This window comes from Tympanuchus pallidicinctus, unplaced genomic scaffold (assembly GCF_026119805.1).
Source record: "Tympanuchus pallidicinctus isolate F22 unplaced genomic scaffold, pur_lepc_1.0 scaffold23, whole genome shotgun sequence".
Classification (NCBI taxonomy): Eukaryota; Metazoa; Chordata; class Aves; order Galliformes; family Phasianidae; genus Tympanuchus; species Tympanuchus pallidicinctus.
The window spans coordinates 6,745,243-6,817,331 of NW_026294740.1; the positions used below are offsets into that span (position 1 = coordinate 6,745,243).

General features: G+C 40.7%; 1 protein-coding gene and 1 long non-coding RNA gene across 13 annotated transcripts; both read right to left on the minus strand.

Annotated features, from left to right (window-relative positions):
* Positions 1 to 3,698: 3,698 nt before the first annotated feature.
* KCNJ16 (potassium inwardly rectifying channel subfamily J member 16) lies at positions 3,699 to 39,947 on the minus strand. Of its 12 annotated transcripts, none has more exons than XR_008207949.1 (6): positions 39,824 to 39,947; positions 39,673 to 39,742; positions 35,430 to 35,514; positions 28,187 to 28,281; positions 4,569 to 4,740; positions 3,699 to 4,483 (listed from the first exon to the last, which is right to left on the minus strand). XR_008207949.1 is itself a non-coding variant. In XM_052687957.1 (6 exons), the coding sequence occupies exon 6, from the start codon at positions 11,872 to 11,874 to the stop codon at positions 10,585 to 10,587; it is 1,290 nt and encodes a 429-aa protein (XP_052543917.1). In that variant the 5' UTR covers positions 11,875 to 11,950; positions 25,108 to 25,305; positions 28,187 to 28,281; positions 35,430 to 35,514; positions 39,673 to 39,742; positions 39,824 to 39,916; the 3' UTR covers positions 7,968 to 10,584. The 12 variants fall into 12 exon arrangements, 7 of the variants coding, with proteins under 7 accessions (XP_052543917.1, XP_052543912.1, XP_052543913.1 ...); XM_052687957.1 differs by lacking the exons at positions 3,699 to 4,483; positions 4,569 to 4,740 and adding exons at positions 7,968 to 11,950; positions 25,108 to 25,305 and having other exon boundaries at positions 39,824 to 39,916; XM_052687952.1 differs by lacking the exons at positions 3,699 to 4,483; positions 4,569 to 4,740 and adding exons at positions 7,968 to 11,950; positions 34,039 to 34,134 and having other exon boundaries at positions 39,824 to 39,915.
* Positions 39,948 to 45,439: 5,492 nt separating this feature from the next.
* LOC128083154 (uncharacterized) lies at positions 45,440 to 56,951 on the minus strand. Its single transcript, XR_008207969.1, has 2 exons — positions 56,690 to 56,951; positions 45,440 to 48,430 (listed from the first exon to the last, which is right to left on the minus strand). It is a non-coding gene; the product is annotated as an uncharacterized LOC128083154 (long non-coding RNA).
* Positions 56,952 to 72,089: the final 15,138 nt, after the last annotated feature.

Genomic DNA, 72,089 nt, shown 5'->3' on the forward strand with positions numbered 1-72,089 from the left:
TATATGTTCAGATTAATGAGAGGGGCCTTAGTGTAAGTGATAAAACTGCCCAATGATTTATATTTTAATAAGGATAAAATTTCCCTATGAATCTCAAAGTTGCAAAATGATTTTCTATGGTTCCCATTCTTTGGATGTCTCAAGGGAAAGGGAGTTAATGGTTAATAAACCAGCCAAAGTGGTGAGAACATGCCCATGGAGCCGACATAGGGAACGTGACAATTCCTGGAAGGAAAAGGGTTAAGAGCCAGCAACTTACACATACAAAATGATGTGACCACACTTTCATTCTCTAACTTACAGCTTCAGTTGTTTAGTTTTATTAGTGTGCCAAAATCAGGATAGGCTCAGGCGCAGCTGAACAGAATAGGGCAGGAATATCTTTGCATTTCTCTGGGTTGCACATTTGTAGTTATGCAAATGCTGTGAAGAAGCAGCAGGGCTGTCATGGGAGCAGGTCCTCACTGGGTTTACAGCTCTCACCTTCCCATGGGCTCTCAGCAGCCAAGGCACCTGCTTGCTCAAAAGCCCACATAGCGTTCAATCAATTTTCCAACCTACCTTTTGGTGCTGTGTACCAGAAAGGAAGGAGCAATGTTACCAGCCCGTATTCCCCCTAATTCCACTTCTGCTGCAAGGGATGAAGCTGAGATCTGCTTTGGTCTCTGTTACATTGTGTGTCGCCATAGGTAGAAATATGATAATAAAGAACAAAAGCAAAAAATGTGGTAGAAAGTGCTAGAAGTCTGTAACATACAGTATTCCTTCACCTATCCTACCAACTCATTTATTTTCACCTGTGTGATTCACCCAGGTGATGCTTGGCAATTCCTGAGGGAAAGATGATGTGAATACATGGGTACACACTGCTTCCTGCTTCCAGGAGCAGTAGGATATACTCAGAAGTGACTGAAGTTCTCTGCCTTGCAATGTGCATGTTGTATTTTATGCTGCTGGTCATTCATTATCTACCACTGTGCTTTACTGCCTATCAGTGTGTTCACTCAAGTGAAAACGGCATCGATAAACTCAGAAGCATATGGTTTGTGTTAACAGTGCTCTGTGCATAAGCGACTGCTCTCCTCACTCTCTCACATTTTCTGCTTTAGTGTAGTAGCTGAGATGCAAATGTCCTCAATGTTTTCTATCAGTTTGTACCAGAAGCTTTAAACTCGCCTGCAGTGTGTGGCCGCAATGTAAATGACAATATCAGAGTTTATTTGCTCTCCCGGAGAGCAAATAAACTTTGCTGAAAACAGAGGATTAGATCATTGGCCATTGTGGAAGGAAAAATGGCAGCATACAGTAGCAAACAAGCTCGGATTTCCTGAGGAGCCGACGACGCTGTGTGAAACTCCATCTTGACGACCCATATTGGTGCTGCCTGGCCCGGGGCATTGCAGCCTCCAAGCAAATCCTCTCCAGCACAGAACGCAGAGGGGCTTGGAAGCGATGCCACCCTGAGCTGGCACATCTCCCTGCCCTGTGCTAAGCCAGAAGTGCTGTGGAGAGCAGGCACAACATGGCAGCCCAACCCTGCTCGTAACGCCCGCGTGGCTGGGAAGGAGGTTGAGAAATGTAATTAGCTGGCACCTTCCTAGATTTCCCTTAAAACTAAAATTGAACAGATGAGTAAAATCGTACCAAGCTCCAACCGTTGGCTAAGCTTCCTGATATTGTTTTTGACTGATTATTTGGACTGGTCCTTCAAGGCCCACCCACTAAAACACCTCTGTCATTTGAAAAATCTGTCGTCAGAGAGGAAATAATCTTCAGCAAGAAAATACCGCAGTTTCCTTTCTTTTTCTATCGTAATCTTGTGCTGCTTATTTGCTTTTCTGATGTCATTTTGTGCCTCCAGGCTGATTTCTACCTCTGGTCTGTGCAGATGCAGAGGGGAAGAAGGATTCCCCACCCACCCCCGGGCATCCTTCATTAAAACTGCACGTCCTGCACCTTTGGGCCCTGATTAAATCACATAGAGGAAAGGGTGGCCACAGAAGGAGCCTTTCCCCTGTTTGGTGCTAGTAGATGTTGTGCCCGTGAAGGCATGAGCCATGCATTTCTTTGTAATCTCTCTAATACTTCAAAAGTTGGCTTTGATCCTCTAATATTATTTGAGCTACTGCCCAAACCCTATTAAGCAACCTTGTGACAGAGACTGGAGGCAAAAGGATTGTGCCATTTCTCATCAAGTATTAAAAAATATGGAAGTTCATGAAATGTCAGAGTTGCTGCAGCCCACGGTTACATCATGGCCTGTGGTGGCACTGCGGGTCCTGAGGTCCTGGTGGTTTCCAGGGGCTGTGCTCGCTCTGCCCATGCAGTGGGTGCTGCAAAAGTGGTGTTCCTGGCAGGGCAGGGCTGCTTGCAGGGCCCTCCCTGCCTGCAGGCTGACGCAGCTCAGAGCCATCTGCACTTCGTTGTTGGCGTGAAGCGATCTGCAGAAATATGCTGTCAGGCTCATGAGGAAGGCGATCTGATCATGGGAAGGTCACACTGCTGAGTCCTGAGACCAGAAACCCACCTTCACTCAGAGCAGTGAATAGATCTCCGTGTTTTGCTTTAACCTCAGTTCAGCTTCAGAGCCAAATGCCTGCCGAGGACACTCGTGGTGGCTCAGGCAGGAGGGACGTTCAGCACTCAGGTTCTGACCTCATTGTGGCCTTCCAGTATTTGAAAGGAGCGTATAAACAGGAGGGAGAATGACTGTTTATGAGGGTGGATAGTGATAGGACAAGGAGGGAATGGTTTTAAACTGAGACGGGGAGGTTTAGGTTAGATATTAGGAGGAAGTTTTTCACACAGAGGTTGGTGATGCACTGGAACAGGTTGCCCAAGGAGGCTGTGGATGCCCCATCCCTGGAGGCATTCAAAGACAGGCTGGATGTGGCTCTGGGCAGCCTGGGCTGCTGGTTGGTGACCCTGCACATAGCAGGGGGCTGGAACTGGATGATTATTGTGGTCCTTTTCAACCCAGGCTGTTCAATGACAGTGACAATCAGAGAGTGAGGGAGACAGCAAGAGAGAGCTGAAGAGAATGAGCAGAGCCTCGCTGTGTTGCTTGCTGTGCTTCTGTAAGGTGCTTGTGTTCCCTGACAGCAAAGGTGACACAAAAACCTCCATACAGTAGAGCAATAGAACAGGGCTCAGTGGACCAGTTTTGTTCAGCCCTTCCTAATGGGGTGACTCCAGGATGGAGTGCCAGCAGTGCCCATAATTTCTGGGTGCTTTGTTAAGAACTCTCCTGCACATTTTCAGAAGTTGGAAACCACCAACCAGCTCAGCTTTCCTTCATCACCATTCCCAGTTCTGGTCACCAGGTAAAGGCAGGGTGGGAGCACAATAAATATAAACCCTTTGACTTGAAAGCAAAAGTGAGTGCTGCAGAGAGCTGTTTGCTTTTCATTATTCACACTCTTCAGGCTCTGGCAAATTGCTTTTCCTCCAACCATACTTCACTCTAATTTTTTCAAGCTGAACTGGTTTGGATAGAATAAATATCTGCTCTGAATCCTCATTAGACATTTCAATTGACTTTGAATCTTTTTGGAAGGACCAGAGAGAAATAGAAGACTTTCAAGCATCTTTGTGCCTTTGGTGTTTGGAAGTGGCTTCTCTCACAGGAGAGAAAAGAGAAGAAGCAGATCTGTTTGAGTAATTTAATCTGTGTAAGGTAATTTACTACAAGGCAACACTTCAGTGCTCAGTGCTTTTTATTTTCCAGCACACAACTATCCCTGACCTTGCTCTTTTCTAACCCCACTTGTGTGTCAGCTAGCTCTGTAAGAAGAAGCCTCCCCAAGGAGAAAATCTACAAGTCAAAGTCATGATTTCCCATGCTCAAAAAGGATCCAGAAGACTCAGCAATCAGCAATACGCATCTCCTCCCTTCATATGGTTAGGCTGTTTTCATCATCTCTGGTAAAATTAGCACTATAGTAATTACCCTGTGCCAAACATCAGCTGGTGAAAGTGCACATATTTCAGAGGGAAGAAACTTGAGATGGAATTGGTAGGCACTGCCCCACTTATTAAGGCTGATATAAGGAAAGTAATGGGAGTTATTTCAGTCCCACATCCACACGTGTAGACCTATGCACTCGTATGTGACGGATTTTCCCTGCTAGAGCTTGGCACCCAGCTTCCTGCAAGTTGCCAATGCCAGTGTAAGGCTTTCACAGTCATCCCTGCACATCTTTGGTCTTCTGTCCTACCAGCCAGAGGTTTGCTGGAGGGTTTTGGGAAACAGCTTGTGGCTGTGGGGGATTCGGAAGGGCTAAAGTAGGATTCAGAAGGACTACATTTGATATTTCTCCTGGTGCTCCTCTAAAAAGATGGATAAACTGGAAGGAAAGAGGAATAGTGTCCAGTGAGCTTATGGTTATGTGCCCTCCAAGCAGAGTGGCTGCCAGCTGAGGAGTGACACCATGCTCTGCCCTTTTACATGACACCAATGGCAAGGGAAAGGTGGACTTTTTGCCTATGGAAAAATGAGATCACTGAGGAGAAAAAGTTTTCAGCAATACGCACAGCAAGTAATGAAACATCTGCAGTGAAGTACTTACCAGAGGACTCCTGCCAGGCTCATATCCCACCACAGGTCACTCTGGAAGCTGTCCTATTGAATTTGGTGGGGTCACCTTTACTCAACATGAGTAAGGCCCTTCACCCGGGTGTGCAAGGAAGTCTCCCCTGTAGTACACTCACCAGGGGCTGTTCTGATTTCCACTTGAAGACCTGAAATGAGACCTGCCCGCTTATACTCAAGTTATTTTTCACACCCTTCTCAGGGCACGCTTATCTCAATGAAACATTTATCAGTCGAGGTTTTGAAAACTTACAACACACCCAAAAGGCAACCCCACCCAGGAGACACATTTCAAGCCACAGCAAGCAGCAGTGACACTGGGGAAGCTCTGGGACCGTCTCCTCTCTATGCTGCTTTGCACAATGGTCACATAGAGGCTGCCAGCTCATTTTGGCACCTGGGCTGAGCACGAATCATACCGAATGAACATCGGACCAAAAATAGTTCCTGCCCTGTCAGGCAAGTCTGAGAGACACCCTGCGATCAAAGATGGGGAAGCAGACACAATGCCCAGTAGTCGCAGCAGAGCAGCTGCCTGACACTTGTGGAGCTTCTTCCACGCACTGCTGCGAAGGAGAGCCTGAAGAAAGGATGTGAAGGAGGATGATGATATAGATGGCTCAGCAGATGTTTCATTGGAGCTACTCCCATGCGTGAGAGAACGCACGAAGCTGTTCAATGGAAAATGTGCGTTCAGAAGTGGACATGGCACTGAATATGAGATAATTATTAAGGCATTTCTATTTTGGAGCTCTTCTGTGTGTAGTTTTACATAATAAATGTTAGCGTTGCCTTTCTACACGCACACACGATCCCCGGCCCAAACAAACAACAGCTTTTTTGCTTCTTGTCACTGATACCTCTCGAAGTTAAGTATCATTGGCCACAAATAGATCATTGCCCTATTTGAAAAGTTCCTAGTGGAGTGTAGCCAGTTTTGACTGGCTATATATACCTAAGCTGGCAAATCGAGCAACCTCTCAGCTTTTGCTTCTATATATAAAGAGGAATGATATAGAATAAATCAGCTGGACGGAGCATATGTCATATCAATTTTTATACCAAAATTCTTTGCTTTCTGAGTCAGCTTTAGAGCCTGAATGGGCAACTATAGGAAGCCCTAAACTCAGGTTTGGATGGGATGGTCCGGCAGTACTAGGAACATTAAGTTGCCAACAGGTTTCCACGTGCCATTTAGGGATGGCTGAGGAATCAATTTCCGTGGACAGCAGCTGTGCCTCCTGAATTATTTTAAGTCTCAGGTAGCACCGTAAAGCTGACCCCTGAACAAGTGCTGGAAAAGGATACAGAGAGATATGTAGGCTTCAGTCGAACTTATGGCCCTCTGCTCGTAGCAGAACCCAGTGGGAAGCCCCGTCGGTGAGCGCAGGGCCGTCCTTTCGTCCCCCTCCATCCACCCCAAGCCACGCACCGCAACAGCGGGACAGGGCCCTGCGCGGGGGGGGCGATGCGGCAGTTCCACTGGCGGCCACCAGGTGGCGCTCAAGTGCCCCGGCGCGGCCGCGCTATGAGGCAGCAGCGGCGGAACGGGGTGGGCGCTGCCGCGGGGGGTCGGGGCGCGGGGGCTTCCGATAGTGCCGGGTAACTGCGGATTGAGGAGCGTGAAAGGCTGACTGACGGCAGGCAGTGTCACAGCTTCCCAAATCTCCTGGCTTTCTAGGGAGCTTGGAATGACTGGACCCGCTGCAGATTTTTCCCGATGTTTGTTTGATTCCCTCTCAACCATTCAGACTGGAAAGATTTAAATTCCAGAAGTGCTGTGACTTTAGGGCCCGTGAAAGCATTGATCCACGCTTTGCAGCCCAGACTGAAGCTATAAATGCTCATTGTTTCATTCGTGTTTCATTTCTGTCCTGCTTCCTGCTGTCTGAGTGGAAGTGAATTTACTGCCAGCTGCCCCCTGGGCCCACCACAGAGACACCAATTCCCTGCTTGCAGGTTCCCAGCTGGAAACCAGTGAAGATTTAAGAGCTAAAAAGGGCTTACAACCAAATGTTGCATCCCACACAAGCGCTTCTGATACGCTGAGTTGTGCCTCTTATCTCCTGAACCGAGTGTAACCGTACCAATGTAATGCTTTTGCTAGACAGGCAGCTCAAGTCAGACCTCCCGTGCAGTGTTTTAGAAACAAGGAATAAATGAAGGGATGTGTATTATGTCCCACATCTGAAAATCAGCTTCACATGAAATATGCACTAAATGATGCATAATGATACATGATAACGGGGAAGGAAATGCCAGCTGCCTTAATGAATGGTGGTAGGCAAATCTGGAAAAATAAATTATAGAATGATCTTGTATTATATTCCCTTTGTCATAAACTTATTCTGACCCAGAACAATACTGGTGCTCTCCAATAGAAAATAACTGAGACACAGCTATAATCATGATACAGGAGTCCAGCACTCGCTGGTTTGTATTTTCTCTTTGTTGCTCACATTTTGCTTCATCTGGTAAATGCTGTGGACAAGGCAAGAACAGAGTGAACTGCTTCCAGCTAAGGCAGGAGGAACAGCCAACCGCTGCCTCTGGGCGGCTGGGAAGAAGAAGCAGAGCTTCAACCCAATGCTTTGGCTTTCTCTTGAAGGGAGAGCAGGAGGTTGCTCGTGCTTCACTTCAGCTCCCGACCTGTAATGCAGCCAGGCACTTTCTCTAGGACTATGCTGGGTTGTTTTGTCCATTTCAGTGGGAATGAGTTGAGGATTAGGGCTGTTTTTCTGCCATGACAATGCATGTATTGCTTTTGCTGGGTTTCTGAGAAGCTTGCTTGCTCTGCAAGGGGGATGAATGAAAGAAAGACGGAGAAACCTTGGAGAATATCCTCATCCAGAGCAAGCAGATGAATGTGGAAAATTCTCCCTTCTACTCACCCAAAATCACAGTACAATAGCATACTGCAAGTGTCTTTCCTAGATCCTCCCCTAGACAAAGAGGACTGGCCCTATCTAAACATACTTAAAGGATTCTCTTAGTGCTCCTCCATCTCATTCCCATTTTATCCACCTGGCACTCTCAGATGTCCTTCATCAGGTAAGGATACTGCTTTGCAAGCTCTAGATGCAAATACTATGCACCAGGTGTGCATGTGGATGTCTGTGTGGTGGGCTTTGGGAACTCACATGGAACTCAGAATTTATGTGTGGCTCCTTCCACCAAATAAGCAGAATTCACGTTAAGAAGCTGCAGCAAAACGTGTTTATAACTTTGTGGTTTTGCTCATGGTTTGGCATCTTTTAAAGTCAAAAGCCTACTCTGCACCTTATAACCTTTCCTATGACTTCTGAGTGTATAAGCTGTGGGAGCTTAAAACAGTGACCGAATGGAAGGAAAGTAACATGTGCTCTCACAAGGTGTGTGTGGTAGAGGCATGTTCTTTATTTCTGTTTCTTTATTCACAAAAATGCAACACATGCTTTAATATACATTATAATACATCTTTTTTTTATACTCTGATAAATGAAATTAAAATATCAAACAGAGAAATCCAGAGAAAGCCAGACGGGTTGAGAGCAGTGGTTCAAAGAGTATCCTGTCTCCAGCACTGGCTGGTATCAGATGCTGCAGATAAAAGTAGGAGAAACTGTATAGTAGCCTGTTACGAATTAACATGCCCAGGAGAAAAGTTTCTTCCTGACCCTCATCAGTTAGTGGTTGACTTATATGCCAAAGCATACATTACTATACACACTCACGTATTTATGTCTATCTATACCAAGAAGCATGTGACCAAATGCCAAATCAGGCTCCTGGTACTTTCACTTACAGGAAAGTCATTCCAAGGAAAGAATTTTCTTCACCGCAAGAGGCTCACACAGTGCATTGGTGGGAGAGGGAAAGCTGCAGTTCACAGGTTGGTAAGGGAAACTGCCTTTACAAACAGCACCTGAACTGTGTCCCTTTTGAAGATAACTGGGCAATTCCGGTTGTGTATCTCAAATCTCTAAGTAGAGTTACCTATATCCACCTGCACCAAGATTACACACCCCCAGCCTGTCCTGCCTTCTTTGCAGCAGTGCTCCCTAACTCCACCTTCCATCTGTTTGGCTTCAGTTTAAGCCCAAATCTTTCTGTCCTGTCCACCAGATACAGAGTATCCCTCTCTTTTGATGCTAGTGATGCTTCTGCATATGAAATGGGCCAATTAATGAGCTGAAGAATGACAACCTCCACTCAGGCTTCTTAATACACTTGGTTTTACCCAAAAGGGATCACGTAGCATCCAGAACTTGTACAAATGTGAGCAGAAAGAAATGCAAGATACATTAAAATAATGCAGTAAGTTCCGGAAGAGGAAGAGGAAGAGGAAAAGGAGAGGAGAGGAGAGGAGAGGAGAGGAAAAAGCAATCAGTCTGCTGGTTTTCTTTTCATTAAATGTGATTAGCTCATAAAAACTTTGAGTTAGTCAGCATGATGGGAATGACTCATCAGACCTAATTTTAGCTGCTTAGAGTTAGCCAGCATTTCCAAAACAGTCATCTCATCTCCTTCAACAACAAACAGGGATGGATGAGCACTTCCAGGATAATAGCATCCTATTGCCTTCAGCTCCCCAACCACTCAAGTGGGGATGGAATGGAGTCCTCTGTGAAGACAGAGCAAAGTTACAGCAACTACAGAGAGCCTTGGCCAGTAGGTGGTACTTCACCTCTTGGTGGCTGAGGTCAAGTGAGATAAATTCCATTTTAGGCAACCATAAATTCAGAGTCAGTAACTTTTACATCAGCAGGATAATGAAACATAACGTAAATTAGATGTGATCGTCATCAGGGGGGAAAAAAAGCATGATGAGATATTGTATATTGGATAACAGAGGTGTGCAGGGCGTGGAACTTCCATGTCATGGCAACTTCGAAACACTGACGTTTTCTTTCTTTTTCTTTTTGCAAATGGAGCTGACAGCTGAGTGTGTTGAATTTCTCTGCAAAGGATCATTTTTACAGTCATTTCAGATGAATAAACATATTTCATTTTGACAAAATCATGCCTTTTGGTCTCTAGATTTAACGATTTCTTTCTAAAGCAGTGTAACACAATAAAAGCAAAAGCAAGACTGGCATTCTGAAATGAAAAGGCATTTTGATGTTAAGAATGGCAAAGCTCCCTCTAAAACCAGGCTGCTCTGTCCTGAGGCTTAACATGATTGTGCTGATTTTCACCTCAGGCTCGAGATGCTATTTTGATTTCTGAAGAGTGCAAAGGAGCCCATTTGACCAGCCTTCCTTGCTGACAGAGCCAAGCCTGCATGCAGCACCATAGCATGCAGCTGACAGGGCACATAGATTGAATTGTGAGGCTGTGGCATTACTGGGAGCAGCTCATGACAAAGAAATGAGAAAAGCTCTGCAGGATCTCATTGGGTATCTCAGAGAACTGAGGGTATAAGCAGGTTCTCAAAGCTACTTCAGTAACACTGGGTTCCAGTACTGCCAGTTTGCTCCCTCTTACATAGAACAGCCCTGCATGTTTCCCATTGCAACCCCAGGAAAGGGGCTTCACCTGAGCTACCAGAGAGGGGCAACTGTCACACAAGAGCAATCACTTTCTGTGATAGTAGGGGAATTTCAGAGCCTCCCAGAGGGGCAGGGAACTGAACTCCCAAGTAAGTTAGGCAGTTTTGAAATGTTTGACCTAGAGGGCACGCTGCATTGTTCTAGTTCTCTGCATAGATCATTATCTCTCTCTGGGTGTCTTCAACATTAGTCCCTCCAGGGTAATAAAGTTTAGAATAAGTTTGCTCAAGCACAGTAGCTATCTAGTCAACCCAAATATAAGCTGTTTTCTTGTGCCAGCACTAATCTGTTACTGATACCCACACTAACCATTATGAAGCTCCTTTTAGCAGTATTTTAATGTAGGCATGCTGACAGCGTGAGGCTTATAATGTAAATGCTTGTGCACATGAGTTCACTGTTTATACTCTAAAAGCTATGCTAGGAGAAATTGTTGGAACTGATTTTAATTGCAGTGAAAAGCTAGATTTGTGACTCCAGCGATAGCCTGCTTAAGGTCACAGCTGCTTTCTGATAAGATGCTTTTCCAGAAGGCTGACTGACAGTTGCCACTGAGTCTTCTGGATCTTCACAACTAGTGATGAGGGCAACTGCACTAAATGATTTCTGGTTTTCACTTAATGATTTGATTTCTGTCACTGATGTCTCTGCTTCTTTTTCCACCATCTTCTCTGTTCGATTCCATTCTTGCTCCTTCCTGTCCAGCTGCATGGCACTGCAGTGAGGAGCATAAACCTCTGTAGTTTCCTCAAACTGCAAGCAATCCACTTTATAGTATTTCTTCTTTACATGTAAGACATCATTAAACCTATAGCCCCAAAGAATCTCTCTAGGCACGTACGAGCTTCTTGACTGATGTGAAGTCCCTGTTGAATCCCCTGTGTAGACAAATGTGACCAAGATCTCAAAGTTGTCCTTGGCCAAAGCTTTCCGGTCCAGACCATACAAAGGACTCTCACTATTAATTTCATGCACTACTGTCACTGGTGTAACAAGTATGATCTGGTCATTCAGCAGCTTCAAGTCTTTGTATTCCATTGTCATCCTTCCTTCCTTGTCTTCCTTGTAGCGCAGGAGCTGAGCTCGTACAGAGCCCTCCACCATGTGGTTTGGTCGGAAATCGCCGATGCGCCACATCAGGCAAAATTTATCATCCCTCAGGCCTACCACAGCATAGTAGCTGAAACGAATGGTTTGGGCTCTTTTTCGAGCCGTGGCCATTTTAGCCAAGGCTGCTCCGATGATGAAAGTGTCTATAATGCAGCTTAGTACTGACTGCAGGATAACCATCAGGATTGCCACAGAGCACTCCTCTGTAACGCAGCGGTAACCATAACCAATGGTCGTCTGGGTTTCGAGGGAGAACAGGAATGCCCCCGTGAAGCTATGGACATTTGCAACACAGGGGGTTGTTTCTTCATCATTCAATAAATCTCCGTGTTGCATTGCTATCAGCCAGAAGACCAGTCCAAAGAACAGCCATGACAGAACGTAGGACAGGGAGAAGATGACAAACATGTGACGCCACTTGATGTCCACCAGGGTGGTAAATATGTCCACCACGTAGCTCTCCCATTCCCCAAAGATGTGTTTGAAGTACACATTGCAGCTGCCATCCTTGTGGAGAAACCGCTTCTGCTGTCTTTTCATCCCCCTTTCTGGGCTTTTTTTGCAAGAGCCTTTGTAACTGATCTTATTTCCCTGTATGTTTACAGGCCTATAGCAACCACTCTGTTCAGTCATCTTTCTCATATCTGCCTCGTGGCATCAGTTTACAAGACACACTTGTGGTCCCAGGGGCTATTTGTTTCCTTTGTTCATTGGAAATCTATGAAATAAAAGAAAAAGTTCATTTTTGTTTTTAATTTCGTATGCCAAACTCTGTAAAACTAAAACTAAATACACTCTCTGGCCATCATGAGCAATTTTCTGAAGAGTACAAACACTGACACTGATTACGCCATATAGCTCAAAAACTCAGAAATTCAGCTAGAAAATCAACCAGCTAGAAATGCCCACATCAATCTTAAAATCTGTTATTTAGATGTAAGCAGAATCCAAAACTTTTGTGGTGACCCCACTGTGTCTCTTCCAAAGTTCTGGTGAAGTAGCAATCAAATCAGGATGGGCTTTCATGAACACTCACAGGGATGGCATGAGCTCTCTGAAAGGTAGCCAAGCATTTAGGCTTGTTCCTTTAGTCAGTTTAGGCATTTAGTCAGTTGTTCCTTTTTGTTCTGTGTTTGTTTTCCCACTCTAGAAGAAATGCCTAGGTAAACGTTCTCATTCAGCCATAGAATACAGTGTCATGGACCGACAAGTTCAGCTTTAACCAGAAAATGTTTCAACCACACATTTGTCATTATTGAATTTCAGTATGGCACAGAAAAAAAGATGGGTCAAGCGATTTCTTTTTACTGATCTAGAGCTAAAGAAATACATTTGCAGCCCACGGGAAAAAGAAATCTCTCTGAGGTCCTGCAAACCCTCACAAATAATTCCTTAAAACAATAACAACAAAAATCCAGTTGCCAAGAAGTGTTTAGATTTTTATTAACGAATTTGGAACGAACTGCGCTAACAAAATGTGTGGATGACACAGCTTTAGAAAGTGATGTGAATTAGGAGATTCCTCTGTCAGATCAGAGAAAAAATTGATGTCTTGGCAGATTGTAACCGTATGAATTTCAGCAGTATGAAGTGCCAGGCTGCGCATTCATTGACTAATAACAAGAGTTTGTGTTAGAAACTGAGACCTCGTCAGTTGAAATCCATTAAAAAGCAAGGACTTAGCTGAAGTGATACAGGATGCTTATGAATTACTTGTAGGATACAGCACTGAAAAAAGCAGATGCCTTTTCCTACAGCTCTCCAACTCATTCTACTATATCCCAACCCCTAACACATATAATGCTGAAAAATCCGAAGCATGTACCACTTTTTGAGGAAAAACTCTCATTTTCCAAAATTGTAAGCTTTCAGTGGAAAAATGGCAAAGGCTATTCCCGTTTTTAAGCTGGTTTCATGTGAGAAGAGTTCAGATGTAGGCATACAATGAAGCCAGAGTATTCATGGAAAATGAATTTACAAAAATGATTCCCAGCCGTAGCCTTTTTTTCTCAGCTCTTCATTCACTTTGCAAACGTATAAATGACTGCACACAGTTTAAGGCAGAAGAGAGTCAGGCCCATAGAGTGTAATATACATTGGATGGACTAGATTAACAGACTGAGAAAGCTTCTCCCATCCAAGTAACAATGACAAGCATGCATAGACACTATTCCAAAAACACTTAAAAGCCAAACATAGTTTCCATTTCTTTTTTCTTTTCTTTTTATTTTTTTCTTTTCAGTACAGAAATGAATGTGACATATGGTGTCGTAGCCTCAGAATGTGGCCTGCATTAAAAAACACAACATTAATGTTTCCAAAAATACTTCTTGGAATACAGTCTTTGGAAACATTCATATGACTTGCTTTACTCATTGCTTTAAACAAACACTTTAGCTTAGTCCATTGACGACTACTGACCTAACATCTTATAAGTCATAATTAACAACAAACAAAAGCTAGAAACTGTTGTGCAATTGTTTGAAGAAGCTCATGATGTGAGGTGTGAAAATGAAGCACATTGTAAGCAGGAGTCAATATGTCATTATACACAACACATACCAAGGTTTTATGCTGTTATTCTTATTGACTGCTTCGGACGAGCGTGCCTTTAAATTACTCACAAACATCTTGCTGCTCTAAACAGAGCTCCCAGATCATGAAAAAAAGACTACTGAGTTGATTCCACTTGCTGCTGTTGCCTTCAGCAAATAATCTTATTTCAGAAATGCTGTTTTGCTGGTACCATCTTTAAGTACTGATGGTGTTGGCAACAGCGATAGACTGTCAGACATGCAACTAAGTGGGAAAGTCCACCCAAATTGTACAGTAGTCCATGATGCACTGGAGAGAACTTTGTGATTCCTCGTGCATTAAGATCCCACCCTACTTAGGGTCCCTCTTAAGCACAGGTGGTGGTTATATATATATTCCTGTGAGTGCCTCAGGTGGGGTTCTGACTGGTGTAAATGAAGCCATGCATTCAGATGCTGGACTGGATTTTGCAAAACAATTGTATGAGTATGCCTATAATATATAATAAATATATAACATAATATACAAAATAATATATAACATATAACATATATATATAAAACATGCAACATATATAGCATTTAACATATAATATGTAATATATAATATATGATATAGAGAGAGTAGATCTATAAGAAGAAGAAACATGATGCAGAGCCTTTTCAACCAGAACCAAATAATCTACCCCTGGAGCTAGGTGGATTAGAATAGAATCAGTGCAGAGGAAAAGTAACACATATATTGCTCTCAGTTAATCTTTCTCCATCGTGTTGAAAATTGGCTTGCTCAGAGCCATTTGGCATTGCGCAGTGGAGACGTGCCCCAAATGACCTAAAATCCCAAATGTGCTTGAAAGTCTTAGGAAATAGCCTCCTCAGTCACTCAAAAACATCTACAAATGTTGCCCAGTATTTTGGGTGTGCTTAAAGGTGAGCCAAATCTGAACTTTTCCAGGCTACCTCTTCAAGTCTCCTGAGTGCAATAATAATCATGCATCATAATTAATAACTCTTTTATATTGTCTGATGTTGCTCAGAACGTTTTAAGTTTAAAAAAAAAAACATCCTTCAATGTTCCTGAATTATATAAGCTTGTATTACGATCTGCACTTCATTCATGGGGACACTTTTGAAAGTGATTTTCCTATTTCAACCAAGAGGCACTGAGGCCAGATGTTCATCGCTTGCTCTACGGAGACATTCTGCCTTTTGCAGAGCAGTCTGAAGGCTATTATTACTACCTAAGTTTAAAGAGGAGAAGACCACAGACTTATAACCAGACTTCTGCATCTCAATCTTGGAGCCATGTCAAATATATTATTTTTCAAAACGGACAAAATATTTTACACATCCCGAGATGCCCGTAGGAACTGCATTAAAGACCCTACTACCTGGTAAAGATTAACAAAGAGGATGGGGGAGGATTTAAAAACATTCCCTACTCACTAAGGCTCATGGATCAGTTGCTGTAAATGATTCTCAGATGTTGCCAGGAAGTGTATTCACCTTCCTCTAACAATCACAATCCCTCACCCTTTTTTGTCTTGCTTTTACTTTCTGTATGTGTTTTATTTTCCCCCCTTTGCTTCTGGGCATGTTTGTACACATTATAAGCCTCCTCTTGCATACTATCCTGTCTTTCAGAGCAAAAAGTGCATGGAAATTTACAGTATTTTTAGTAACCATACATATAGGCATATTTAACCCCTACACACTGGCTTATTAGAGATAAAAATTGAGCAGCAAACTTAGGCAAGATAGAAGGAAGAGAGTAATTAAGAAATCTCAAAGATTTCATTAGGGTAAATGCCAGAGAGAGTTCAGAAGGTCTTCTTTATGAATCAGTCTCAGAGTTCAGAAAATAAGCAAATACTCTGAGCAAATTATCTGAGCCAAGGCTAGGATCTTGCTGTGTTATGTACTGCAGCATTGCTGCTGCAGAGAGCTGTGTTCGTAGGGTCAGCACATGGACCCCCAAACTGGTATCTCTGAAATTCCCACCCTGATTAGATAAAGGTAAGTACATACACTGGTTTAAAAGGCCATAAGGTAGTGCAGTGGCAGAACTAGGAACAAACTCAGCACCCAATTACATCCATTTAAGAGTTACAACAAAGCAAACACTACTAGAATCAAGCCTTTGTATTATATTTATCATCTTAATCTGGTTCCTCTTGAATAGAGCAGTTGTACAAGAAGCACTCTTGATTGTCATCAGCTCTCTCAGAAGCTTTAAGCATCATGTTAAAGCTTAAAGACTTTTAAAGGCTTTCAGTAAGTGTAACCTGCAACTTCGTTGTGATATTTTGAGTTTAGGGTTTAGCGTTTTATGGGGATAATTCCTGTACTGCACCTTAACCTAATACCTAACGAGTTGTTGTTACACCCATTTTATGACTGTGTTTTCCCATTATGTAAACATGTAGAAGCAAATTTTTGTTCAGTGACAACTTCAGTCAACAGTCTGTTTGTAAAGCATTAAGCAAAACAATGTGAAGATCTTGGTTCCAGAATAATTATGTTCTGAACATGAGATTAAATCAAAAATAAGACAATTCGAAGCTTCCAAATGAAGCTGGGTCCTCTCTGCTCAATTCCACGCACGTGGAAGTGGATCCCTCTCTGGCATTGGCTTAGCAATCACCTCAGTTTCCCACTTCATTTTGGAAAAGGTCTGAAAGGTTTTCAGTTTTAGTCATTGTTGTGTAACCCTGGAAGTCTTTGAGCTCATAGACCAGAAATGTGACAAGTAGAAGCCTTTTGAGCTGCCTTGGAACTGACTCAAATACTTGTTTCCTAAAAAAAAAATCCAACCAACACCAACAAAAAAACATCACAGAAACTAAATAAATCTATTGTAGAACAGTTGAGACTCTTCTTTTCCTTCCTTCCTTCCTTCCTTCCTTCCTTCCTTCCTTCCTTCCTTCCTTCCTTCCTTCCTTCCTTCCTTCCTTCCTGCCTTCCTTCCTTCCTGCCTGCCTTCCTGCCTGCCTTCCTGCCTCCCTCCCTTCATTTTTAGAAAGGGAACCAACTACCCCTAATACTTGAATCAGAAAAGTCATATTCTTGTTCTGTAACACGGAGAGTAAGAATATTTATATTCTTTTGTATTTATCTCCATCTCATCTTAGATTCCCACAGATTACTGAAGGGTATCTCTGCAAGGAGAGGGAAAAAGCAAACTCCCCTAAACTGAGCCTGACATATTCCCAGAGCCAGAGCCCTGGGGATCAGAGCTGAAGGAGAGGGGTCTCCATCCCCGAATACAAACCAGAGCACTGTCAGATCATACATGCTCTTGTGTTGACTTCAATGAGAGGAGCACACCCAAACCATGAGCTTTGATTGCAAAACTCTTAAATTCACAATGATTTATACGCAGCCATTGGAGCAAAGCTTTAAAACAGCTCAAATTTCCCTAAAATTAAAGTTTCCTTGTACTGATCACTTCAGATTAGATGACTGAATGCAGCAGAGGTTGGCTGGGCTGCAGTTCAACCAGCAGTGTGACTGAAATACACAGTTGTGAGAGCATTGTCTTACAAGGAACACCATTCCTCTCCATCATTTTGTGAATATAGGTCTTTCAACTGCAAAGATTCCAAATACAGAACTAAAAGCACACTTGAAATATGCTAAGCTCGGAGAAAAGGATAATTCTTGGACTTCCAATTCAAAACCTCAGTGCAGGAAGAAGACCTGGAATATCAGTGTATAAGTGTTTATTAAACATTTTCTGAGATAGATACAAATAGCACAAAGCAGCAGACATTTGCACGCATTTTAAAGTATTGCAACTGTGCTGCAATCGACACTGAAACAATTCCCAGTAGGAGATATATTGGCATTTAATTCATCTAAGTGAAACCAGATCTCCTTAAAACTAAAGAAAAAAAAAAGAAAGAAAGAAATTTGCCCCTTTAGTTTGAGATGACAGGCTCTGATGGTTACTTCTTGATGAAGAGTGGATACCAGAGCCTTGGGACAGGTTTATAATGAGCAAGGCCCCTGATTACAACTCAGAGAGACTCCCAGAATCTGTAGAAAGCTGAAAATGTCTATTTTAATCTATTCACACCATATGCACTGCTTGGTCGTAGCCAAGAGCAAGCAGTGGAAACACTGAAATACCAAGAGAAATGGAAAGTGCTGGCAACTTGAAACTCTTTATTTCAGGCCTCACTGCCATTCTTTGTCTCAGACAGTTTGGCAGGGGTGAAACCTGAAACTGCTCACAACTCAGGACTCTCTTCCCCTTTTCAGCCCTGAGCTCCCAGACACTCCTATACCAGGACAGCTGGGCACAGCATGCTTTTAACAGCTCCAGATCCATGCCAGCATCTCCTGGTGCAGCTGTAGGTGGTAGAAACACATGTGACATGCAGTGCACAGGCAGAGTTCAGCCAGGGAGCAGCCACCTCCCTGCATCAGTGCTGGGACTGCCTTCATATGCTACATCCCCAAGCAAGGAGCACAGCAAACAGGAGGCCAACCCTTAAAGGTGACCCTGCTGTGTGACCAGTGCTGCCCACCCCCCTGCAGAGGAGCAGCAGAGTCCAGGAATCATCGTATCATCATTTCCTGCTGCCTGAAAAGCCCTCCTTCTGGTTCTTAGCCCATGAGGTATGAACCCTGTGCATTTCAGGGCTGAGCTGATAGGATCAGAGCTTCAATCTCTGGTGGGGTTCCTGCAGCCTCAGTTCTAGAAAGTGGTAAAGCTGATGCATGTAACAGCTATGCAGATATGGAACTGAAAATATTCATTTTATGTCCAGTTTTCCTCCAGCGCAATTCAGCAGCCAACCTCTCAGTAACTTCAGCAGGCACAGCCCCCTGGGCTTTAATTTTAATCTAAGTTAGCTGTGAGGCAATTGAATATAAGTATTAGGACTAATTACAGTTTCCTTCTTCCTGACACACTCATGTCAAAATCAGCGCACACTGATTTCAATAGCTTGGCAATATTCTCCACACATTGAGCTTTGTGAGTTCTATTCAGCCTACACGAGCACAGAAAAAAATCTTCGAGGAACTTTTCCACTGTATCTTGCTGGCAGGGAATAATAGAACAGTTTGTTGCAGCTCTTAATAGACATGATGTAATAACGTATTCAACAATAGGTAAGTGGCAGGGCATGAACAATGACAGAATGAGATCAGATCATGCCCGCCACTTTTGGTTAACAGGACCAACACCCTCAGCTCTGTTGTTTGCTACAGTTCAGTGTTGCTGTACCTCTTCTCTAAACACAGGGGGTTATTAATAAGGTATGAGTATGGGGGCAGAAAAGAGACAGTATTCTACAGGGTTTCTTCCACTTGCAGGGGCTGTTTTCTTTACTGCTCCTTGAAACAGAAAGCATAATCCTTTTCTGCTATTTTCTGGAGTATGCTGTAAATCAAATATCCAGGGAAGGGGACATACGAACACAGTCACTATCTTTCCTGTTGCACTCTTTATTCAAATATGTCTCTAGAATAAGAAAGGAGAGTAGACACCAGGTGCAGTTAGATCCCATGTATTCCAGTGTTCCCAGCTCTCTGTACACATGTCAAAAACAACTGAGAGAAGAAAAGGTTGTATGTCTTTAGCCAAAGGCTTATTTGAAGATCAGAGGACTCTTTATATGGTTTGTGCAAATTTTAATCCTGCCAATTCAAAAGGCATCAGTTTTGACAATGCAGAGGCTTGTGTTGGTGTCAGTTGAGCTTGGATTAGATGCCTTACTACTGCATTTTGTATATGGATTAGAATAGAATAAAAGAGAAGCCCAAGTCAACGTGGTGTGTGAACTGTGTTCAAGAGGGAAATAAGACCTGAGTGGGAAGCATGAGGATCAAAGATTTTCTGTTAAAGTTTGTTCAACCCTGGTAAAAAGTTCCTGAAGAGAGCTTGACACCAGTTGTTGACTCATAATGGCTATCAGGTGCAAAGGGGAGCACCTGCAGGTTTCTACTCAAACCAACCTTGAGCTGCTGTCTTCAGCATGAATTCCCTTCTAATTCTCAGAAGCCATCTCACTGCACTTAACAAAATATCTCAAATGCCAATGAAATCACAAAAGCCTTTAGCATTTTGAACCTAAAATATGGTCAAATAGTGATGATTTCATGTTACTGCCCTGAGCAAATGGTGAGGAGAAGGAAAAAAATTTAGAACAGGTAAATAAATGAATCCCATTCACACTAATTAGGAAATGTCACAAACAAAAAACCAAACAAAAGTGTTGATTCCAGCTGTCCAGCCTTTCTCCAAATCAAAGGTAAGTATTAGTTAAGGACCAAGTCAAACAATGTACCATGCTTTTTTTTCAGCAGAAAATTCTGTAACAGACATTAAGATATGTAGTCAGATAAACCAGGCAATCAAAAACTATGCTTCAAGAAATCTGTTTATCAATCATCACTAGGGTCAAGAATGACTGTTCTTTCTGAGCAGCTTTGTATGACTCATATGTGGACACAGAAACAACAGAAGACCACCTCTGATATGCCTCAATGTGGTTTTATCTCAAGTCTGGTACAGGGTATCAATGTAGCTTAGTTTAGACTAAGATTGGAGCTGCTCAGCCAAAGCTCATAGTCCAACGTGGCATCCCAATGTTTAGGTACTTCATCCAAACCAAGACATGCTTCCACATTTTTCAGACTATATTTGTTTCACCACTTTTCAAAAGCTTGTGAAATGTATTGAATGGTTTCAGAGATCAGAGGCCTGATCCGAAGTCTGGAAGTCAGCAAAGTGATTCTCTTCAATGTCTCATTTTGGATCAGGGCTAGCTGTTGGGTTTCTTAGTATCACCACAGGCAGTGTCCACCGTCAGAATTGGCTCGGTTTGCTGGAATTAGAGCAATACTTTCTAAGGAACAAGGGCTTTCCTCTAATCTTCATTTTCTTTGGTTCGCATAATTTGGCAGAGTATAGACTTTCCATATTCCTACTTAACTCCACTGAGATCTACATGAAATTTGGGAACAGGAAGATTCTTTCAGAGATGATTTTCAACCCCTTGTAGAGCAGATGGCTGAACCTTTGTGTCTGCATCCTCATGAGCCTTGGCCTCAGCATGGATGCATGTGATCTGGAAAGGCAGGTTACTACAAATTTCAATAGTTGCTTGTACTTTTTTTCAGAACTTACACTCAGCATGGTGTTGGCTGCTTGTTTTCAACTGTTTTTCTCTTCCAGGCTTCAGTAGCCCAAATTACAGTTGAAGTTGTGCAAGAATAATTAATGTGGAAGTGGAAAATCATGTGTGTCTATGCGTGTATGGACCATACATCCAAAAGCCTGATTTTTACCTCAGTGTGTGACTTGCAAAACTTCCTTTTAGATCCCTTAAGCTATCCCAAAGCTTATTCCTGACCACCTGAATAAGGCTGTGAACACAGCAAGTAGTATTTTAAGAAATTCAGAATCTTTGTTTAATTCTCGTCTCTTCTCCCCATCTTTTAAAACACATTTAGCTCAGTTACTTGTTCCTTTAAAGATGGGAACATTCATCTTGAATCAGAGCTGTGTTTTATCTTTGCCAGTGCCTACTCTTTAATAGCAGTCCATATCACATATTTAATGGCACATACCTATGTATAAAACTTGCCTTTAACTATAAATATGAGTTTAGGATTTATTTCATTGGATTTTTGTCTTTCAGTGATTTGCACAGAGGCCGTCTATGTCTCCCTCAGTGCCCAAAGTCTGTGTCTCTGTGCCTGATCTTCATATGGAACATTTTCACTCCGCAGTACTACTGACTGAAGGAGCTACTTGTGGAAGGTTCATTTCATTTCAAGATATTTGTAATGAACCTGTTCAGTCAGCCGTGTTTTTCCTGTTTTACTTCTCAAAGGCAAACACTGCGAACAAGTGAGCAGATCTTATCACAACGATGTTAACAAAAATACGTCAAATAAAAATGTTACATTACAAATGTCAACACCAAAAAAAGAGAGAGAGAGAGATAAAGAGGCCTAAACTGCAATTTAATTTGTTTTATTGCCAAAGGATAATTTTGGGAAACAACTTTTTCTGTTTTACCTCATATGCCTCTATGAAAAGCATCTCTCTCATGTATTACATATTAACTTTGGAGGGCTGTAGTCAGCATGCTGTTGAACCATCCTAAGCAGAATTTCACTCTTTGGTTTGAAATTTTCATTGAGCGACCCCCACAATATTCTTCAAACTAGTTGGGAGTTAGAAGAGTAATTAATCAGCAAAATTAAATTCAGAAGTGATACACCCTGACTATATGACAGATATTTTGGCTTTTATTTTCCCTGCATCTTTTTTTTTCCCCTCCTGTTTTCACTGATACAGAGCATCACTTACTCCTGCCGCAAAGCCAGAGTCACTCAAAAGATCCACAAATCCGTAGGTTATTAACTAAACCTCAGAACACTACCGAGGCCTGGCAAGCTCCAAATCATGTGAACTTGGACTGGTGGCATTCTTCCTTAGGAACATTTTGTGTAGTGCTAAGCTGTATTCACTTCATACTCAAAAGATCTTCAGGGAATTAAGTCTGTGAAAAACATGAAGTGGTGTTTCCCACAGAAAAAGCAAGTCACACTACTTGGGTGTCTAAGTCTGGGAGCAACTGCAATTCTTATTATGCTCAGGAGGGAAAGTACAGATTAAGGAGACTAAAAAGTAACCTGAAAGGTCCTGGAAAGAAGCCAGAAGAACTGTAACAAAGGCCAAGCAATCTGAAAACAATAATGTCACAAAACATCCCGCAGAAAGAAACAAGAATGAATCTCCAGTCCATATGAATGCTAGATAGATGAAGTTATCTCCCAGCTAACTGCCAGCACAAACATCATTTACTAAGCTTGACAGCTGCACAGCTATTAGGAGAGGAGCTTGTGTTTAAAGGCAGAAGCAGCAAGTGGGTTCCAACAACATTATGACGCGTGTTGGTAATTATGACATTATGACATTGATTTGGTCTCCGAGTGTTTTTCAAATCAGGACTTGAGGTCTCTTTGTTCTCCTATGTAAAACCCAGCTTTGAGGTCATTCTTCTCCTTACACACCCTTGGCTGTTTATGAACAACCTCACAAAACTCAAAGCCCATTTCCCATTGAGGAAGACAAGAAACAGGTTGTGTCATTGTCTGGCTCAATTGTTCTCTGTAACTACATAACAATGCCAAAGAGAGCAATACTTACTAGCTTTAAGTTTTATTGTTGTAAAAGCCTCATATCAACAATGAAAGGATATGCATGGGCAGAGGTTTGACTGAGAAGAATCTGTTTTTCATATTGAAGTAAAATGAATGTGACTGACATCTATCTATTTGAAAGGGAAATCAGTTGAAGGTTCAGTGAGGTACTCATCTATAATGAATGCTAAGGGCCATTTCTACCATTTATCATTAAAACAGATAACTCTAGATGTCTATGTGTGACAGGAGTCCCACACTGACATCCCCAAGGATGCCAAGACAAACTGCTTATGCTTTTGGCTTCAGGGGAGAGTGGAAGACTTTCAAACCCTGATCTGATATTTCCTTAAAACTGCAGCAATGTATTCTCCTCATCTGGTTTTATGCGTTGTTGCTCCTAGCAGTGGCTGTATTTTATCAGTTTAGAAAGCACTTCAGAGTCTTTTGGAATAAAAAGATTGTTTGGGGGGAAGTTGGAAAAATGTCAGTAGAAAGGATGAAATATTGTCCCACACCCTTGCTTTGCTGAACAGAGAGTCTTTTCTTCTAGTGTTGGTTTAGGACTTAATCCCGCAAGGTCCTGTCTGTCAGCAAATAAAATCAGGTTTAAGAGGATGAAAAACCATCCTGGAAATCACCAGAAACTATTTTGTTAGCAAGAAATTGAGGAAGTGCTTAAGTTCTCCAATAGACTGGGACCAGAGTACTCAGCGCCCTGCAGAAATGAGCCTTCAGTTCTTAGAACCATTGTGTCCAGAACAGCCATTCATTAAGGCTTTGTGCAGAGAGGCTGAATTTCACTCACTTGGAAGATATTCTTTATAAGCCCCCGAGACGCAGACTCTTTGGTTGATTTGGAAAATAAAATGATTAATAGCATTTTACAAGGTTTTCCACTAAACAGTTTTCACTTAAAGGCTGTCACAAGCTAAAGAAATTGTAGGAATAGTGTCAATCTGATGACATAGTGGCAATAAATCCTATTGTACTGGATTACGTTTTTACTCATTAAAATGCTTTGACCTATTGTCATCCAAGTAGAACCACATTCCACTGGCTGTTCAGAAGGTTCTGATTTCACTCTTGATTGTTACCAGGGCAACTGCACCTCAATCCAAAACTGCTGCACCAATCATTTAACTTGATTTGAATAGACTCTTGTAGATAAAACAAAGACCTAAGTATTCATTCTCATTGAAAAAGTCAAAATCAAATCTTTATGAGACGTGAATAACAGAAACTCAGAGGAGTTATTTCAGCAATATTTGTTGGAGATTTTTGTGTGTTTGCTTGTTTTGTTTTGTTTTCCAGGAAGCACTAATTGCCTCATTTATTTGGGGAATAGCTAGCTGTGTGATAAAATGCCATGAAAAGATGAATATTCTTAGGCTATCCAATGCAAGAGTGCACTAGAAATCTCACCACAGACCACTCCTGGAAAGAGTTCTCGCTCAGTTTTGGAAAAGTAAAAGAATTTTCATTAATAGTCAAACAGCTGGTTAATGCTTGTGAGTGGAAATAGGGATGTTTGAATTTTCCCACTGAGATTTCTGGTGGAAAGCAGAAATGTGTTTTATGGCATCTTCTTTTAGAAATATTAAGTTTGTATATCAATTCATTTGAGCTATCTTTGAGTGGGAAATTGCCAGTTTGAAAACATGTACACTCTTCCAGAGCTGCTAAGGATCAGTGCTTCTTGGTGAAAAAAAAACTGACCATCTGGCCATGTCAGAAATCAAACCTGTAATGTTAGATCAGTTCTGATCAGAACCAGCATACAGTCTTGCAGAGAAACAAGATGATGCTGGAGCTGCAACACAAAATCTATGCTCTTAAACTGAGGTACACAGCTCATTCTGATGCCATTCTGAAAGCAGCTTGAGAGAGAATATTTTAAGATGAACTAGAGATGTTTTGTGCTCAAAGTTGCCTCACAAGTGGAGATGCCTTTAGTTCTTATATATGGAAAATTTCCAGCTAGTTTTACTCTTTTACCCTAATGAGTCTTCATTTCACATTCTGCAGTCAGGCCGTGCCTTGCTTTTCCTTTGGAGTGCAGGAAAACCTGTCTGAAAAATCATTCACTGAAACTACTTCTGCTCAATTTGTTTCCCAGACTGTTGATTTTTATCAAATGTCAATTTTTAGACCTCCTCAGCCTAGCACTTACCTGCCATCCTCTACCATGTTGACAGCAAAGAGAAACCAAAAATGCAATGCTTCCTCAGCTGAATCCTTCCACAGGAAATTAAGGACTGAAACTCTCTTTGCTGTTCCAATTCTCCAATCCAGCATGCCACCACAAATCACATTTGAGTAGCTGAAGCATATTCTCCCGTCTGCACTCTGAAAACAGGACTTTTAGCTGCTTTAGAAACAGGAACCACTGTTACCATCATGACTGCAAACTACAGAAAATGAACAGTTCCCCATGAAAAGCAGCTCAATGGTTTTTGGGTTGCAGCGTTCCTTCCTGCTAGACAGGATGGACCAGCAGTTAAAGAACTGGATTAAGTTCCTGTCCCAGTTTAAGAAGCAAACAGAAATCTGAGGTTGTTTTCTGTTTATTTGACTTATTTGTATTTATCATCTGGCATTTTAATTGCACAGCAAGTTATGGAAATGGATATTCTGTTCCCAAGAACAGTTTCATACTCATAGTAGAAATGCTGGGGAGGAAAGGTAACTAATAAAACAAAGAAGGGCAAGGCATCAACCGATGTAGAGAATAATCTTCTTACCAGAAGATACAAAATGAAGTGAATCAGCAGAGTCCTGCTGAAAGGCAGAAACTTTCCCAGTGTGAAGTGGTTTCCAACTGATCTTTCCAAGGACTAATCAGAATCCCTTCTGCCAAAAGGGTGTCTCAGAGATTTCAGCCCCCTTGTCTAGTAACATTTCATTCGCAAAAGGTTGCATCCTGAGAAACAGCTTCCTGAACAAATGACTGATACATCAGTTCCGGATCTTTCTTCCTCCAGAAGGAAAACATATAGAAATCTTGGTAAGAATTGAACTTGTATTTCTGATATTTCTTTCCTTCACTTGTGGTGCTGAGTCATCATAGCTGCACTGATGAAATATGTCTAACCTATGGATTGCTTGAATATTGCCTGAATTTAGCAAGTGTGCTACTGGTTTACTCTGACTGATCAACTGACATTTGCTAAGCAGTGCTAAGCAATTTAACAAAATGTACTGTAATCCTTGCTTTTGGCAGTGCATATCTCTAGGGAGCATGCATGACTTAGTGGAAACAGCCTTCTTGTATCAGTCTATTCACACCCTTTTGTAAGAGTAGGGAAACAAGTGTATCAGGATGTTTGCCTGCTCCCATTTCAAAAATGCCCATCAATATTGCAGAATGTGTCATGTAAATGCCTCAAGCCTTCTTTGCATTACTTTAAATCACCTCAGCAAAAGGAAACAAAAGAGAAAGCAAGAGGAAGATGCAAAAGTGCTGGGAGACCAATTAGTACAGTCTCTGCAGATAACGAAAAATAATTAATTTTCCCCCTTTCCTTCTTTCAGTGAGTAGTTTCTGTTACTGTAATAACATGTTAGGGATGTGCATTCTCACTTCTTGTCTATCTCCTAAAGTCACTTGAAAAAGCATTTACCTCTGCATTCTGGTTCTAGCAGGAAAGCTTAGAATAAAAATACAGAAAACACAATCTGTAAAACATTTGTTTTGTGCTCAATTAAAAGCTTGCAGTCATTCTGTATGACCACAAGTGTGTCAGAAGTAATATGAAACACCAGCTTGAATGCTCCCAGGAGCTCAGGCAACCAGAGGAAAGGAAAGGAGATGCAATCCAAGGGCTTTTGAAGTATTTTTGCCCTCAGACCACCCCTAAGATGGATCACCTCTATCTTTTTTCCAGGCTCAGAGCACTATGGTGGCTACTTGTTGTAGGAGGAGAGTTTCCTTCCTAACCTATGGCAACAAGCACAAGTATTAGAGGAAGTTTACCAACAGGAGGAAACTAATGTAATCAAATCCCTGGCATTGCAAGCCATGCAGTGAGTAGCATAACAATTGTATTGTCTTAATCATCTTTCCACCATGTTCTGTCCACTGGGTTAGTGTTACTAGACAGCTTATCTTCCACAGGCACTCCATGAGAGTGGGAATGAAAATAGAGAGGAAAGGAAACCCTACCAACTAGCTTGCCTTCTACATGACCTTCCTAGAGCCTCAACCTACTCAGAAAAACTTTTTTAGTTTTCACTACAGTTTGAAATGTTTATCCAGGATTTAGAAATACAGAAACAGGGTTATATCTCATGGGGATAAAATAATTATTCTTTGCTTACTTTTGCTTGTAGATTCTTATAACAAACCAGCTTCTCTCATCAGACTCATTGCAAATATAGTTTTGTGCACAAATTAATATGTGATCTTGCACACAGCTACTCAGCCCTAATAAAATTGTGTGCATTCCTGTATTTCATGCCTTCATACTAGGCCCCTCTTCCCACAATAGCTCTAAAAAACTGGTTGCCCAGACCAGACTCATAAGGCAAGCTTTGGACCAGAACGATTTCTTCTGACTCACACTCATTTTAGCCAACATTTCTCATAGTCTGTAACCTTCAATTTCCTCTGGTATTAGCTGAAAGTGCCTCTGCTGGTCTGCCCTCCTAACTGAAAAATTCCCGCGGTCGGTTCTTCTGCACCTTTGCTTTGTTCCTCCTCCGGTAATGACAAGTTGGAAAAACCCACCAGAAATGGACAGCCAGGAACAGAGGAATGTAGGAATTGCCAATGTGGATCAGACCCACAGTCTGTCTGGTTCTGTATCCTGTCTCCACCACGGGCTAATACCAAATGCTCCAGGAGAAGGTGTAAGAGCCCTGCAATAGGCAGCTTTGGAAGAACTTCCCTCCTCAAACAAGTTCTCATCCTGCTCTTCAGTAATTAGAGGCTGGACTCAGCCCTGAAATTACACAGCTTAATATCCTTCCCAAGCATGTCTCTGTACAAGCACTGTAGGTCTGCCCGTATTTAATATTCAAATGAACACAAGTCTCCTGAATTTCTGTGTTGTAGAGAACAATGTTTCCAAACAACAGCTAACAAGCTGCCAGGATACAATGCAAAACACACTTCCCGTGGAACAAGATAAACAGTTTATTCGCATACAGGTCGTTTAGTAAGTTTAAAACTCTGTGAGGTAACAATTTCTATTTACATGTATACACACACACAGACAAGCATAATTTAGGAAATCAGAAATGGGTTTTACCTTAATATCTGCTGAGATCTGAAAGAATCTCTGCTTCACTCCCTCCTTTTTTCTCTCTCCCTCTCTTGCATGGCTGGACTGACAGGTTGGCAGAGCTGAGAACGACAGGTTGGGTTTGTTTTTTTAGGCACAACTCCTCCCCCTCTCAAAGAGAGAAAAAAAATGCAAGACAGCTTGGGAAAAGTTCACAGAAAATCCCATCCTTTCAGCACATTAGATCTGACGAGAAATATACTACATTTGGGAGTCCAGCAGTTTTCCTATTATTTTTTTTTCTCAAAAAGGCTCAAAGTCTACTTTGCAATAACTATGAAGCAAGCAGAGGATTTGCATCAGGAACTAATTTGACCCCAGATCTTTCCCATGTCTCTGATAACTGATCCAACAGATAATTACAGCCCCTTTCAGACAGCCTCGACAACAATTTCTGTAGAAGTGGAAATGGATTTTACAAACAGCACAAATGTCTTTGGGCCTCAGACTTTATCTCTGCATAAAAGCCACCGGCAGACATCTGACATCCTCCTTTTCCTCCCAGACTCTTCTGCTCCTGCTAACCTGCCTGCACTTGCAGCAGAAAACAGGTTATTTTAAACTCCTGCTTCACTCTGTCCTTCGTTGCTGGCTTGTCGCTGTCTCTTGAAACAGTGATCCCTGCTGGGTATCCCAGAGAGATCTGGGAGAGTCCTTTCGCAGGCCTCACTGGCCATGGAAGTAAGAACAATGTAAAAGAGGGCACATACAGCACGGGGCAGTGCTATCACAGCTGTGTGCTTCCACTGGCCTTTACCAGTGTTTTGGCCCACCTAGATGTTATATTTTCCTGGAAACATCAATTATTTTTTTAAAGTTAGCTAATTAGAGTGTCACACCCAAGATGCAGATAGTGCTCTTTCCTTGATCCTATTAATAGGGCCTTCAGATTAGGGCACTATCAAAGAAGCTCAGCCTGCTCCCATTGCTGTGTGCCTGTATGCTGTGGATATGGAGACCCATGTGCAGAGACATTTGTTATTAAGTGATAAGAAGAAGGAATCAAGAAGTTTATGGCTGGTGTTGAAACATCCTCTGCATTTCTACTTTCCTGTAATCGATCAAAAGGATTGAGAGGCAAGTCTCTTCTGTGCTATAATGTTTTTCTTAGGATGGCAGTTTTGGCACAAATCTGTAATTTCCACAGCCTGCTCTCTGCAGAGTAGCTGTCACTTCCTTACCCTGCTGTTTCAAGCAGACATACAGTAGACTAATGACAGTCATCTGCATAAATTTGCATCATAGACTCCTTGAATAGAATCCGTATCTCCTCTGGGTCAGATTTGCAGCTGGTTTATAACAATGAAGTCTCCTAGACTTCATTTACCTGCGTCACTACGGCGAGCATTACAGCATTCAACGTGCTGATAAGCAACAGCTCCACAAAGCCATAAGGCTTCCAAAACTTTTGGGAAATAAAAACAGCCAGTTTAATTCAACACTGCAGTGAACTTGATTATAGGTGAATTCAAAGAGCACACACAAAGTCAGTATGACATCATATGCAAAAATGTCTGGTTGCATGTCTCACTAGCTAAACTTCTTCACTATTTCCTATGCCAGGGAAGTGCTATGCTCATCATTCCAGAACCATCTTCTCAGTTCCTCAGTTCCTCTCCTCAGTTTCTTGCAGAATGGATTTTTGTTCAGGATCTGAATCTTTTATCAGGCAACTGCTCTCAATCGTGTTCAGGTCCCTACTTAAGATTTTCAGGGAGATAACATAAATGTAAGAAGTCTTTCCTGACAGTAGAGCAGGCTAACTGAATCCAGGTAGAACTGGCCATAGCCAGCCCCAAAGTTCAGCAATAATGAACCATAGCTGAATGCACCAGTGCCTGTTGAGTGCCTCTATGAAGTGGGAAACTGTTCTTAAGGTTACAGCATTGTGAAGACCTTCATGTTTTTGCTTCAATTTCTGATAGATAGGGTGGAGATAAGAATGTTATCAGCATTAATTGCATACCAGGCTCAGCTTTATAGTATCAAGGGTAGATTTACTAGCAGAGCTATCAAGTTGTAGCTTGCTTTGGCACTCCTACATGACAGCCTTCTCAGTCCTCCCTTCTCAGCATTATGAGGCTAGAGATCTGCATCCTTTGCAACTTGCAGAATGCTTAAGGAAACAGCGTAGATCCAAAGAAGTTTATTTTGACTGCCCCAACAGCTTGGTGCCAGGAGCTCAAACATGCCCATTAAAGCACTCCTGCTTTACTTCTGGCATATTGATCCCACATGGTCTGGCCAGCCTGTGGAAGAGGAGAGAATGTGCCAATCTTCAGCTATAGCTTCCTGCTCAGTCCCTGTCCAGTTCCTGCAAGCTGGGAGTGTGATGAAACACTTTGTATGAAACACTTTACAGTCTCCCTACCCCTTCTTTACAAGGCTGTGTTTATCCAGGGAGCTAAGGGTACATGCAATCCAAGAGCTGGCCCACCACTCTTAGCAAACAATACTGCTACAAGAGTTTAAAAACAGTCAATAAATGCACTTCAATTAAATACTAAGTGAGGTCAGATTTCTCGTTTTTCCTGTTTAACTACCAAGTTGCAAGGCAGTCTAATAAAGGGCTTTCAGAGCTCAGTTTATTACAGGATCAGAAAGGCTACAAAATTGCATAAACTTTGGATCATCATTCTCAATTAGTTACACTCCCTTTAAATAGGAAAAAAAAATAATAGAGCAAAGAGCATGTCACATAATGTAAGAATCTAATCCAAAATTTCTTGATGCCCATCACGAGATTCCCATGGCTTTATATTGACAATGAATCCACACAACTAATATAATATTACTGTTGATGTTAGAGTACTGTTTCCTGCTGATCTTCAGTTTGGTTTCGTATGCCCTGCTGCTCTGTGGTGCTCAGAAAACATCTGATACAAATACAACAGATACAAATAGTCCTTTGTTTCTGCAGGTATCTTCATCAGGTATGGCTGAACAGATACCACTGGAGAAAAGGAGCAAAAGGGGAAAAAAAACATTCCAGCTCCCTGTTTTTGGCTTTGGGGAGAGTGGATCACACAAGAAGCAGTGCAGGGCTCACAAATCCATGTCCATTCCCTTAAACTGCAGACTGCCTATTTTAGAGTAACTCCGTTGTTCTAAATTTCCACTCACTCAAAGATCAGATTCTCTTTTTATAACCTGTAAACTGCAGGTGCTTAAAGTTTGCTGGGAGGGTGTGAAATTCTCTGCAGAAAAGAATAGAATATAGAACAAACATTTAAACTGGTGGTCCTAAATCAGCCCAAAAGTTCCTGTCAACTTAGAGGGCATAGATGAAGCCCTGTGGATGTCACAGAGCCACTTGTAGCATTACTCTGACAGGACATTCAGGCTACTGGGAACTAGAGAAGTGGTGTAGTCCTCTCTCATGCTGTTGCACAGGGAGAATATTTCAGTCTGGGGACTGAATAATTCACCAAGAAATCAGCTGGCCAGTGTGGAAATAATTTTAAATGAACTGAGCCCTTAGGTATTAAATTAACTGCATCTCTGGGGAAGGATGTGGATTATTGCAGCTGAATGAAGCCCTTATTTATCAGATGGAAAAGGTTAATGTCATTTCCTTTCCTTTCCTCCATGGTTTTTCTTACCACATCACCATTTATGGATAGCATGAGGTGCAGACAGTGAAAGAACATGTGCTTGATTGTTTAAATGACCAGAGCTGTTACTTTAATGGGGGAAGGGGGATAAGAAATTAAGACTTCTTCTGGTTTCCTGGGAGGAATTACAGGGCTGGGAAACATAAAACACTGAAGAAAGGAAATGGGCTTGTGCAGCACCTGGTCTTTGATTTGACATTCAAGAGCACCTAACTGAATGAGAGAATTTTTGCATTCTCATCTATTGTGCATACATAATAACAACCAGGATCAAACTAATCTAATATCCTTACTTCATACTTTATAAAGAGAGAATTAAGAAAGGTCATTTTTTTTCCCCTCCTTAATTAAGTTTAAATACAGTTAAATTAAGTTCTACTAATAAAGAGTCTATGGTTTTTCTAATTTGCCTCTGGAGTTTCAATAGCTGTTGACCTAAAGATAAATATCATAACAGTTCAGCTATCAATTACATGCTTTACTAATGATATCAACAAGGTAATTCTAATACCAGTTATGGAGACAATTTCCACAGTAATAAGACTGAGAGCACTGAAAGCTTATATTAAGAGAAGAAAACTCGTTTGGTTATAAAAGACTCAAGAGACACAAGTTTATTTCCCTGTCTCAAGCACAATATGCACTTATGCAAGCAAAATTAAGGTTAACTTGTATCTCTTAATAACAAAAGTAACAAAAATGGATCTACAACACATTGTCTGGGGTCAAAGTTCAAGAGAAGGATGAGCATGTGTAACCTCCTTACTACCTGTAGAAGCCTTACTATCCACCAAATGAAATCCAGCTTGAGGGCAGAACATCTGTTTATTTGCTGGATAAATTTCTTGTATGTGAAATGGAGTCAGTGGCATTACCCTACCTTGCAGAGGTGCCTTAAGGACAAAAAATTAATATTTGTTGGCACTGCAATGGGGATAGCTAATTCCAGCTCTGAATGAAACGAGGAGAAAGATATCCATTGACTTATATGAGATTGAGAGTAAACCCTTATTCATTTTACATTAGCCACTGAACAGCCATTTGAGGATAACATTGAATAACTATTAATACTTGTGTAGTTAAGATCAGCATCTAAGTTATAATGGAGTAAATTAATGTATGTCTCTAAGGCAACAAGAGTGTGACTATTGAGCTGGTTTCATGAGGTGAGCAATTGCAGCATGTGAAAATAAGCATATATAGAAGCTGAGTGCATGTGGTCTGATCTTTTTTTTCCTGACCACAAAGGAACGGCTTTACTGGATGACCAAGCAGCACGATACTACAGCAAATGGTCTTTTGCATAAAGCCAACCTCGACTTTTCTGTAATAGCTGTGTAAATATAATCACACTTATAAATTAAATGCTACTCTCCTGAGCTGGAGCATTATACATGTTCATTGAGATGGAATCCTTGTCAATTCAGTTTGTTAACTCAGTATTCATGCGCATTAGTCTTAGAAAAGAGAATGTGATTGCTTGAATAAATTCAGCCACTACCTTCTGCATCTCTGTATCAGTTGACATGCATCAGTCTGACTGTAATCTGGGTCTAGAAATATGTTGCCATGGAAATCCTAAATATTCAGTTATTGGCAAGGGAATTTGAATGGGATACCTGATAAATAGAAATATCCTAATTCTTGTCAACTGCATAGTTAATACCTAAGGTCTTAAGACATTACTGAAGATCTACAGTACCTTAGGAAGCAAAAGTCTGGTTTTCTCACTAATGTACACACTTCCAGATCCCAGATTCCATAGTGAGTCACAAGATCTCCCCCAGAGGTTCCTATTGCATAAACACAGTCTCTGCAGTGGGGCTTATTTTTGAGCTGTCTGGATCCAGCTAGTTCCACAGGCCAGAGGGTAATTGTTAATGATCTCTGACCACTTAGGCATTGCTACTCAGCAGTAGCCCTCGCACTCCGGATGACCTATGCTTTCCGTTTCTGTACACCACACGCATAGGGCCAGCCAGTGTCTGACCCCTTGTTTTATGGTTATTGTTCTGTGTGACTGAACAGTCTTAATAATTCAGCATGGTTCTATAGCACTGCTGTTTCCTAAGCAGAGTTGCAAACTTTACAACCCAAAATACGACCTATAAATAGATTTCCCTCTCAGGCAGAATCCAGCAGCTGTTTAACAACGTACAACATCCCCCTGCAGCAGTTTAGCACAAGAAGTAATACGTGTCATACCTAATTAAGCTGGAGGCAATTCAGGCTGGAGACCAATTCGTCGCTCTCCGTTGGTAAAGCAGCACGATAGACCATTACTAAGGGCATTAAATAGTTCTGTAATATTTAAAATGTCAGTAATTCTTACTCGGTAGGAGAAAATAAGTTCCACAGAGCACAGTAAATCAAACTTTGTGGCAGGAGCTCTGCTTTTAGCACTTTTCCTCTAGAAGCCCTGTGTCACCGCCTCTCTTTTCGGTCCACTCGCACAACGAGGAGGGTCCCGGCCGGGTGGGCGCTATCCGTTCAGCACCACGCGCCGAACGCCCGGCAGGCAGGGCTGCACGCAGCCTTGGGAAGGGTGACAGAGAAACTACGGACATCCAGCCAACTGCCCGTGCTCCTTGACGGTGGGAGCTGCCAGTGGTAAAGCTCACCCTGCCCTAGCCGTTATCTCAAAGCTTCGACCTGCTGTGGCTTCCGGAGTTTGGGCTCTGCCTTACGTTGCCCACTCGTGCTGAGCGGGATTAACTTGTTCTTCTACGGCAGGGAGCAAAGTAGAGAAGAAAATGCCTTTCTGGTGTTTTACATTTCGCTTGATTTTGTGCTGGAAAACAAATTAACCGAAGAGGATTTTCTGAATTTGAGCTAGGAACAAAAGACAAGGTGAAAGTGTCTGAATTTTGGAAATAGGCCAGGCTAGCAAAAGCTTTTCCTGAATGTAGTTTTACAAAGACCTTTCAGCATTAAAAGAATATAGAGAAAAACTGTTGTTTTTTTCTTTTGAAAGAATTATCTGAATACTATTTTCATTAATGTATTCATTATGCTTTCTTCTAAACAAAGAAACAAACAAACAAAAACAAAACATATTTCCATGTATAGAATTATGCCAAAAGAAAACTAAGCAGCCATACAATCTCTGGACTTGATCTATTAATTTGGATAAAACAATTAATTGGGTTAATGAAACTTAAAACTTGATTAATCAGTGACAAACATCTGCCTTTCTCATGAATATCCATAATTTCCTTTTTGGGTAACTCTGCTGCAGACTTCGCTACTGCAAAGTAATCTATGTACCAAAAAAATAAACTTATTGCATCCTCAATTTATTCCTTAAAGTTGGTTTGGGAGGGGGGGAAACAAAGCCTTCTTCAAACTGATATCAAGGAATCAATTGCCTCCTATGACTGCAAAAATATAAAGTATACTTATATTCAGGTGAGAAATTTTCCATCAGAGATGGAGAATCTTACATTCCTATCAAAATCAGGGTCTCCACAGTATCCCAGTTTTTTGTATTACGTATTTTAAACATATTTATAGCTGACCAGAAGAAATATTGAACAGAAATTATTGTTTCTATTGAGAGAGGTAATTTCTAAATACTGTTGGAAAAGTTCACTTACTTTAAGAAGTGGGTTTCTCTTCCTTCATTAGTTTGTCATTTATAATTGGCAACGTCCATGCCTTTGTGCTGAACAAAGTAGAGAACTGTGGAGAGCAGAATATTAATAATAATAAAAAATGTGCAACAAGAAAGGCCATGAAGCATAAGCAGGAAAATAATTTTGTCAGTGTCATCATGTTGATCCCTATTGTGAAGCCAGCTTATATCACCAGTGAAATCACATCATGTACACATACAGGTGAAACATTTTGTATAGAACTATCCAGTGAGCCAGCCTTTTGCATTCTGTAAATTGGAGAAGCTTACAAAAATCTAGTCTGCACTTTGCTGTTTTGTACATTATTTGTGCTTTAAATTTAAGAACATCGTGGCTTGCCGGCTTAGTAGTGAAAATTGATTTGGGCTATCAAGTGAAGTAAAACTCCAGGTTGTGTTTACTGAGCTCTCCTTATGTCTGAACCAGAAATACTGTCTTCTTGATCTCATGCTATCAAGCACAGCCTGTCTGCTTGGTTGTGAAAGTGAATAGATACTATTCAGACAACAGAATCTACTTGTCCTTCCCCATCATCTGTGTAGTTTTTCTGCTCCCCACTGGCCCACAGTTTTCTTCTGTATTTCGTGTTTTGGTTCAAATGAGAAGTACTGCTGTATGACTTAAAGGATTTTTCTGAAAAGCTCTAAGATACTGTGCAGCTCTGGCAGCACAGCAAGAGCTGAATTGCCAGCAGAGGGGGAGAGTTAGAGAGACATTGTGATTTGATCCAACATCCACTCAAGTCAGGGGAAGTATTCTCACTTACTGAGTCAATAAAAAGTAGGGAAAACCTTGCACTGGAGTTGTTTTTGTAATATTTTCTCTAATTCACATTTTCTAGATCCTATCATACTCTTTATCTGTAACATCAGTTTACCTTGCTACTAGTAGTAAAGTGTTAATCGCTTTTTGTGTGCAATAAAAAAATCTCTGGAAAATGCAAGGCCACATATGGTCTAGAAATAATAATTAAAATGAAAGAAATCCTCATTGACCAGAACAAAAAGGCACTGAGCAGCTTTGAGCAGAGAATGCCGTATGCCAACCCCTCATGCCCCTAATAAATCTGCATTTGATCGTGCACTGTAAGTCTTTAAGCATATTGTAGAAAAGGGGCAAATCCTCTTTTGGAATTTACTGACTTAAAAAATGAAAAGTAACATAATTCCATTTATTTTAACATCATTAGTTTCTCAAAAAGGAACCCTGATCACATCATGCAATAACATTACTATTATTTCTGTGATTCCACTACATTTTAACACTTGATACTGTACTTCATTGCTAGCCAATTTATTCTTTTGCTGTGGAGTTACACGAGAGGTGAGAAGCATGTTAAGGGTTGGAATGAAGCAAAAAAGTGACTTATGGCTTTGCCTTTTTTCCAAAGAAATTTTAATCCATTTATTGTCAGAATAATGCTGCTGAGCCTAGATGGGGCAGTTGTGCTGGAGAAGGGTGTTTTTCTGCTTTCTGTTGATACGTAAAATAAAACAAGATAAGGTTCCCTATCACATCCTTTAATATCACCAGAATGTTTTTAGAACTGGCTGTCAGCATTACACTAAAAAGAAAAACAAACAAATAGCAAAGCAATGAATAGCAACAGGAGAAACCGTGTTGGGCTGGGATTCTTGATGCTGCTTCTGTCACAGCAGCAGGCACAATGAGCTTGTCCACTTTTAATACAGGCAATACAGAATTTTGCCAGTTCTCATTTCACACTTTCTCCTCTTGAACAGCCTTCAAGTAAGATTTTAATCCAACTCTGTTGGCCTAAGGAGTTTATCAGAAAAAAGCAGTGAAGAGATTCCCCAGTTCCTTTTTGGTGCATATTTGGTCTCACCAAACAGGCAGAGCGTCCTTACAGACCTATGGGAATTACAGTTCTCAGTGGCCCATTGGCTCCTTGGCTCCCTGTCAAGCCCTTCATCTTCAAAGCACTCCATCCCCTTTTGATGCCAGCGTCTTTATTTGCATTTTGTAGCACTCAGAATAAGCTAGGCAAATATGTTTAAAGTCCAACACATGCTTTGTAGAATTGCCAGGTTTTAAAAAAGTATATATTGAGGAAATAGAGAAATCCATGAGCCCTTAACAAAGACTCAACTGCTGATGAAGAAGAAGGCATATTTTGTCCTCTGCTGACCTAGGTCACCTTTGAACAAACACAATGTTCTTTATCAACTTGCCAATTCAGCCATTCTTTTAAAGAACAGGCTTGTGTTTTGTTGTGTATTCTTCGCTTGTTTCTCTCTTGATCTTTGAGTAAATTGTGATATCTGAATTCAGCCACTGTAGAAATAGGTTCAGAGCTTCACAATTGACATCCCACTCATTTTATAACCAAGATGCCAGTCTCTTGAAATGAATGCAAATAATTTACCTTCTCTATCTTATGACTCAGATTTTCATAGTCTCTTTTGCCCATGTTCTAACATCCTTCCAATTCATACTAATTTATTTCACCAACACTAGCATTCATTTCAGTAAACTTCGATGGCAGTAAATCAATCATAGCTAGATTCTGTCATTCTGTCTGTGATTATCTTCCTTGCATATCCCTTGAGTTTAGTGCCAATGATCTCTAGGGTTATGCAAACAGCTGGATCTCATTGTAACAGGGAATAACAGAGTCTTATTCATAATCTATTAGGCTTACAAGAATCAGAGATGTGTGAACTACTCCCAAACAGCTATTTATACTTTCTTTTGAGGAAGTACAGTGTGTCTTCATACTGCTATTGATCACACACTTTCACATTTCACAATGTGCCCACAAACCTTTCCTCACACATTCCTAAGTACTTACAAGCCAAATACTTTCATTGCCATACCACGCTGTAATTGTTAGTTTAACAGTTTAATAGTTTGTTGTTAGTTTAATAGTTTTTGGATGTTATGTTGAGGGACGTGGCTTAGTGAGAACTATTGGTGATAGGTGGATGCTTGGACTGGATGATCTTGTAGGTCTTTTCCAACCTTGGTGTTTCTGTGATTCTGTGATATAAAGCAAAATGCTAGCAGTGTATTTGCAGTGTCTGTAGAAATCTCCTTTAAAGTGGCAGTCAGTAATTTGGGAAATGCTCAGCTTCATAAGACACCACATGCACAAATGAGAACAAAGAGGAGATTCTACCTGGATCTTCCTAAAGAATGTATTGGGGCTGAGAGATTGTCTGCTCAGATGGAGCTCAGACCTGACCTGCTGGATACATTCATGGACTTAAATGATATTCCAGGCAGTTGGAGACAAGAAAAAATTGGTTCTTTTGATTAAATTTGTTAAATATACTTGTATTAAACTACTTTTGCTAAAAATATGTTATATTTATCTAAGTATACATGCACACATATATCTAACACAACACAAGCAACAGTATTTTCTGGATGCCTTAGCTTTTTGTTTAAATTGTCATTCTTCTGATCTTCACTCTAGTTTCCACTGATGCATTACTTCAGCTAAAGCTCAGTTATACCATCTTCCATGTAAGTTTATGTCACAGCAAATAAAAATGAGTTGAGCAAGTTAAACATTCTCTCTCCAAACCAATTTTGCCTCCACATAGCATACACAGGTATTTAACATTATTTTAAAGCAAGTATTCACACTACTGACATAATAAACAGAACAACTGTGAGACAAGTGTCCCAGTTATTTCTGTACAGTGTTGCTGGGTGCCTGCCTCACCAAGACACTTTATTATACAGTTCACAGATTACTCAAGAGAAGAGAAAAAAAAATCAAGGAAGATGCAGAATGCAAACTAAACAAATGATGCATCTGGTTTTTGTGAGCTTAGTGAAAGGAGCCACGGAAATTCAGATCTCGATAGTGCAGCATAAGGAGAAGAGGCAGATCTTTTCAGACTTCAGCAATACAGAAAACAAGAGGAAAACAGTAGTGACGGAGGTAAGGCTACTAGCTTGAAGAGAAGAGCAATGGAAATGCACGTATCTGAAAAAGCGAATCTCCAAATGAATTTGCTGTTTTTACTCTTAGAATGTATATATGCATTTTTTCACTTTACGTCAAAATAGGATGAAGTCATCTGGATCTATCCAGTTATTTACTTTTAAAATAGCACAAGAAAGCAGTGCTTGTTATTGGCAGGCTGTTCTGCCCTAAAAGAAAAGGCAAGCAGAAATATGCAATCATTCTCTCCTATGCATAGGCATGGAAGCAATATAAAAGGTACTTTACCTTTACTCATGCCACCATGAGGAAGCTATGTCAAGGGTCCTTTGTTTCTTGTGTGCCAGCAGCTGTGCAACTGTAAAGAAAAACAGGGGTTGGGTTAATAATAAAGAAAGGTGCAAGCCATAGATTCTAAGGACTCAAGTTAAACATTTACCTCAGCTTGTTCCTATGAGCAAACTCAGAGGGTCTGCTTTGATAACGGCTGGCATCTTGAGAAATGGGCGACAGCCAATCTGCTGCTTGCCCCACTACTTCTCTGTTCAGACCTGCACAGCAGACAGCTACAGTCACCTGTGCACATCTAAGTTAGGATTTCAAAAACAACAGGCAGGAAATTCTGCCATGTAAGAAAAGCCCTTCACAATTCAAATGGTACTTCAAATATTTACACACAGGATTCGATTTGGAATTATCCACTGAAATACCTCTTAGGAATAAACAGGTTCAAGTCAATACATTCTGTTGTGCTGACAATTTATTTCTACAGAAATAAAGAAAATTCTTTTGTTTCTATATTAACATGAAAATGCAATTTCCTTTTCTGTCCGAGTCACACAACATGCAGCATTCAACCTCAGGTCCTGCTAAGAAGAGACCTGGGACAGAGATGTGTTGGTCTGTAGCCTTTGTCCCTCCTCCAGTATATATTAAAGAAGGGATGGCAACTTTTTGTAGCCAAGTTACATTGTCATGTGCCAAGGTGTAAGTAAGTAAGTAAGACATAGTAAGTAATAGGAGCTTCAAAAGACTCAGCATAGTTTCAGGTATCTCTCCCTACCTTCCAGGCTTCATATCTGGAGCCCCAAAGATCTACAGAAGCACAGATGCAGTCCAGGCTCTCAAAGTCCTTTAAGTACTCCTTGTAATTTTAGAGGAGCTGACTCAGACAATAGTTTATCAAAGGCTGAGGCCAGCTTGCAGTTTCTTAACAGATTTTGGAGAGCTCCACGAACACTGAAAAAAACCAACAACCACTTTTTTATGCCTAACATTTTCCCCTGAAATCTCAGAGACATGACACAAGGAACTAACCTCTCCACTTTAATGTAGACACATAAACATCTGCTTGCATGGTGACAATGAACTTCATGAGATCACTCTCATACAATCTCATGTTTGCTTACAAGAAGGCAAGCTCATTTCTTTTAATGACAGTTCTGTTCTCCGGAATAGTTCTTCAGTAGCTAAGGTATAAGCTATGACTCAGGAGAGATAATTCCTAGCTCAACTGCTAAGCAGCTATACAACTCAGGGCAAAGTGCCCTTTGTCTGTCTGCTCTATTTAGACTGTGGGCTCTTTGAGGTAAAACCAGCCTTTGACTGGATATTTGTGCAGCACCTAATACAATGGAAATCCAGTCTCAGCTTGGTAGTTCTGTAATACAAATTAATAACAATAACTAGACTTGACTGCTTGACAAAAAGCAAATAGTTCGGAAAAAGCTGTCTTAAATCTTTCTATCCCACTTCCCTAGACCAAAAAAAATCTACAAGTGTTATTTCTTTTGGCAGCTGAAACCTAATCCTACCTTGGTTAGCATAACAGAGAGAACAGGAAGTGCTGTGAAGGAATTTTTCATTCCCTGGGACGTCTTTGATCCCCCTTCCCTCCCTTTTCCTATCAGGTAATTTTCAAATCTTGATGTTTCCAGTTAGTCTACGTATCTTCTTGTTTTGTCTACTTCAGTCAAGTGTTATTTAACTTCCATTTCATGGATGAAAAACTGGTCTGTATTTAGACTCTGCTGTTGTGTAAGCCGGAACCTGAGAACTTCAGAATCCCAGAAGGGAATACAGCTAAAATTCACAGCCCTTGCTGGTGGAAAACCTATGATTACTTTACTTTAACACAGACAAGGTGCACTCATACAGTACATAAATGCTAAACAAATCATTTAATCATTTTCTGTTGTAGCCACCACTTCTTGTCACTTAGCTCTGATGTCTCAGTTCAACTTTCCAATACATGGAGGAAATTTTTTTTCCAACTATACATTTTGATTTACACTCATCTAAAATGTGCAAAGCTCGAAATAAATTAATGTTTGCTTAATATTTGGTGTTCTGAAGGAAGGACCCCTATTTCAGTCCCACATGAGATACAAAACTGCATCTCATGTGGGAAAGCTTTCGACAATGAAATAATAATTAAAATATGCATGACCCTCAAAGGGCTTAATTACCACACACTGCTGAGTGTAGCCTCATGCTTGTAGCAAATACAGTCTGTAGCACTACAAAGCAGGAGATGACAACACACGCCAGATAAAAATGAAAACAAGATCATCTTGGAGTAGATAATATGACATACTCTTTTCCTGCAAATGACTGCTTCTGTCACACAAGTTGGAGCTTCATAGCATGTGCAAAGCACACCACTTCCAACTGTGGCAGTTGCATATGTAGTCTTTCCATTTTGTCTCTTCTTGCATTGAATCAATCACTGTTTGCCTGGCCTGTTGTTTGTACAATGCTGTATTTCTTTTTAGCCTCAATTTATTCAGAGAGTCCTTTTTTTACTCACTATCTTCTTTACTCTGCAAAGCCTCTGACGTGCTTTGCAGGTTACCAGTCAGAAGTCTCTCAGAAGTCAGCAGGAGTGAAGGCCACAGCCCATTGTAGAGATTATTCTGACTGTTCAAACAGTGCCATGACAATCTTAGAGCTTCTCATGGTCAAAGTGGTAGTGCTGGGGTAAGCCACAGCAATAAGAGAGCATCTGTCATCCATCCACCAGAATGAAGATGTCATCTGTAATCTACTTCAAGGTAGGTTCAAAAAACATCTATGCCAGAGGAGAAATTTAGCTCTTGACTAACAAAGTATCTTGAAATTCCACAATTCCATGTATTCTACCTTGCAGTAAGAACAGTTGGACCCATTTTGTGCTGAGCAAACTGGGTTGCAAAGCTGACAAATGGCTTCCATTAATATAATTCCACTTGACTCAAAAAAAAAAAGCAAAGCACAATCCAACGGGGAAAGTTCAATTAACTGATTTTTTTTAATACACACAGACGCAAATATGTGGTTTCAGGACTCTGCTATTTTTATAGTCCTCAGTGTATCCACAATTCTTTGTACTCAGTTCCATAACAAATATGGCTCCATTATGTCTTTTCTTGTTGATGCTTTTTGTTTTGTTTTTTCCCCCCCTAGGCCATATTATATAGAACAGTTACTCCTAAATATTGCGCATGGTTCAGATTTTCTGATAGAATGACTCACTGTAATTCTGCTTAGTAGTAATGAAGAAATATGACTTGTTCTGGCAAATAATGCATGATAATCAACAGTGGTTTTGCCACTGATTCCTTTATTTGCAAAACTGTCTATAATTGGAAGCCACTGGAAGATACTGACTTGCTTAAATGATTATTGCCGTTGACTGCAGTACTGTTAAACTTGAAAGATGCCTACAGAACTGGAGTTAGACTCAAGTCTTTTCTTTTTTTTTTTTTTTTTCTCTCCTTTTTCTTCCTCCAGAGATGACAGCATTGCTTCTTCCTTCTCTTCTCTGAGAAAAGTATCAATATAGCTACAAAAAATGACTGGAAGGCAGAGTAAATATATAATTTCCTTCCTCTTTATGACTTGAACTTGTGAAAATCCAGAACCCCTTTTATTATTATTCCATTTTATAATAATCTGCACATGGAGGTATATTCTAGGCCATTATTGACTTCACTGGTCCTGAAACCAGGACATTACTCAGAGCTCCATTTACAAAATGTATATACCACTGTTCTGCAGTCTTGCTTCCAGCTATTTACAACTCCCCAGTGCCTAAGAGCAAACAGCTGGGGAATGAGTTAGGGATTCAATGGCACTCTTAGGACTCAATGGCACTATGCTTTTCTTTTCCATTTTTTTCCCCATTAAAAATTGGAATCTTTTCAGCATTATCAGAATAGAACAGGCAAACAGAAGGTGCACAGAATGAGACAGTACAAAAGCAGTCGATCCCACCAGCCTGATGGTGTTTGTTTGTCACTGCTTGCAAGTGCAGATGCTGTGGAGATGCATGGCCTAAAAAGGAACTTGTGCCTGAAGGATCAATGTGCACTGACTATGCACCAGCCTTTAAGTGCGTGTAATGGGCTGTGACTGGCTGTGACCCACCTTTTTCTCAGGCCCTTCTGGGGTGGTGTTTGCTAACGGAACTTGAACAGGTAGGAACTGCACTTGACTTTGTGAGGGTGACTCTACCTCATCAACCTGTGCAAGAGTGAAGGACGTTAGGTTCATCTAGAAGGGTGGAAGGAGAAATTATGGACCACAACTTCCATTGATATAAGAAGAGGATGGACTTATCTTGCTGGAGACAGAGGAAATTAAATGGAGATTGTCTCTCTTCATATTAAACAGCTCATTCACAGCCATCTAAAAACCATTTTTCCCCATTGTGAAACATAGACTTCTCCTTGTGTTTTCCATGCTGTGAAAGAGAGTTTCTTTATATGTTTAAGTGAATTTGGAACCTGGAAAATAGAATCAGTTCCTCTACTTTCCAACATGTCCAGGACGAAGTGGAGGAGCCCTTTGGTGTACACCATTGTTCTGCAGATCCCAGGATTTCATGGGGCCTTGCAAAAACCTGTCTTTGTTTCAGAACCAGTGTTCCTCTGCCCTTAACAAGGAGATACCTGAACTGGAACTGAAAAGGAAATTAGGGTGACCTGGAAGAGACAGCATTGTAACCTGCTGTGATGGGAAAATTACAAAAATAGTAAAATTAATAAATTAAACACCAGTCCATAAAGGCTCAATGGGCTCTAGAACGGATTGCCTGAGGGCACAGGCTATATAATGGGATCCTTTTCCACCCAGGATACCTTCAGGAATTCCTCAAACCAGGCCATAGGAGGGATATTTAGTGCTTCATACACAGTGGTATGACAGCACACGGCCTACACATGTCCCTAAGGTCTCCTCTGCACCTCTTGGGTCTTCATGCAGTCCCTTGGCCCACCCTCCTGACCAGCATGGCGCCTTGAGGACAGCTGCAAGCTTTGTGCTTATGGAAGCTCTGAGGGAGAGCAGGAGGAAGAGGGAGGGGAACAACCCACAGAAACGATGAAGGCAAAGTGTGTGTGAGGGAGGCGAAGCAGCCCTTAGCAGCTTGACAGGGCTTCAGACGAGGCCTGAGGAGCAGCTGGGAGCCATCTCTAACAGCAGGGCTGCATGGTTGCCTCCAGCCCAAGTGCAGGGTTCTGTAGAGTTCAGGTGGGGACCGAAAGCGAGAGACTGAGTTAAACAGTGTTCATCTTTCCTGTGACAGGGCCTACTTTTAGGAAAAACATAAAAATGAGGGATGATGACAGGTTTGTGTTGTCAGGTGGCTGAGCAAGAGCCAGAAGTCTGTAGCAAGGCATGGGGCACTGTTAGTCTACTGAGTCACCTCAGAAGCTGCTTTGCTTCCATAACCCGAAATGGGGAACTGTGGCATCTGAGGCAAAGCAAATTCCAGCCTAGATTCTGATAGATTTTCTTTAAAGTCAAGGACTGAGGGGGGCTTACTACAAACAGCACGCTGCTGATGAGAGAGTATTTCCAGGGGCTGAACCCACGTTGTAATTACTGACAATGCTGAAAATGGTCAGCTTCCCATTATTGCAACACCAGAGAACATGGTGGTTTGACCACTTCCTTTCACCCCTTTTGCCTCCTTACCCGCAATATGTAAGAGAGCACAATTGACACGGAGAAAGGAATTTGAGAAGGTCATTGGAAAAAAAAACATAAGAATTTGGCGTGGCTGTACAGATAATAAGACTTAATGATTTTATTTTCAATTTCATTTCTGTGCATTCTTATGGAAACAGTCTATTTTAGGGTGATGGTTCTTCATTAAATAAAAAAAGGAACAATTAGTGGAACGAAACTGATGTGACAAACTGTGCTGCATTGTCAAATTCTTTTATGCAACTATTCTCATAATGAGTTGTAAGCATGTTTTTTCTTGCCTGTGTGCCTTCCTGGCTTTCAGAGTGCTAGTGTAGAAATTATTTTGAAAAGCAATGCAGTAAAATTTTATTAGACAGAACAGGCTGGTTCTGTCCTGGTATGGACCAATTGCTGTGTAGGACAGAGGAAGCAACATGCCAAGCACAATAAGGAGTGAAGCACTGGAATGTGACATTGGCATTTTTCTCCAGTTGATTCTTTACCTTACAGGAAAGATTTTACTCCACGGGAAACACTTTCTTCTTATTCATTGACAGCTGGGAAATAATGGAGTCGTTCATCAAACAGTTGTTGTAAAAGACAAAAATAACTCTGAACCCCTACAACAGCTCCTCTGTAACCGTAGGAAAGACCTCTGCTAATCCTGTCCTCTCCCCTGCCAAGCCAGGATTGCTTTTTGTGCTGCATTTTCTGGTGCTTTGGCTAATCTAATTTCAACTATTCTAGGAGATGTGGCCTCAATCACTTCTCCTTGCAGAGTGTTGCAGCTTAAGAGATAGCACTGTCAGAAAGTTTTCCCTGCTATCTGGGGCGTTTGTTTCCTTGACCTCATCCCTTTAATTATAGCTGTTTCATATACCCCACTAAACCATCCCTTTCCAACGCTGATGTTATGTTTGGTAAAACAAGATGTACAAATGAGCAGTATTACTTTACTTTTATGAATCAGTCTCTCCAGCTCAGAATCATTGTTGGTCACTTCTGAATGTTGTCCAATCTGTTGATATCATTTTGTTCTGAAATTACTCAAACTAAATTCTCTCATCTCTTTACATAAAGTAGTTGAGGTACTCTTTTTCTTTCATGTGTATCCTTTTAACTTCTTTTTCCAGTTGTTTGGCACATATATTGGGCAGAAAATACTATATTTAGTAAATTCCTTTTCTACCTTGTGTAATGCTAGACAGAGAATGTCTGGGGTCAGTTCCAGGTTTCGCATGGCTGTGGCCAAGTCTTTTGTTCACCCACATATAAAATGAAAGTTTTATTTACCTGCTAGGAAGAAATAACACTGAGTAGCTATGTTCACTTTTATAAGTACTCATAAATGCTGTTTACATCATACATCACAATTATCAGATTTTTAGCTGTGATTATAATACAATCCTGTAAATTGACTGCTATATAAGATGTTTTGTTGCTGTTTTTTTTCTGTTTAAACAAGGATACAACCCAGCCTTTGCTCTGAAGGCAGGTGGCTGAAGAACAGCACAGCAGTGAGGCAGTTCTGCCTGACCTGCACAAGCTGGCTTTCTGCCGCAGTCCCTCTTTTGGTGCCCTTCTCTGTGGTGCATTCTGAACTCTGTGCAAAGAGACCAAGCACCACTTTCAGACCAGAAAGTTTCAGAAGGTGAAAGCACACAGAGTCAGATCTTTCAGGGATACCACATGAAAGTATTTCCACAGGTCCATATTGGTGTCTTAGTGTTTCACGTAAGGTGTATGTTAGGACTCTTCAGCCCTTTAAGTGGGATAAACAAAATACAAACCTGCATTGAATGAGTGTGCAAGCATTTCTTGCGGAGTCTTGAAGAAGCTGTTTTCTAAATTTAACATGATTTCAGTCGTTGTGCTTCTCATAGAAGTAATTAAAAAGATCTCAAAGGAAAACATTCACATCCAAAAGCATCTCACTTATAGTAACCACTGTTTTCACAGAGGCCACAGCTGACAAACAAGAGAAAGTCTTCACTTAATTTTTTTCTTTGAATGTGATGTATTTGATTTGACAATCATAATGAAACAGTGTTGTTCTTTTCCTCATTAAAACAAAACACTCCCCAAAAAGTTGTAAAAGTTGTAGGCAAAAAATGAAATGTGGGTGTGGAAGAGGGTTTTTGTCTGAACAGGAGGAGATTTTTCAACTGTGCCGTGGTAATAAACATGACCTGAGTTACCTCATCAAGACTGAAATAGCTTCTGTATGTCTGAATGCACGTTTCTGAGAGGTACGAAAAAGCTGAAGACTCTCTTGCCCAGGGATGTCATTTTTGATTAAAGAGAGGGTTAGGCCAAAACCACAGATCCCAAAACATCTTAAACTTTTCCAAAATGTAACTCCTAATCTGAATTTAACATCTGTGTCTGTAATGAGCTGAACTAAAACTTGACCTCCAACACCAATGAACTTTGGAAAGGTTCCGTTTCCCATTTGAAGCTGATTTTTTCTCCCTCTAGATGAGCTATTCCAGGAAATCAGGAATTTGGTGCACTGATAAATCCTCAAGTAAGACTTCTATGAATTCTATGTAGAAGATATTTGATGCCAAAATATTGTGTGCAGGTGATAGCTATTTAGTGGATAGACGTGTGCGAGACCTCATACACCTCAAAGTATTAACAGCAGTGGAAACTATTTGAAGAATTGCAGGTGAGACATTTCATTGTGCCCAGGGGTATTTATGACCTGGTTGTAGTAATGACAACAGTGTTTTCACAAGGTCACTAACAGCATTCAAATCTATCCACAGAAAGGCAGCTAGCAAATAGTTGGAATAAAGGAAAAATCAGTAGGGACAACATTATTGTATTACTCCCATCGTGGATAAAGTATTTTGGCTCTCTGAAAGCAAAAATTTAAGTATAATTAAGGATTGTATGGGTGCTGCTGCCCCTGTAGACACAACAAGTTTCTCTCGATATGAGATGCTGAGCAGTCATTGTGAGAAGGCTCCCCAGATTCAGGTCTGTCACATCTGGCATCAGAGATGTTTGAGATATCTCTCAGGGCACCCACATCTGGAGCTGGCATTCAGGATGGATGCAGGGAGAATCATGGGGCTGCTAAGTGCACCTGTAGAAACACACAGAAAACACTGCTATGCAGACAAGGAAAATGTTTGTTTTAGCAACCAAATTGAAGTGAATAAATAAAAGACACATTATGAAACAAGCCAATATGTTCCTGCGTTGGCAAGGCATGTGATAAGTACAAAGATTTAAGTCTACCATATGTCACAGATAGCACAGAATAGGAAAACAGTGCACAGTGCAGCCTCTTTGATCCCTGAAATAACAATTATTTATTCCCACTAATAACTGCATAAATATCCTGAGGTGGGAAAAATGGCTAACTCGTCATCCACAGATCAGGTAATCAGCTAATCAGCTACACTGTTTGCTACTCTGTAGTTGAATTGCTGTCAAACTTAAGAAGAGACACTACATCCCAGTGAAGCAGGGAAAAGGGAAGTGGAGGTTTTTTCTGCAGGTAACTCCAGATGCAGCTGGTACTGCTGAGTGCCCAGCGCTGGTATCATACCTGTGCTAATGATACACAGTGAATAATCCACAGCTCAGAAATGCACTACAGTTTCCATACCATAATTGCACAATCAGACACACCAGGCTGTGCATTTCTAAGGGATTATTACACTCCACTGAAATCTGAAGTCACTCGGCCTTTGGCCTCTCAGAATCACCCAGAGCTTTCAGTAATCTCCTGGGCTCTGCTCCCTGTTGTGTCTTTCTCAGACAAATGGAAAACACATTTTCACTTCAAACTAATCCCCATTCAACATCACTGGAATCATGCAAACTCCTGAGCTGATTCTAATAGAATAATAAAAAAAAAAAGAACATATACAGAAGCAAATTAGTCTTGTAACTCAAGCACTTTAATATCATTCTGTGAAAACCACTACTGGATAGCTGTGATTATCTGCTTTCTCAGGGCTTTCCTGGGCCTAAATGTCAGCTAGCACATTTCATTCAAACACAGGGATGATCCAAGCACTCTGGAAGCAGTTTAAGTTTTAACCTATGTTAGAATGTGCTTTCCAGCCCCAGGAAATTACACAGCATTATGCTTTTCAGTGAAAAAGAGAGCCAATTTTGCATAAGTCAATTAATTCAAAGAAGGTGAACTCTGTTGCTCCCCCACACGCTGCATGCTTTATGTGAAGCACCTTCAAAGCAAAGTGTGTTATGATTTACTTAAGATAGCGAGCAAAGTATTGTTAATCTCAGCTTGAGTAACTTGCTAGTGAAGCCTCAGTAAGCTATTCCTACAGGAATATGAAGTTCTTTCAGCTAAACATTTTTTCCAGGGCCACCTTCAATATTACACTGATATTGCCTCAACAGATGATACGTAATGGTCTGTCAAGTCTGCTATCCAGCCACCAGCAACACTCGCTGGTTCAAAAAGGTGAAGCATTCCTGTGGTACACCTTGCCAATACGTTATTGTTCTTCAGGGAAATAAATTTCTTCCTGACCCCTGCAGGGATCAGTTCATGCAGTGAACATTTTCAGATTAGTGTCTCCAGCTGTGGAGCTTGCTTGGATTTGGGATATGGTGTAAAACTCATCTCTCCAGCCAAGCATTGTTTTGAACATCACTTGTGAGGGCTGAATTTTGGTTTTGATTGTGTTATTTTTTCTTCTGTTGTCGGTTTTGTTGTGAGTTAAGGGCTTTGTATGGAAAACTGCTTTGTGAGCTCTGTGTTATGCTCACATTTGAGCTAATGTGTTGTTTATTTTTAATTCTGCATTCAGCACTCTGGCCTCAGTGCACTGGTTGCATCCAGCAAGCATTTAAGATGTGCAAATGTCTTAGCAGTCTATCCCAAAGCTCACTAAGGCTTTCTGTTTTCTTCAGTTGACTTTGATTGGGTCATGAGTAAATAACCAGAAAACTTTTATTTTAACCTTTGTCCTACCTTTCTGCTTTCATGCACTGAGTATTTTACTTGTCTCTGTTACCTCACATCTACGTGAGAGATACACATTCTTCTCATATTGATCACCATGCCTTTAATTTTTCTTCTACAGATTTTTGATTTATTATTCCTAACCACTTTAAATGGCTTAGAATCAGATTTGTTGTGTAAGTGGAAATGCTGCCAGTGTTCATCTTAGACCCCACATCCTTGTAAAAAAACCATAAAGACTGGGGAAGATAGATCTCTCAAGGGGCAGTGCCATTTTTCCATTGGTTTGTGATGCAATGCTTTCATTCAACTATTGCTCAGGACATGGACAACACATCCCCTTTTTATCTCAGCCTCCTTTCTTAGGTTACAGCAGGACAAAGCTGTGATTGAGCAGTGTCTGTGTTCTCCTTGCTGGGATGAGAAGAGGCTTTAATCACCTACTCTGACCCATGGATGTTCTGGGAGTTTTTCTGGTGTGTTCTCTGATATAGCACAATCAAGGCTTCATGTGCCCACTTGCCCACATGAACCACATGTGAGCCCCACTTACCCATGTGAACCACAACAACTTACCATTCTATCTGTGCTTGCTGCAGTTCCTTTGCTCATGCCCTGCAGTATCACTGGGCAGCGATAATCAGTTACGCTTTCTGTGCAGTGAGGGCTTTCTGGTTCTCAGAGAGCAGCAATAATGGCAAGGGACAAAAAAATGCAGAGTTCAGCTTGACTCACATGGCCTTTTTATCCAGGAATCTGACAGCTGCCTTGCTTTTTGCTGAGCCAATGCAGTGCATTTTCTGTCTTCTATACAGTGTGCATTGCCACTGATTCAAACACCAGGTTGCCTTGTCTCATGTTTAGTGTGGTAAATCACTACCAAATATTTTACACTGTCTTCATTCATCCTGTAAATAGGAAAATGGCTCACAATCTGTCAAGTTACCTTCAGACTATACGTAATCTTCCCTGTGGCAAAGAAGAATACTTTTATTCTTGCAATAGGCAATCTCCTTCCAAAAAATAGTTTCCATCTCCAGAAGGTTTGTGTGGATCAAAGTCTTTGCTTTGCAATGGATAAATTCAGATCATACTCAGCATTATACCCTGCAGCTACACTGAGGCCAGTTACTTGGTATTTAATGGCTTTTATTATGGATGTAGTTGGCTTGAGCAGGAACAGCTAGCAAATAATAGTTAAAATTCAAACAGCCATTGAAGTCTGGTCCTGACAAGATGCAAGTACTCTGTTACTAATGGACTTTCCCCCACAAGGGCACATTTGTTAAGGGAGAATGTTTGAAATATTTGACCAGTTGACAGTGGAACAAAAGAGGGAGCAAATTCTAAAGTTCTTATGAAGCTGTAGTGACAGTGTCCAGTCTACACACATCAGCCAAACAGATCACGAGAGACAAGTTTATCTTTATGAATGTTTTCCATAAGTTGTCTTTATTTAAACACATTTGTGCTCCCATTAACTTCATGGAGAGCACTTGGAAGAAAAGTTGTCCAAAGATTCAGACATAATGCTTGACCAGCCAGCTAAGAAAATAAAGCTTCTAGTTTCCGTTGAAGCCTTGAGGAGTTCAGCAGTGCTCTATTACAACTGTGATATTTTGGATTGCCTATGTCAGGAAGAGAAATCTCAGACTTGGGCCTAAAAGTCCTCTGAGATAACACATAGAGCAGCATATAATGTGGTAAACACTATACTGAGCATTTTGGGCAAGATCTTTGAGGCTTTGCATGGACTTTTAGGAGACTTAAACAGCAGCAGAGACTGCAGTCTAGGGGTAAAGACAATCTGGATTCAGTGCTTCATTTAAGGGCACTGATGTTTTGAGCAAGCAGATATTTTGCTTTAAAACAATGTTGATTCTTGGTTTGACCCTGATTTGCTCCACGTTGTTCTAAGTATATGAAATTTAACAAAATACACACTAACTGGAGTGGACTGACACATGAACTCTTCCCATTGATAATCATTGATGAGGGGTTTCATTCATAAGAATTCCTCATCTGAAATGCTAATACAAAGACATATCCCAGAGGTGGTAATATACTAAGAAGTTTCCATTCGTCTCCCCCAGCCTTTCAGATCTTTCCAGCTGTCAGAAAGCTTCATTGTGTTAAGTGCATAAAGCGCTGGAGGCAGTTGGGGTTGAAGCACGTGTTGTGCACTACAGCATCACACTTTGTTCAGATCAGATGCAAGTGGAAATAGCATAAGCAACTCCTTTTAAAATTGCACTTACAAAAGAGACAGAAAAAAAAAAAATAACTAAAAATAATTATGCTTTATTTTGTTTCTAATTAGATGCAGGTGCTAGAAACCACTCCAGAGCTACTCTTTACATGGTATTTGCAAGTTCTCTCTACCAAATGTGCTCTTGGAGAGGCAAGTAGAAGCTGTTAAACCTTCTGAATCTCCCATGCCTCTGTAGTAAAAGTACCCAATGCCTGTGATTTGTTGACTGTATTTCTGTACAGATTTTGTTTTGCTCTGTGCTGGTTAATTCAAAGACACTGTGCATACACTTAACTACTTAACAAGATGTTTGTTAAGAAAGGCCTACTCCCATGGTCCAAGGTCACTTCATTCTTTTATTTAGTACTGTGCTTGCCCATATTGCATTCACATAAGTAATGCATGATAATAAAAACATCTGTTGAGGCTTTATGCGTTTTGTTTAATGTCAGCTGAAGGAATACAGATAGAATTCAGTCAGGAAGGACCACACTCATGCTTTGTGTTTCTCCTCCCAGAATCACTTTTAACTTCCCCATGATGAAATGTATGTTAGGAGGGGGGAGAAACCTTCATTCTCACCTATAAAAGTTGCAGCTGTTTTCCTGTTTTTATAGAAAGCAGCAGGCAGATTTACTATAAAAGAGTAAATACTCTACAGCAAAGTACTGTTCACCTTGAGGGATGATGTCAGAACCATAAATAACACTGCGGGAATACAGATATGTCCTTAAAGGCCTATTAAGAATGATGTGAAAAGGAAGTGAAAAATAGGCAGGCAAGTGTGCTGTGCACAGCATGTACATGGTGAACATCACTTTATATTTGATTTACTCTTAAATGCAGGAATGGATGGAAACATCAGCGGCAGAAAGAAACATAAGAATCCTGATAAAGTTGCATATGCAAGCTTTCAGAGACAGCTATGTAACAGAATAACTGGCACTGAATGCTTGTAGTAGAGGGGAAGGGTAGAGGAAGAAGGATATCAGTCTTACATGTGCTCTGTATGGCTATGCTCTCCTCTCTGTGTTTTTCTTCAAATTGACTTAGGAGCTCAAGCACAATATTTAAAGTTGGTTGCTGAAATTACTATTGTGGGTTTTTTTTCTCTTTCATTTTTTTTTATAAGGGAGTGAGAAATCTATAGAATGAGATCTAAGGAGATGCCCTAGCAAAAGTTATCAAGGGCACGTGATGTGCAGTTTTTGAAACAGTAATCAGCCCATTTTTGTGAATTGGTCTCCCCTTTTTGTCTTCAAATCTGTTGAACTTTGAACAAACTTGACAGACTTCTAAAAGCAGTTTAATTCTTGAGGATGGTTATAGAAAAGCAGCGCAAGTATTAAGAGGCAAAAATCAAGAAACTGAAGATGCAAAATTACTGTCAGCAATCTGATGGCATAAAAGTCAATCATAACATTTTCTAGAAATACCAGGGGGAAAAGAAAATGGAAAAAAAAAAAAAAAAAAAAAAAAAAAGGAGAAAGAAACAATGTAATAACACTGATTCTTCTTTGGTGGTCATTTCCAGATTCCTGCACTTCACAACGAAGGTTTCAGTAGTTGGTTAAAGAACAAACTGTGCACCCCGTTTTTAGCACCAATTTCATGTTTGATTTTCCATGCAATCAAAGATAGAGAAATGTGCAGAGTGTCAAGGAAATTACTACAGTTCAGAAGGAAAAAAAAAAAAAGAATATGAGAAAAAATTCATAGTCTTTCAATTAAAAATGTAATTACAGTACTACAACTACTCTAATACTTTCCTATCTGCAGTTACCTCCTCTGATACATTGGATTGGATTCATCTTTTTCCACTGTTCATAACCACATCTTCCTCTTCTCTCTTTTTTTCTATCTGATGTATTCTGAATATATAGCAAAAGTTCTTGCTATGACCACTTGTGGTTTGACACTATGTGTTACTAATTTTCCAGCCCACTTCCATTACTCAGTCCATCGAGACTGCTTGGTTTTCCCCTTTTGGTATTTCCTTCCTCCGGAATCCACATTTCATTCCCAATTTTTTAACACGCCCAAGATTGCTGATGAAAGTTCTAAACTCAGGTTAATTCAGTGACTGATCCAGAGGAAATTCATCATGCATTCCAGTCTCACACGTTTTACCCTTTGACCAAAACACCTTCTCCTTATGTCTATGACACTGGCCTTGATCTTCTTCACCTTAATGCAGTGCACTGAATATCTCTGTGACAGCTCGGATAGATGTCATCCACTACCACAAGATCAGTAAACAGGTTAACAGTTAACAAAACCAATCAACTATGGAAAAACAGTCACTGATTCTTATCTCCTCCTATTGGACAATCCCAAGCTGGTTCCTGCCAGTAAAACATGTCAGCAAAGCATATTGCATACTGCATGTGCATGTGTTAGGGAAGAAATGAAAGAGTCCATATCAATTGCTATAGCTACAGATTCTCTAATGAAGAATAAGGAGTTGTTTGTGGAATGAGACCCCTTTTCCTCCCTCCACCCCACCGCTGGAATCACCCAGCATGGTAAAACTTTGCTCCCAGCTTCTTTGCTTACAATATCTGCATCTCTGGCAAGGTCAGGTGCTTAGAGAAGTGCAAAAGGAAAACCAGCAGGGAAGGGAGGGGGGTTCTGCTCCTAAAATCTAACAATGTATTCAGAGGAGGTAAGTTCTCTGAACATGGCTTCCAAATGGCCTCATCGGTTCATTCTTGTGGTTTTAGCTTGAAAATGCTTGCCGTTGCACTCAGAGCTGAACAGCTGTATACCAAATGCTCCAAATGTATCAAATTAGCAACCCAAGAGCACCCATCAGAAAAGAACCATTCTGCTGGCACTCAAGAACGTCAGGCTTTTATGACATCTCATTCATTGCTCTGTCCTCATTCAACCTCACATTGTTTCCCAGGCAGGGCATATCTTCTGAATTAGAGCTAGATTCATTATTGGGAAAATATGGAGACCGTAGTAATTGTATTAGCTTGTGTAACCTTTGCTTAAGTTGGATGGATCTCGCTGCTTTAACACTAAGACACAGTTTTCTCTAAGGCAATGGAAAGAGAAGAACAGAAAGAAAAAGAGGAATCTTCAGTGCTGATTTGACACTTTCTGTTATGTAGTTGATGAAAAAATTTAAATGAGGAGAATAATAGAAATCTATGCCCAAAAGTTTTCTGCAATATTAGCTCCAGTGATTTTAGTGCAGAAGTTTCTCAAGAAAGCAAAGTTTCTGGATCGTAACAAATGTGTGAGGAATGGGATCTTTCCTTCCTTCTTGTGTCCCCCTGGCAGCACTTCTGAGCCAAAATGATATGATACTCAGGTAATGAATTTCATGTGCTGCTTTGTTTTCTAAAAGCTTTCTTTTCTCATTTCTGGGTTTTGCTGCCATGAAGTACTTGGAACACTTATTTTAATATTATCACTTTGGGTGAGTAGGAACAAACTTTTGCACATTCCACACTTCCATCTCTCTGTGTTTACTGGCAAAGGTTTTGCATCGATTCAGAGCAGACAAATGCTCTGTATTAGAAAGCTCTATAATTCAAATTGATTTTCGTTTGTGAGCTAATTGCAAAATCTTTGTTTGAATAAAGCAGCTCCTCTAGAACACAAAGCCATTGTGACCAGCTGATCTGACAATGTGCAGAACATTGACAAGTGAATTTTGGCCATAATGTGTGTACTAAGCCAATAATTTATGCCTTAGCAGCACATGTTCAGAAATACAGGCAACCTGGATTTAAATACAATTATTTTCTAACTTTTTTTTTTTTTTTTTTGCACCATTTATCAATATCTGTACACACAAGTGTTTCTTTTACAAGTGTTAAAAAAGGTATTTCCTAAAATTCTTAATTGCAATAAATGTTTCCGGTTCTTCACTCATCTGATCAGCGCTTTAATAACCCAGTAGTTAAGCTGCTGATGTAACAATCTAATGCACTTCAAACTTGAGCTGGCTGCAGTTGAATATAAAACTTGTTAGAAAACTGAAGCCTTTGTAGAACTGAGGGTATTTTTTTTAGTGAAGAGTACAGACCGCATTTCATCCTTTCATCAGAAAGCTTTGTAAGTAAGGTGCTTTGTCTTTACATGTCTCTAACTTCTGAAATGATAAAAAAAAACATAAAGAGGAAAACAATTACCTCAGCTACATCCATGAGCCAAGCTTCATTTCAGCTTTCCTGGAGTGCTGGTAAAGGACAAATCAGCAAAGTAAAGGAGGACAAATACTGCTATCCTTGGGGGTAAAAAAAAAAAATAAAATCTCTACTGTTGGTTGCTAAAGGCTGTTATCAGCTGCAGGGTGGTGCAGTGGTTTAGCTGAGTTCTCATGAGGAATTTCTGGTAGAAATACATTTACTCCTATGTCAAATGCTGGTAGGTAAGCTGGGATTCCTGGAAATCAACTGATTAGTGTGCATATTTACTTCTATTCTTAGTTCTTCCCTCAAGGTGAGGAGGGCAGATAAGTATAATTTATTTTTGCCCTCAGAAATGAGCACTTTGGCTGCTCTGCAAGTTTCCTTGATCTCGGTGGCATTCATGCATGTTCAAGACCGTGCCAGATCTCAGGTAGCACCTTGTCCCAGAGTCTGCTGCTGGCTGCAGGACTGAGCTGTCTCAGCACAGCCAAGCTGGCCCTGCCCACCGCGCTCACCCCAGGACACACAGTAAGGTGACTGTCTGTGAAACACCATTGTAAAGGGCAATTGGGGATTATCCTTTGTCCCTGGCGTGGTTTAACATCCTGTGCCACCTTCCTGTCCCTGTCGAAAACATGTGCTGCTGTTTTCCTCTCTTTGCCCAAATCATTCTTTCTGAGCTTCATTCTCAAACGATGGGTCTCCGTTTATCCAGATCAGTGTTGACTAAGCAGGATTATAAAACCAGATTTATCCAGGCCATAATGCTGTAGTCCCAAGGAGCACTTTCCAGTGGCTGTGAGGTGCTTAATCTTCTAGATTAACTAGAAAGATCTATGGCTTTGAACTGCTGTTTTGCGTCATGTCCCGAAAGCCGCTTTATGAACTGGTTGGGAAACATTAGAACAGTCAGTGATTAAAAAAGTTGTTTCTGATCATGGTTTCTGCACAAAAGATAGAGGACAAAAGCATCAGGTCTCTGTAGTTTACTTGGAGTTTGTTTTGCTGTGTATGATGCTGGCAGCAGTGCTTTCAATGATCGAGTATTTCCTGAAGACTTGTAAAGAGAAAAGGAAAGCACAGGAGCATGCCCTGGTCATTCAGGGGAATGCTCTCCTCTTGACACTGCACAGCCTTTGGAGTAGCCTAGCACTCATGCTGTGCTGTGATAAAACTTGCTCTTTAAAGCCAAGTACTGGGCAGAAGAAAAAAAGGAGTATAGAAATCAGACATGCACCATCAGCAAGAACTTCACTACAGGCCAGCTCTGGAGTGCAGAACATCTTTTCTGCCTCTGCTGACCTGGAAGATCCCCATCCTCCTACCCACCAGCTTTTCCCATCTCACCTCTTTCACTGTGATCACTCAATCTGTGCCACAAAGGAGCTGGATGCAATCCGTGCCACAAGAATAGCCAATCTGCAGAGCCCAACACAGAGATTTTGATTTGTGCAGAGAACACCATTTTGGAAATTTGGGTGAGAGCAGCTTGCCCTGTTCCTGCAGGAAGCCCTCATCTTGCCATCCCTAAACACATCCCGATCTCCTCCAGATTGAGACTGTGTACAGCAGGTGGGAAAGGGGTGACAAGGCATCTCCTGACAGATGCCTGCATGGGACTGCAATTGTCATGAATTAACAAGGTTGGTCACAAGCACACAGAACTATTTATTGCCTATGTAGCAATTGAGATCACCAGGACAGCAATGAAATCTCTGCGCAGGTAGGAATAGTCTGCAAGTGCTTTTCCTGGTGATAATTTTCTAAAAAAGGAAACAATTGAGAGAAAAACAGCTCAATAAATGTGTTTATAGAACATCCAGTGACCATGAATCATACTATAAATATACCAGGCTATAGGTTTCAGGGTTTCTTTACTGGATTGGTGCATAGCTGCTAGCAGACCTTGGTAACAGTAGCTTCATGATGGTTGTGATAAACTGTTTTTATTCCTTATCTCTGCCTTTGCTCCTTCCTTCCAGTTACACTAGGCTTTAACCGTAATGTTTATTCCTCACCTCATGGAAAAATTTTGACCGAGAAAAAGATCACTTCTGTTGAAAAGCCAAAAATGTTCAGCCAAAACCAACGTTTTCGTTGTTTGGCTGAAAATGAGAGGTTTGCCATTTTAAGCTTCAAGTTTTTTTGGTTTGGGACCAAAATATTTTTGCTTTTTGCCCAAAAGTTCTCCAATAGAAGATACTTGTTTTTACATCAACAAGAAAAAAGTAAAAAACCTGATTGCTCACCAAAAGGAGCTTAGACAAGACCAGTTCTACAGAAAACAACCTTTCTCTTTAAGTAGATATTAAGCATTAAACAAGACATGTTTCAGTTTGCCTTTGTGTTACATGAACATGGCGGAATTTAAGGACCATGCTTGCCAATATATTCATTACTGGAACAGAAATGGTGCCACATGATCTCAAAGTTAAATTACAACCAAGAAAATCCTTGCTCAGACTTCACCCTCTGCATAGCAAATCACATCCAGTGTGCAGTTCTGAATTCCTCACAACTGCATTGGAGATGAAGCCTGGAGCTGCTGTGGCTGTTGAAGCACCTGAGCTTTTACATCACCCATTGTGAGCAGACTTTGAAAGCACCAGACTGCACTTACAAACAGGGACTCAGATTGCGTTCTGGAGTCGGATGTTGCCCATTGCCATTCCTGAAGTGACTCGACAGCCACAATAAAGAATTAAATCAGTTAAATCTGTTTTATTTCTGACATTATATCAAGAATTTATGTAAAAAGTGAGGAGAGGAAGTAATTTGCAACTCACAGCACCATATGGTAGTGGGCCCATGTGAAATTCTGCTAGTCCCTGGGCAGGCTTTCCCAAAACTTAACTGCTCTTTCAGAAAATAATTTTTTCCTAATATCCACCCTAAAAGATTATAACCTCAGTTCTAGCTAAAATCCTGAGTACCTTAACAGGAATTGGGTAGACCAGAGCAAGAGCCTAAATGTGGCCTTTTGGATGCATAGGGCTAGCCCAGTAATTGCCTCATTTTGGAGTGGATATTGTTTTTTGGCTTCTCATGATTATCGTCTTGAACTTTAGATACATTCATGGAAACTTCTATCAGGAAATTATAACATGGAAAATTGGCATATTCTAATGATTCTCATAGCGCAGTTTCCAACTAGATAGACATCCTATGCAACAGGAGACCAAAAGAAATGACAAAGCACTGATTTTCTTAAGAAGAGAGACCTATATTTGCTACCCTCTATAGAAATATGTCCAGGATTGTGGTTGTTGGGTTGTAATTTGTGCATGTTTCCACAGTATCAAACACCATGCTATTATGCTTGGCTAACACTGGAGGTGAACAGTTCAACAGAGAAGGGAATTGATGCACAACAGCAATAGAATCCATTTAGTGATACATGAGTAAACTTGAGTCACTCTCAGGTAAAACTGCAAAAAGTACCAACACCACCATTGAGTGACTGCAAAGCATTTAGGCTGATCTTTGTTTCTAGATCCTGAGAAGAGCTTGATCTGAAAAATACTGATTTTCATTAGAAGTTCAGGTAAAGTGTTTTGGTTTGGGTTTTGAAGGTCACTTGTGCATTAATGTCTGAAAGATTATTACGTATTTTCAGTTTGAAGGAATATCAGTACCATACAGAAGAGTGGAGTAATGATAAATGATTGTTCACTGGTTTGAACAGTCATTTCAGTACATCAGTTTCCAGTGAATTTTAGGCATCGTGGCATAGGAGAGCTTTAAGATAGAACTTTTTTCCTGAGGAAAAACAAATGCTGTAGGCATCAGTAGACTTGGGATATTTTTTTCTTCTCCCCTTGTGTTCTTTCTTGTATCATGTATTTCTCAATGAAGTAATTTTATCCCTGCATTCACATACTAGGAAAAAAAGAGGGAAAAAAATCTGTGGGTTCTCATTTGTAGCACGTTATGGTTTCCTACATGAGTTTTCCATGGAGTTTATTTAGGAAAAAATGTGGATTTCACCAAAATGAGATGATGATGGGGTTTGGTGTTTGTCAAAGCTCTTTTACCCTCATCATTGCACTGCTAACATCCCTGTCTGGTAAACGAGAGGGTGTTGCACAAGACAGAATGTGAAGCACAGCTGATCCCTTGTGAAGGTTCCCCTGCTAAAGCCAGTGCAGCAAACTGGGATGCTGAGAGGATCTCTGGTTCTAGCACTAACTTCAAATGGGGAAGCTGTGTTGTGATCATGCAATAGTGAAAACTGAATAATTGATCAAATGTCAGACAGAACCCTCACCAAACGCTGCAATGAATCTCATTTCTACTACCTAAATACCCTGTGGTGTGGATACCTCCCAGCCTTAGTGGCTTAGTGGCACTATACTGCACAAGCGAGTGACCCATAAATATTGGCTGTGTTGAAGTATGGCACTTCTTTCATTTTAACCAGGAATTTTCCCATGGCTCTTTGAAGAACACTCTTTCAGTAAGTTTTGATCACCTTAAATCATCTCAAATGTTGCATCTTAAATACTGCCAGTTTTAAGAGTTTATTTTGTCCTAAAGAATTCCCTGAAAATGCATGTATGTCAGCATAATTTAATCATGAGTGTAATCAAAAAGGGAACTAAATCTCTCTCACCTGTGTTGGATTATTTCCATTCTCCTCTGTTTTGCTTTTCTGTCACTTTTCAAATCCTAGATTCTCATGGAGACATGGTCTTCACACTCTTTCTCCTTTAAAACTCAGTGGATTTCGGAGGCTGGAAGGGTTTGGGTTTTTTTTCCTTTTTTTCAGGGGGGAAAAAAAAGAAAAAAGAGTGTTTTATGCTTTTCCCTCCTTACTGTGGGTAAAATCCTTAAGTGTTATAAATCAGCACAGCTCTCCTGAGGTAGAAGGGCTCTACTTACACTTGGAAGAGTGGAGAAAATCACCTATTGAATCCAATCTTTTTCACCAATTATAATAACTTACAAGCATTTCCAATTCTCTTTTCGTTCATGGATAAAAACTGGTTTTATGTGTGTAACTCCTCGGGTGATAATAGCAGGGAGTAGTTTTACTGCACACATATAACTTTCCCTTAGGCCAAGGAAAGCAGCCACAGTGTTTCATCTACTCCCAGCAAAAATTAAATAGGATTTAAAAAAAATAATCTCATTGATGGGAACAGAAATTGCAGGGAGATGAGATGCTGGAGTATGCAAATTAACAACATGAAGTATAGAGAAAGAACACTAACTACTTTGGCCTTTATTTTAAACATTTTTGAGCTTTCCCAAATTAAAGTTTCAATTAAATCATCAGATTCTGAGCCTTTCCCTCTCCCCCTGTAGCTACGTGTGGCTAAAATCAAAGGGTGAAGAATAGAAGCTTGAATGTTTAATCTTTGTGTTGCTGCTGCTGACTTCTCAAAGCTCAACTTCTGAGCTTCCTGGCTGTTGGGTCAATGACCTCAAAGTCACTCATTGGAGCATCCTTTTCAGGAATGCTCCTAAACTTTACTCTAATAACGTGCATGTAGGGACCTTTGGCATCTGTAGAGGAACTGTCCTGAAAATGGGTCTTAATCTAGAAGAGAGAGAACAGAGGGAAGGTTTGGATGAAAGAAAGACCAGAAACATTCTCCTTTGGAATAGCAAGCACAGATACCTGAAGTGTTTTGTTGGATTCAAGTTGTGAAAGAACTACAAATTCAAGTTTATATATTTTCCACATAGTTTGTGCTAAGAAGAGAAATGGCTTTTCAACTGCTTTGCGCATTTTCATATGATAAGGAGGAGTGTCATATTATATATCTTACAACCTCTCTGCCCTTTTCCATGGAGCTAATAATTTCGTAGCAGAGAGCAATCATGTTTTTCAGGTATCATTTGCTGCTGATAAATCTGAGCTGACTTTCGCTGTTTATCCTGTCCTTGTGTGACTGAGAGAGGCCTCCAGGAATGCCCACAGCCTTTACATGACAGCAGTGAGGCTGTCATCCTCATCCCCTCCTAACTGTCCCTTACCACTGCCCTGCATCTCTGTTACCCTTAGTGCAGCATCATTGCAGATGCCATTAGGTGCAGATAAATATGATCAAATCAGAGTTGTTTGCAGAAAGAAACTGTGTTCTGAGGCTGAGAGGTTTTTCCTGCTCTCTTCCAATGAATGCCAACAACAGTGTTAAGAACTGAAACAGAAGAGAGGGGAAGATTCAGAGGTTTCTGTTTTGAAAAGCAAGCTGTATGTTTTAGAGACCTCAGACCTCCTCTTCTCTTTTATGGACAGCAACTAGACCTGAATGCAATAACCCACTTGCTGGTTCCCTTACACTTCTCCCCATTGCAGCCAAGGCAGTTATTAAAGAACATTACAGAAAATGATGAGTTCCACATACAGCATCACCCAGCTCCAATCTGACATGGAAGGGAGGGGTTGGGAGGGGCAATGCTCTGGCTTTGGAAGATCCCAAACCTGGTAAGGGGAAATATGCAACAGGAGGGAATTAAACAGCACCATAATGTCAGCAGGGGATTGGGCACAGAGCTGCTTTCCAGCAAGATCCATGTTTTTGTTCTTGGGTGTGCGCAGATCAATGTCCACTGTGTGAGGGTACTGGAAGAATATAGGGGAAAATACAGGAAAGGAAAAAATGACACAGAAAGCATATGGAAATAATGTAAAATAAATGCATTATTAAGTTGAATGTATGCAAGCCTCCCCGTAATCACTTTAAAAATCCTAAGGAAGCAGAAAATCTCAGCATAAGCACCTACAGTATTAAATTCTTCAGTGTCATATCTGCTGGACTTTAACGTGAAACTTGAGGCAGTCAGATGTCAATCAAAGAGACTCTGTTGAAGAGTTGAAAATATGCTGGTGTTCCAATCCTTTCTGATGGGTGTGCTGTCATTTCCAAGTCCTTACCAAAGAGGATGGGTGGGGAGGATTCAGCTCTACTTGTGCCACTGGTAATAGTGAATGAATCCCAGCAAGGTGCATAAATGTGTTGGCTCCTATGAAAGCCCTGGGGTTTGTTGCTTTTAATCAAGGTCATCAGCACTTTGTCATAGCTCACAGCATTGCCCTTCCTGTGATCATCTCTTCTCTTACATGTGCTCTAGAAGTCTGTTGAAGAAGTTAACTAACTTATGTGGATGTGTACAAGTCTATGGACATGTATATGAGGAATGCATCATATATGCATATAGGTGGGATTTTTTTTTTTAGATTTTTTGTTCAAAAGAATGTAAACTAGATGGTTTACATAAGCTTCCTTCTTCCTAAAAGGCTGAGCTATTTTAACAGTGCATTCCACCAAAATGAATAATATTTGGCTTTTGGAGGCAGATTTTTCTGTGGTTACAACCTCTTTTGCACATCATAAAAGCACAACCCCATCCTCTTGCTTTTCTTTCATTTAAGAAACAAAACCAAAACAATACAAAACAACTAACCTTTGAAAACACCGTATTTGTCATATGCTTATTTGGGTTTCGACTGGAGTGATTTATGTGCCTATCTTCCAAGTAAATATACTTGTTGAGGAACATAACCATGCCTGTTTCACCAATGAAGTGGAATCATGGGGTGAGTGTGGGTCATGGCAGCAGAGGACCTGGCTGCCCTACAGCTGCCTTTGCAGAGGTGCCTTGCTGAGTGTGGGCTGGATCTTGAGTCCCAGCTTTAAACTGGGAAAGCCCAACACGTGCAGGTGACCTGTGAATGTCACAGTGAGCTGAAATGGGAGCAGAGCACTCCTGCCTTCACCTGGAAGTGCCATAGTTATGTTCTGTTTCTGGAATGGGTAAAACCAGGCTCCTAAACCTCGAATCCTCTCACATTCTGCAGTGTGGATCACATGAGCAGTTTGACTGTTTCACCTCCAGTCATAGACTGGCTGGTGATTAGCACCTTCAATTAGTTGACCAGGCTTTGTTTTCAGCTGTATCAGCGTGAATCACAAGTTGATCCTGCAAAATTAAAAAGCAGGCAACCAAACAGTGCTGACAGAATCTGGCCCAGCACAAAGAACAATGTCCCTTGAGTTATCAATGAATATTTTCAGCTAGTGCAGATCTCTCCAGGTCTATTTACAAATGAAGTCTTGTCTTCCCTCTTTACACAAGCAAATGATTGGATCCATATCAAGCAGGACTTCTAGATAGAAGGGGAAAACTATTTGAAAAGGAAGTTGGTTGCACTGTATCATTCCAACTGTTCAAAATTTGTTTTCCTGAGCAACAGAAGAAAGTTGCTTTAAACAAATACATAAATAAGTAAATATTTTAATTACAAGTCATTTCAGCTTTCCCTGGAAGAAAGCGAGGAAGAGGCAAACACAATGGCTAAAGAACATGAAAATTTCCCAAAGGCTATGAATGCTCCAAGGAAAATAGTCTTTCAGAGTAAAAATACTCTCTCAATGTAAAATAGTGAGCAGTGGAAACGCTATTTGCACTACTTCCAATGCTGCTGTTGGTTGCAAAAATCAACAAAGTCTCTGCAGTTTCCAAGGTCATTTCTTTCCCTGGGAAGGGCACAGGAGAAGAGAAGCATCAGAAGCCCTTCTGCCCTGTTTCCCCAAGAGCTCAGACAGTGCATACAGCTCTGCTGTTCTCCCACCACAAAGGATATGCTCATAGTTCATTTGCAGGTTGAATGAGTAGGCTAATGTGCCAAATTAGGTATTGATAACTTCCAGAAGACTTGCTGTGTTATTCCACTCGTCTGAAAAATCGACAAATATTTGCAGCAAAAAAAGTTCCCTTTCTGGCAAAATTTGTGGCTCCAAAAGAATTAACTTTCAAAACTGATATTTAAAAATGTTTTATTAGACTGTTGGATGTCTTTCCAAGTCTTGCCAGAGCTGTCATGTTGAAAGGCTATAGACCTAGTTATAACAAGAGACATTATTTCTAATTGTTTCCTCTTGGCATTATCATGGAAGGGTAAAGGCAAGTGGAACAGCACTTTCCAGTGCTCCCCTCCGTCTTTCGTTCTGCTTCATTCATGCTCTGAGCTCTTAGGGATGGACTGAGCAGATGGTGGTGAGGCAGCTTTGTGCTGTAATGTCTGAGCAGAATGAGGAGAAGTGCCTTCTCTTGGCTTGTTAGTTTTTGTTTTGCTTCTGGTTTATCCTTTATGTTTATTAATCAAGGATGGGATTTTTTTTTTCTTAAAGAAGGCAAGAATCCAAGCCTTGACTGTTTATATAAACACTGGCAGAGCAGCTTATATGGAAGGAGGCAAACAAAGGCAGTAAGCACAAGATTTTACTTAGGCAATGTGTCAGTTCAGTTAGTCTTGAAGTTATAATGTGTCAACTGCTGGTGTTTCTGTATGAAAAATAAAATTCAGTTTTCCATTTTTGCAGAAGCAAAATTTCCAGCCACATTTTGTTGATTGCCACCACCCCAACCAGGAGGGCAGAAAAAGGAAAAACAAAATTGAATGGAATACAACCTAATCCCTCACAAGAACCTCTCACAAAGGGCTTTCTATCTGGTGAAAACTTCAGTGCAGAAACTTCAGTCATTTGTAGTGCCCATAGCTGGTGACATCTGCCAGATCTCCACGGTCACATCATTGCTCAGTATCTCATTTAGCACGCAGCAAACGTGGCCAAAATCTTCCATACTCACTCCATGACTTTAATGCATGCTTACAGTGTAAACCCAGGTGAAGAAGTGTGCACAGAACATGCATAGCTGCTCCTCATGCCCTCTTAGTCATTGCATGGGAACCGATGTTTTGCTGAGCAATTTCAGCGCGCTGCCTGAGTGCCATTTCTGACAGCGTGCGGCAAGCGCTTTCAATGCTTGGTTTGCTTCCATTCAGGCTACAAACCAAAGAACCAAACCAGAAACAGAGGAGAAAAAGAAGCAAAAAATCCCTCTGATTTTCAACATAAAGCTAGGATTACCACCAAAGAACAATAAAAATTCTTGTATTACCAACAACAGGAAGAGCAAAGGAGGAAAAAAAACCCACAGAAAATCTTTGTTATAATTTTTCCATAACAAATAAGGTCTTCTCTGGTCATGTTCGGCCTTTTTTTTTTTTTCCCCCTTAAAATTGTATCTGTTTAGGAAAGAAGACTTGTTTAGAATAAAAACAAAACTGCGGAGGAAAAAGCATAGTACTTATTAAAGAGTTTGACATCATAACCCAACTATTAAATAGTAATATTCCTAAAGGAAAGTAATTTACAAATAAAAGGACGGAAATGAAAGGTTGCATGGGTTCCTGAGCCCATTGTTGAGGCAGCAGAGCACAGAAAACTTCCCCTATCTGTAGTGGCTGAAGTCATGTATTAGCAGGAACAGTGCTGGAGGTTCCCACAGGGAGAAGATCCCTGTGCAGAAGAACGGCTGTGACTTGCTGGTTTCTTTCTTTATTCCCCTGGGGCTGTAGTGTGGGCCACACTTCAGTGTGACTGAGCACAAGTGAAAGGCGGCTCCTGGGATTTTGAGTGGGATGTGAAATCATGTCCAAGGGCTTTTTTGTGCTCTCTCTGGATTTGAGACTGTTGGGTTTTGTTTTCCCTGGGCTTCTGATCTCCTTCCTCTGGCACACTTCCCTCCCTCGTTCAGAGTTTGCTGTGTGTGGCTCTGTTTGAGACAGATTGGGGTTGATAATATGTGGCAGTGAGTTATTACCATGCGAGACAGCAAAGCCAAAATGGACGTCTTCAACATAAAACAGAGTTAGAGAAATGGAGTTTTTTTCCTTATCTGACTCTGGTCTTGATACCAAAGGCAGCCTGGTAACAGAAGATTTTGTACCCCATTTGTATTCAGGCAGCTCTCTCTTCTATTTCAGAGGTCCTTCTGCTCTGATCCTCTGCCACTGAGCAGTCTTTGTGGCTGGGTCTCTCATGGGACATCCCAGCAGAACATGGGACACGGCAGCAGAAGGGCAAATTTCCCCTTAGAGAAACAAGGGACATATTTCTCAAAAAGTAGACCAGCATAGGTCAAGGACAAAGCAATAAAGTAGCAAAGTTCAAATCAAGTTTTAATTGGATTGAACCATGATTAGGTTCCGGGTTCTACAATAAAATTTCTTATATAGTAAATAAAGATTAAGACACTGAAAAGATCCTTCTTATCCTTATCTAGCTCTCTTCAATTCCCTTACTGCTACCCTTCAGCTGCTTCCCAAGTACCTCTTGCTCTCTCTGTTGTGGCTTCTTTTACTTAAGGAAAGTCTGAATTGAGCCTAGATTTGAGAACTGGTTTATCTATAGGCATTTTGCTCACAGATGTTGCCAATTCCTCCTCAAAAGACAATTTGGCATCATGTGTGCATGAAGACCAAAGAACCCTGAGTCACCCTGCAGTAGGATCTGAAGCTTCGTGTTCTTTCAAACAGTTGTGAAGTGGTTGGGGTCCAGACCTCTGACTACCTACATTCTGTTGTTCCCCAGCGTTAACTCCCTGCTCCAGTTAATTTGATAGCCAAAGGGATCAACAATTTTAGTTTTGACCTGAATACTGATATTTTAACCCAGGAAACATAATCAAATCAATTTACAAAGGAAAAAAAAAAAAGATGCTGTTTCCGTGTAATTATTTCAGATGTAAGTATTCCTTCAATTTAGTATAAATTATTGTAAATTCTTTCAGAGCATTGCTAGGTTTCATTTTGTTTGTTTGTTTACACTTTCTTATACATTTTGTGGATTTGGAGTCTGTACAAATTGAAGCAATGAGCTAGTTTTTAGAAGACGTCTGTTTTTCCTTGCAAACACTGTGCCTTTCCTCTTCACTTCCACATCATGGGCTTTCTAAGAAAAGAAATGCATTTTCCTATAGTGTGTGAAGAAAGGATTAAGATTCCTATGGCAAAACATTTTATTGGGATACATTTGTGTAAAAGTAGAGGATTTCCCAGGATAAATTCTGTGATACACATTGGGAAGATCTTCCAAAATAGGAATAAGTTGACTTCAGATCTATCCAACCGTGCCCTTCCTACTGCCCATCCCCAGGTATGTGAAATACAAAACAAAGCCTTGCAGAGAAGGACAGGGATCCATTCTGATTCATTCTTTCCCAAGGACACTTTCTTTTGAGAACAGTGGAAAGTGCCTTTTCTTTTTTCCATGACCATAATTTAATTCCTTATTTTAACCAAGTTGCTACGTTCTTTCTCCTTGATAACTCACGAGTTCGAATGTAAAAAATGTATTATTACAAGAGACAATTACGGGGTTCAAAGCATTCTGAAGCATTCCATGCTCCCAGCTTCTGGTACTGATATAAGGAGAGGAATATTTGTGGTTTTTTTACTTGCATGAAGTGGAAGAGTTCCAAGAACTGGTGGTAAAAGGCCTAATGAAAGTCTGCCTTCATCAGACACAACAAAGATTCTGCATCCTGGGAGGTTAACTCTTTATATGGACATGATGCCCCAGCACCATAACACAATTCCCTTTCACAAACAAGCCCTTGACCATGTAAACTCCATCATTCCATGCTTAGTCAAAAATAATAATAGCAAAATAACAAGAAAAAAATCCTGGGTTTATTTGGCTTCATTTTTTCTTTTACTACTTTGGAAGACAAAGGTATGCAGCTCTGTAGTTCATAAACCTCAGTTGGACTGAGGATGTGTCCAGCACCTTTAATGGTATATTTGGATGCAGGAAGGCTATAGAAGTAATATGTATTTTGAAATATGCACAGTTGTTGCACAAACATCTGACTGCTGTGGTGCAGGAGGTTCTTTTCTACTGAATCTTCTGTTTGTCATTTATTTTTCCATTTTATAAATACTGATTGGAAACTTCTTCTTGGAAGGAAGAAGGAAATCTTGTGGATTGTAAACACTGAGAAGAAGATGAATTGTTTAGGATGGTGGAAGGGGTATAAGGACTAAAAGCGTAACGTTAAGTAAAGGAAAGTTTAGGCTACATAACGGGATTAACTTCCAAGTGCTGAAATCTTATTAGACTGTGGAAAATTCTTCCAAAGGATGTGGGAGAAGCTCCGTTATTTGAGCAGTTTGCCATTAGATTGGACAGAGGACTAAAACTATGTATCTTAAACTAGCTTGCACTAGCAAAGAGTATGAGCTGACAAGGCCAAGTCCATGTTCCTAATGCCACCTCCTTCGATTTCACTGATCACAGATCTGTCCATGTAGAGTGAGAGTATCAGTGAGATGTGTATGTCTAAAGATGAATTCACTTACTGTGTGGATGGATTTTCACTCTGTTACCTGCTGAAGAGAAAGTCTACACAGTACAAGAAAGCAAAATCTGCCAGCAGTCTCCAGTCTCAGCTGAAAATACAATAAATTAACAACAAGAAAATGGAAAGTTGTCAAATAGAGCCTTAGGATGTGAGCATATGCTTCTGCATCGGAGTGCTTGATGGTTGAATTGGGGATGTCAAGAAAGCAAAAATAATGAGTTAAAAACAGAGGTGTGCATTGATGTTGCTTGTCAATTAACAGAAGTAATAACAGCAGTGTAAATGAAGCACTGCAATCAGAGCGCAACTGCGGATTTGCTGCCACACTGGCTAATAATAACATGTGATATATAAATATACAGTAAGACACTGACTATAGTCAGTGCAACATTCACAGAAGTGTTTAAGCTTTAAATATACATGTTTAAGAGGCTAATACAATTAGTGGCAGTGTAGATAACTTGCTATCTGAGATCTAATTAATCTAATTGATTACTTATTTTAAGTAGTAATGGCAAAGGACGCGGGGCAAGGCAGACACTGCAGGATTTGCTGCTGTAACGATTCGCAAGCAAGATCAGCAGTTTTGTATGTTGGTCCACCTGCTGCTTTTTTTCTCTTCTTTTTATAGGTTATTTCATTTTCTTAAAATTTGCTCATGATTTTGTTCTGAAGAGATGAGAAATCTGCCCACTGACTGTGCTGGGTCTTTGGATTTTATCAGGCAGCCTAAATTTATTGTGTAAACGTCGTGTTTTTGAACAGTTTACTCGAGGGATTCATTATGAGTCTCCAAAATTTGATCAGAGTTGCTCCACTGTGACTGGTCAGATGGATCACACGGCGGTGTTTCCAGTCCTGAGTGGATGCATGTGTAAGCACATCTGCTGCAAATATTTTCTGGTAGAAACCGAAATGTCAGTTGCTGTAAATATTTCTGTGTGTGATTCTAAAATTTGCTCTCCACTGTGTTTTTGGCCAGTAAAGCCTGATAACTCAAAAGTTCTTAGAAAGCAAGGACAAAGTGATGTGAACATGGCCGAAGTGCTTTGTTGCAGATTTGAATGAGTCTAGTATCAGTGAAAGGAAACGTTAAAACTGGAGTAGAAGAGAACAGTGTACTCAAATCTAGAATAGATTTGAAGATAGAGAGCTTGTGAATCACTGTTAAAGCAGATAGAAACCTCAGGCTTTCTGAAGATATAAGGTCAAGCTGGATTGAGACACTTAAAGTCAAAAGGTTATATACTTTTAATACATAGGGACAAAAGTTGCTGTTCTATTGGTTGAGAAGCAATCCCACTTCAGCATAGGTGAATGAAGCTGGTCTCCTGCACATGCCTGTAATTATCACTGAAAATAATAACAATCAGGACTATCAGACTGGAAAGAATTCCTTGGTTGTTTCCTGTCTCAACTAAACACTGTTGTTTTTTTCCCTAAGGAATTGACTGATATCAAAATTAACTTGAATTAGTTCTTAAATTCTCCATACGTTTGGCAATCCTAATCCTTGCATCCTTTCAAATGAGATGTGTTCTTAATCACTGCACCTAACAAGAGCTTTCTCTCCTTTACTCACCTTCCTTCTAACTCACCTCTGTGCCGCCTCATTTCATTCTCATTTTCATTTTCTCTTCAACCTCTTATTTGCTTCCTTCCTAACTTTGCCCTACACCTTTCCTTAACTCTATCCCAGATCTTTTTCCTTCTCCCACTGTTACGAATCCTCAAGGGCCACAAGAATTTTCCGTTTTCCTGCCCTAAACTCTTCGTATATCTCTCCCCACCTCATTACAATAAAATAATTCTTCCATTTCGCTGTCACCTCACTTTAGCTCTCTCACCCTCCACTCTCTCTTTTTCCCCTGGTTTAAAGACCGACCAGCATTTCCTGATTGGAAAAGCCACAATAATATTTTTTCCATCGAAAATACCACAAGTACAGTATTTCCATTGAACATACCACAAGAACAGTGTTTCCATTGAACATACCACAAGGACGGTGCCTTTTTGAGGTATCTAAATGCTAAGATGAACGTTCATAACGTTCATCTTGGACTCATTAAACCAGAACCCCTTCTCTTCTCAATAAAAAAATTCATCAGACAGAGAAAGAATTTTTATTCACAGTTTAAAAAGAAAAAAAAATAAAAAGAAAAAAAAATACAATAAAAACAAGACCTAGACAGAGCCAGGACAATTTTGCACTTGCTTTGTGAGTAAAATATAAATAGGTTTT

Bases quoted from the DNA above. Each gene is read 5' to 3' on its own strand.
- KCNJ16 (XM_052687957.1), bottom strand. From the start codon at position 11,874: ATGAGAAAGATGACTGAACAGAGTGGTTGCTATAGGCCTGTAAACATA.